This window comes from Corvus cornix, chromosome Z, assembly GCF_000738735.6.
Source record: "Corvus cornix cornix isolate S_Up_H32 chromosome Z, ASM73873v5, whole genome shotgun sequence".
Classification (NCBI taxonomy): Eukaryota; Metazoa; Chordata; class Aves; order Passeriformes; family Corvidae; genus Corvus; species Corvus cornix.
The window spans coordinates 33482989-33543627 of record NC_046357.1 but is presented as its reverse complement, the minus strand read 5'-3'; the positions used below and the strand labels follow the sequence as shown (position 1 = coordinate 33543627).

The 60639-nt window shown below is 39.3% G+C and overlaps 1 protein-coding gene across 3 annotated transcripts; it reads left to right on the top strand.

Annotated features, from left to right (window-relative positions):
- The first annotated feature begins 1449 nt into the window (after positions 1-1449).
- Positions 1450-58173, top strand: SYK (spleen associated tyrosine kinase). 3 transcript variants are annotated; one of them, XM_010399981.4, is made up of 14 exons: positions 1450-1549; positions 18410-18862; positions 20299-20459; positions 29370-29508; positions 30935-31016; positions 32087-32133; positions 36178-36246; positions 42227-42317; positions 42986-43163; positions 44355-44564; positions 44978-45167; positions 46514-46654; positions 46865-46977; positions 48545-58173. In XM_010399981.4, exons 2-14 carry the CDS (start codon positions 18449-18451, stop codon positions 48615-48617), a joined length of 1908 nt encoding a protein of 635 aa, XP_010398283.1. In that variant the 5' UTR covers positions 1450-1549; positions 18410-18448; the 3' UTR covers positions 48618-58173. The 3 variants fall into 3 exon arrangements, with proteins under 3 accessions (XP_010398283.1, XP_010398285.1, XP_019141779.1); XM_019286234.3 differs by lacking the exon at positions 1450-1549 and adding an exon at positions 1555-1640; XM_010399983.4 differs by lacking the exon at positions 36178-36246.
- The last annotated feature ends 2466 nt before the right edge of the window (positions 58174-60639 follow it).

Here is a 60639-nt window from a genome sequence, read left to right as displayed (position 1 = left end):
CCAGTACAATTGCTTATGCAGTACTGGTGATTTTTCCACCAATTTGAGACTTCCCCTTAAAAAACAGTTCATAGTCCAATAATGACTTTCCAAAAGCTTTTTCCTGCAAATCTGTTCACACTTGGGTTTTGACAGGAAAACAAAAATACCATGAAAACAGGTGCAAGAATCAGGTTTTCTAAGTTATTATCTTTTTTCTAACATAGTTGCAGTAAGAAATGCACCACCATTACAGCAATTAACAAAAGTCTCATTGAAATGAACCAAAAGCAGAGACCTTTTTAACTGGCATGAAATAGGAGAGATTTGAACTTTGGCAGCTCACCTGAATATCAGGTGGGTGTACAGCTCATTTTCCAATAAGGAAAGAGGGACAGTGTTTTGATTGAAAATAATGCCTGTATCCCTCATTATGGGGAATGCCTGTATCCCCATTTATTATGGGGAAGAAGGAAGTGAATTTTCCTGCTGCAAGCACTGCCCATCACGGGACGCCACACTGTGTCACGCAGCACAGTCACCGCTGAAGGGGACCTGCCCACTCAGGCCTCACCCAAGGCGCTTTGTGCCACTCATCAGTCCTGTATAACCCACACCAGCAACACTTTGTCCCTGAGCAGTCCCGGGAAAAAGATAGTGGCACTTTTAGGCTGTGTAGTATCATCTGCCAATAGGAATTAACTCCGTCACACAGGGTGCTGAGGAGGCCTTGAAGAAGGACCTTCCTTCAAGCTAAGTGTCTGGGACACTGGAATCTCCTTCACACCTGGAGTTGCTACAAATGTTTGATCAAAATATGGGAGAATTTTTTTTTTGTACGAAATGTAACAGTAGTGATACCGTGCTATGGCCGGCCCCCGTGCTGCTCTAAAAGGAAACCGTCTGAATCTTTTTCTCGGCGTAGTACACACAAAGCACCAAAGAACACAGAACTTCAATATTCCAGAATTCACCAGTTCGCAACTGGTGTGTGCACCAATACGCACACACTGGCTTTTCCCTTCCGAGAAGCCCGCAATTGACACACTTCGATTCTCTGTCCCCAGCCTGGCGCTGACCAACGGCACGTCCATCTTCCAAAGCCAGATGCCCGGGAGGCAACGCCGCCGCTACAAGGAGCCCAAACCAAGGGTCCCAAGGAGACCCGGCACCGCGGGGTCCCGAGGACAGCCCCGTCACGCGGCACCAAGGCACCCACGTCACGCAGTCCGTGCCGCGGGGTGCGGACGGGACGGACGGTCCCTCGCCCGCGGGAGCCGGTGCCTGGCCCTGTCGCCGAGGCCGCCGCCCGAAAGAGGGGTCCGGGGGCACGGCGGCCGCGCCCGCTGAAGAGGAGGGAGCGCTCGCCCACACCGCGCTGAGGAAGTGGCCGCAGCTGCGAGCGAAAACGAGGAAGCGGTGGATCCGGCGGGGCTGAGGGAGGGTTCAGCCCCGCTCCCAGCCGCACCCCGGCACGGCTCGGCGCGGCTCGGCACGCCAAAGCCGCCCGCCCGACGGCTGCCTCCCAGGAGGAGGCGGCGACGCGGAGCCGAGTGACCCGGAGGGAGCGGTGAGTAGCGGCCCTGGGCCGCCAGCACAGGGAGCTCGGGGTGTCGAGGCTGGGCGCCGGCAGAGACGAGCGACGGAGCGCTCAGCAGCAGGTGGGAGGAAGGGTGTAGCGCTTGGAACACAAGAGAGTCCCAAGGAGCGGCGGCAGAGAGGGGCACTCGTGTCGGGGTAGGAGCGGGCGGCTGGAAACGCACCACCAGCCTGAAACCTTCCTGTATTGCAATGCTTCGAGAAATAAATACCACTAGCCCAGCGTCTCAGAAATTTAAATCTAAAACTTAGGTGCGAAAGAAAATTGATTTTTCTTTATCTCGAGACGTTATTTTGGTGGCAGGTTTTAAACAAAGCCGAGTATACACAAAAGTAGGGCTACTGTCTGAATGGTGCATAGCCTGTGAAAGCTTTATGCCTGAAAAAATGTCTTTAAAATGCGGGGTTTCTTACCGAACTTCCCTATTTTGTTTCCAAGAAAACAACCGGTTATTGTATCAGTAGAAGTGCTGAAAGTGACCGATTCTACAAGTCTGGTGCCAGAGAAACTTCTCTTAGTTTTGTGTTCTGCCATCATTATTCAGTTATCTTTGTTAGCACTGTGCTGCATACACTTTATGCTGTAGCTGTCTGGATTAGTTTGAGATGATGTTATTTTGGACAAGGTTAAACAATATTTTTGTTAGATGAAATGATCTATTAGAAGAGTGGCAAGTGGAGTCCTAGTCTGGCCAAATTACATGATATATTGTAAAACAATTATTTAAAACAACTTTAAAATGAATTTATTCTTCTTTAGGGCATTAACAGTTTATAGGTTTTTTAATGTTCTTTTCCATTGGGTTTCTTCCATGCTCTTTTCATCCACAGAAGCTTAGATCTCCTGAGTCCTTGGGTTGAATTCACAGAGTAATCCATGGACACAGCCATCTGGTACAGATGCATCCGGTTTCAGCATGAAAGCTCTGTATTCGTACAGGCTTGGGGGCCATACGGTGTAGCAGTGTAGATTGAGGCAGTCCACTTAGAGGAACTGTGACTTTTTTTTTTCCCCCTTCATCCCACTGTTGAGCATTGAGACATAAATAAGGAAGTTTGAATGTTCTTTATATTGTGACAGTTATAAGGGAGAAAGATTATAGTCATAGATATATATATTTGAACTAAAGAGTTTGAAATCAGCTGTGATTCTTAAAAAATGGCTGAAATAGATAAAAGTATATAGTTCTTTCGGCTATAAAATACCATGAGAAATACGTTGACATGTTCTGGTTTTTCTTCAGTTAAAAAATATTCACACTCTGTCAAAGCAAGGGTGAACTGTGCAGCTTTTCCTTTTGCATATTGTTGCAATTCTGATACAAGAGCAGAATTAGATCCGAAGTCACAGGAAGACAAAAACAAATTTATTTTTAGAAATAGCTACTGGTTTATGTTGAGCACAGAATAACAGTTTAGAAGACTGACGGTGAAATTATAAGCTTGTCTTAAGCACTTTGAAGATACCAATGACCAAAAAAAAAAAAAAATCTAGAGTATTTTCCTTAGTCTCCCATCCTTTCTTCTGGATCTGTTAGGGCAGAAGTACTGGAAGTGGGTGAAATCACTTCTGAAATGCATATTGTGATCAGAAGTCATGGTCTCTCAATAATTTTCTCTTTTTTTTGCAAATTACCCTTTTTTCCTTCCTAATCCTTTTCAAAATGCAATATTTAGGAGAAAACAATGAGTCCGTTGCCATTGCTGGTTTAAATACTGCAACTGTAAGAAATTCTGTTTGCATCTGAATCTACTGAAGATTCTAGGTAGTGTCATCCTTTTTCCAGATTTATAAACTTTTGGATCAGTGCCCCTGTTGTGTACACATTGCACAGATTGCCCCAGAATCTGTCTTCAGTTTCATGTGTTTAGCTCCAGAATTGCACAGCTGAAAAGGGGAACTTGTCAGGGTTTATATCATAATTACAAGGAATACAAGAGTTACCTATGAATGTGAGTAATAGTTACAGAAAAATCGTTCCAAATGTTTTCTAATCTGTTATTTTGTGCTCAACATAAACCACTAGCTACTTCTAAAAACTGCTTCTTTTTTGCTTAAATGTAAACACGTGCTTAAGTGAGATGCTCCACTGGGGCAAGAGTACTTGTACCACTCAAGGTATCTGTTAAAAAGCTGAAGATGCACTTGCAGGTGTTTGTGAGTGTCAGTAGTAAGGTTCAGTCATAAGAATGAAAACTTCTCATCTTGCAAGGATTTACAGTATCATCTTCTTAATTTCGAATTTAAGAAAAAGTGAAATACCACTTCATTTTAGGGAAACAATTTTGTAGTTCAGTTTAACAGTAGTTTTGCTTGCATTTGACAAAAGAAGAAAATTTTGGTGGAGGAGGAGAGGGCAGCTCACCTGATGACTCAGCTGGCATTTCTAGATATGCTTTTACAAAAAAGGTTCTTATTATCTGTGCTACTCTTACAGAAAAACATCATTAATTTCTGCAGTTGGATTTAAGCCTTTCAGCCACTCTCATGAGAAGAAGAAAGCTTGGGCTATGTAGTATCCTTCCCTAATCTTTTGTACAGTATAGGATAGTACAGTACACAGTTAATAATATTTATTTGAGGTGTGGTAAAATAATTTGATCACAAAGCTCTTGCTTAGTATTTGCATTTTATTTTAAGGTTCCAGCAGTAAGAGTACATAGCTAATACTGTTTACCTTTTAATTTCATGACCCAGGATAATGTGGAGGCATACAGTTAAGCAGAAGAAAACAATTCCCACTGACTTCTTTATTGCATGTTGGGGTGATTGGAAAACATCAGCATTGCAAATGCAAGAAGTGTGAAGGAGCCTGTATGCCTCTGAACCAAAAAGAAACAATTCTAGGATTTGCTGTAGGAAATTATAATTAATAAATAAACATCATGTTTGACACAAAAATATCGCCTGCCTCAAAGAAATAAAAGACAGTTTTGTAGTTTGTCTTTACAATCCAAATTTGAAACTAGATTTTCACTTCCTGTGCCTTTACATACAATGATTAGTGATACTTCTTAAGAGTGGCTCTTCTAAAAAGGAAAGAAAAGGTAAATATACTTTTGAGACTCACAGGGATTCTAATGTTATAAAGAGACTTCAGTATATCTGTATTGGGACCAGTGTTATTCAGTATCTTCATTAATGACACAGACAAAGGGATCAAGTGCATGCTCAGGAAATTTTTAGATGACACCGAGCTGAGAGGTGTAGGTGGGACACCCGAAGGATGAGATGCCATCCAGAGGGACCTGGACAAGCTTGAGAAGTGAGGCCGTGGGAACCTTAGGAGATACAACAAGTCAAGTGCAAGGTGCTACACCCGGGTCAGGGCCAAGCCCAGTACCAGCACAGGCTGGGGATGAACAGATTGAGAGCAGCCCTGGGGAGAAGGACTTGGGGGTGCTGGTGGGGGAGAGGCTGGACACGACCCAGCCATGGGCACTCACAGCCCAGAGAGCCAAACGTGTCCTGGGCTGCATCCAAAGCAGCGTGGGCAGCAGGGGAGGGAGGGGATTGTGCTCCTCTGCTCTGCTCTGGTGAGACCCCACCTGGAACACTGCATCCAGCTCTGGGGTCCCAGCACAGGAAGGACAGGGACCTGTTGGAGTGAGTCCAGAGAAGGTCACCAAGTTGATCAGAGGGATGGAGCACCTCTCCTATGAGCAAAGGCTAAGAGAATTGGGAGTGCTGAGCCTGGAAAAGAGAAAGGTTCCGGATGACCTAATTGCAGCCTTCCAGTACCTGAAAGAAAGATAGAGACTTTTTTTAAGAGCATGTAGTGACAGGACAAGGTAGAATGTCTTAAAACTGAGTAGGTTTCAATTACATTACAGGAAGAAATTCTTTGCTCTGAGGGTGGTGAGGCACTGCAACAGTTTGCCCAGGGAAGCTGTGGATGCCCCGCCCCTGGAAGTGTTCAAGGGCAGGCTGGGGCTGGCCCCCCTCTGAGAAAACCTGGTCTCGTGAAAGTTGTTTCTGCCCATGACAGGGGGGTTGAATCTAGATGATTTTTAAGGTCCCTCCAAACCAAGCTACTCTATGATTCTGTGATACGCAAAATGCTGCAAGCTTTCCCTTTGTACCAGGTACCAGAGCAGCTAATGAAAAATTAACATGTATTAGAACATAAATAACCGTACATAAATAACAGCATACAGGAGTATGACTACACATAGTTTGTCCAATTTCACTATCACTCAGTGTGTAATTAACTGATGTTGGAATGTATTGGTTTACCAGCAAGAACTATTCCGTCATTTCTCCAGTTTTGTCCTCATTCACTTTGAGATAGTGTTCCTCCAAACAGATATGAACTTCCAGGTGTCTTGAGTGGGCAAACTGTCCTGTAAAAATTACAACAACTTCTCTTCCTTTAAAAATGGAAAGAGGCAGCAGAAGGAATCTTCCAGCACTGACACGGAGCAGAAGTAAGATGTGAGGTGCTAAAAGCTTTGATAAAGCAGGACTTTTGGCATGGTGGTACGTAAGTCCAGCCATGTAAATCCCTGAGACAGTGTCTAGGCTAGGGGTGGAGTTCAAACTGACAGGAAACACAATTGCGATTGGAGGCAACTAGAAAAGACACATTCAGGAAGTGTTAGAGTAGGATATTTACTAAGGAAATAGGCGGTTGTTTAAATATTTTAATAGCACAAATCCTTATCTTAAACAACAGATTCAGCAAAATGAATAAGGTGTCCCATTAAACACATCAGCCTCAGCCTATCCCTGCCTTTGTGGATAGATTTTCTTGTATTTTTTCCCCCCTGTTTGTATAAAATAAGTAAATGAGTGGAGGGAAAAAAAAAAAGAGGAAGAAACCACGAAATTTCTAAGACCAGAGCCTATAGAACAAGTAGAATCCAGAACGTACAGAGAGACAGTATGTGTCTTAGCTAAAGCCAGTGTGACTGAGACCATGCGTGGGATGTTGGATCTAAAATGCTACAAATCTGTGTTGCTGCTGACCGCTGAACGTGTAGTTCTGCTTTTAAAAATTCTAGTATCCATTTCAAAGTTGGCTCAGTTTAAAACAATGTCTACAATGTTTTTTACAAAATTGATTTCTTGATTTTTTTTGGTAGGGGTCTGAAAAGTTTATTTCTTAGTCTAGATTCAAAAACAGGTTAGAAATCTGCTATAAAGACAATCATTTCCCCCTAAATTTCTTGCAAAGTGCATTACAGAAAAGCTTCAACTGAAAAAAAAGTCTTCTCAGCATTTTGTTTGCAGAGTACATAGAAAAGGAAGCTGGTATGTGTGTAATATGTAATTGCTTATGGGTAAGTTCCTACTTTGGGAAACTCAGACCAAATTTGATAATTTGAATGAAGAAGTTCACTTTACGCAAAAAAACCTCAAACCTAAAACTTTGTCAAGATGATAATCTTTGATATCATAGAATCACAGAAAGGTTTGAATTGGAAGGGACCTTAAAGATCATTCAGCTCCAACTGCACTACCACGGGCAAGAACACTTTTTATCAGACCAAGTTGCTCAATATCTGAAATATGGGGAATGTTGAGCAAAGGAAGCAGCATTAATATTGTCAACTTTGACATAAAATGATAGATTTCATTGCTGCATTTCATAGAATTTGTATGAATTCAACAGGGTTTTGCTCAAGAGTTAGCAAAGCAAGCAGGATGTTTAAGTAAAGATTAGTTTTGCAAATCGAGTAATGGGATTAACAGTCTTTTAAATCAGTGGAGCATCTTGATGCTGTGAAGTGAAAATGATGACTTACTTAAAATAAATATTAAGTGGAAGAGCACTGCTCTGAACACTTCTGACACCCCAGAATTGAAGTGGTCATTGAGGGAGGCTTTGAGTAACCTTTCTGTTCTCAGTTATCAGGTGCAGTTGGCAAGAAATCTCATGCTGCCTCAGGTGCCCTGAACAACTGTGTGACAGTCATCATCCAATAAATGTGTCAAAGATCTGGTCTGCAGTTATTTCTATGCACAGAAGTGCAGGAAAAACATCCCAGTAAGGGATAAGTGAACTCAAACCCACTGGAACATGCTTTCTGAAAAGGATGCAGAGCTGTGTGAAAGCAGTGGTGTGTTGAGGCCATGATGTTGCTAGTGTGAAATCTAGTTGCCTCCAACTCTCAAGGGAGAAGTTTCATCAAATGGAGGTGGGCTTTTGTTATCATGACATAGCAGCTATCCATAGTGACAATTATCAGTGGACCATTTAGCCGTGTAGCCATTGATGCTGCACAGAGAACATCAGACCATGAAACAAGAGGCCTCACTACGAGCTGTTTTTTCCAGCCTGGCAGTTTGTCCTGCAAGATAGGGAAATACTGCCTATTGGCCCAGAACACGCTGAGGCCAGGTGCATCCTCTGTCTGCCCAGAGTGATAAATGAGCCTTGTCAAGAGTATTTATTTGGTCCAGGTGTTACAAATGGGCTTACTTTGCAGGAGGGGAGGAGAGGGCTCATGCCTCTCTCTCTCTGTGTAGTGTTCCTGGAACATTCTATGTTTTATGTCAGAGGAGAGGTTAAGTTTCAGTTTGCTGGCTAAAATGGGTTCCTGCCTGCTAAGAGACTCTTTAATTCTCTCTTTATACCAAAGATAAGTAAGTTTTATCTGTGCTTCTTGTTCTGATGATAAAGGCTGATATGGAGGGAGGTGCAGACTTAGGACTTAGTCTTTTCTGGATTGCTGATGGGCTGATGCACTAATTGTTATGAAGAGTCTCTTTTGCAATGCAGTCTGTCTTTTATGATGTGCATGTCCCCATAAAATCTAGGCAGGAAGAGCTGGTGCAATTGTTGGACGATAGTATTTTTTAAAAGAAACATTCCTTTCCTAACAAAAGGGCTTTTAAATTAAAAATTCTTTACTGTGAGGATTATGAGGCGCTTGAATGGCTTGCCCAGAGAAGTTGTGGATGCCCTATCCCTGACAGAGTTCAAGGCCAGGCTGGATGGGCCTCTGAGCAACTTGGTCTGGTGAAAGGTGTTTCTGCCCGTAACAGGGGAGTTGGAACTATGTGGTCTTTAAGGTCCCTTCTAACTTGAACAATGCTATGTTTCTGTAATTCTCATTGTTAGATAGATTTTAGGAAACTGACCCTTAGTGCTGGCAGTCTGGCTGTGTGAGCTAGTAGCATATCTTCCTTTCAAAAAACGAAAGTGCCTGGCCTTTCTTCCATACCTCTGTGGGTGTGAATTCTTTCTGAGTGTAATTGCCAGTAGGAGATGAGCCATTGGTGCTTAGCATGTCTATAGCAGAACATTTACCTGGTCTGTGCTCCGGGCAGAAGATTTTCAAAAAATAAGGTAACATGGTATGGTTTTATAGACTCCAAAAAATGGCACTGAGAAGGCTTGGCCAGTTTTGTAGAAGCTTGCCTGTTCTAGGAGTATGAAAGGCAAGTTATTTTTGTTTCTGCAATAATTTCTGTACTTTATACATAAAGCAGGATACTGCAGACTGTTTCAGATGACAAAATAACCTTGATCTGAAAGAGGAACCTGCCTAATTTTGCCAGTCTGACTCATGGCACCAGTCCATTGAGGCATCTATTCAGCAAAGATTTTAGCTATTCTAAAGATAGACCAATAAATTTCTGAAAAAGGAATGGAGTGTAATGGGGTCCGAGTGTTCTTGGCTTGTTTGCTTAACAATAAGTGAAGGCTAATATTCATGACTGAGATACTGAGATAATTTCTACATCTGTAGCCTCTAGACTTGGGACTAAGTAGAGACAGACCTGCAAAAAAGAAGGGGAGGTCATACCTTAATAATAGCTTTGGAAATGCCAGCCTGCAACCATTAGTGGTTTTTAAAAAGTTAAATGAAGATACTGGAATGTAAGGTAAAACTATCTTTCAGGTCTGCCAACTAGTAAAACCACAGTGAACTTTATCTGAACTTTTAAATGAAATGTGGCATTTTGATTTAGTCCTGTAAGGCTATAAAACTTTGAGACTGTTGTAATAATGCTGAATTCCTCCTGTGGTTTGTTTTCTTTTCTTTTGTTTTTTGTTTTTTTTTTCTTTATGGTTGAAGCTTTTCTTGCACCTTCTGTTTGATTGTAGAACTTCCTTTTAGAACTCATGACAATTTAACTCTGAGATGTCTTGTTTACCAGCAAATTTGCTAAAAATGTCACAAGGAGGGAAAAACAAAGTTATGGATTCTGGATCCATCCACACTTGGACCCTGATCCTTCTGAGTGAAGCCAGCCTTTCTCAGTTCTCATGGTAGTGAAAATTCACAGTATAATTGGCCCTGTGCCGAAGACACTTTTTTTGTGTCTGTTTGGAAATTGGACAGATATTCCAGGTTTTGTCTTCCTGGAAAAAGAGGAATATTTTGAATCACCATTGTTGATACAACACTGATAGATCTCCTTTGTCTGGCAACTTCTTTCCGAGTTGTGAAAAACAATAGGCAGTTGTGAACCTTGAAAGAAGATTTTGGAGTTATTTGGGGGCAGGGGGAAATTTAGTGATGGTTAGATGTGTCTTTGTTTTGCTGTGCTGTCACTGTCTTGTCCATAACTGTTTTGTTCATGCTGGCTCTGTAAAAACTCTTCTGCAAAAATGAAAATATATTCCACTTGGAAACATGCTGTGCTGTCATATTTAATGGCACTGTAACTTTGAACCAATATGCAGGCCATTCACTAGGCAGTTCAAGCTCTTTTTAGTAATTTTAGTGATTTCTTTCAGGAAGGGTGATAATTTTTTTTTTTGCTCTTCACATATTTTCACTGACTTTATAAGTTCATTTCACAGCTCCCTCTGTGCAGTCGTAGTAGGGTCTGTGGTATGTGAAGGAGTTTTATTTTTTACTGTAGTTGTGGAAAGGAAATATATATTTGAAACAAAATTGGTAACATGCATATATATGTATATAAGTATATATATATGCAAGGCTTTTGTAACTGCACCCCAGCACAGGTTGGGTTTTTTTGGGTTTTGTTTGTTTTTTATTTTGCCAGCATTGGGAAGAAACAATTATACCTGTACTATTCTGCAGTCACTACAGAGCCACAGCTGATCTTGGCGAAGGTCTGTCTGTGCTCAAAGCAGTTAAAAAGTTTGTTCACATCTTGTCACAGCAGGAAAATGGGAGATTAGACAGGAGTCTGCCTGCAGTATCTTGAATGAGTTCCTTCAGAGGTAGCTCATCCCAGTGGTTCCATTATTTATAGGGTAGTTTAATAGGGACTAATCACAGTTGAGTACTTTGTCCAAAAGGGAGCAGGTTTCCCCATACAAGTGATGCCACCCATTTTAAGTCTGAAATTCCTGCTTTGACGAGAAACATGGTTAGCGAGAGGCAGTGTTTGCATGTGTGACAGTGTAAGAATGGAAAAGGAGGTAAGGGAATGACTAATAGAGCATGATGGATGATGTAGGAAAACTAACAGAGCATGATTAAGAATGTAGAAAAAAATGTTCATGTTTTTGTGTAAGTGGTTTTGGTTTTTCTTCTTCTAAAAGAAAAAAGAAAGATTGTTTTGTTTTAGGTTGTTTCGTTGTTTGTTTTTGTTTTTAATATGTGTGAAAATCATAGGGTTTGTACTTCCAGGGAAAGAATTATTGTAACCCATAAACACCTGCCTTTTCTTTTTTCTTTCGCGGTAGCATTCTGAGCTTTTTAAAAGATCAAGGCAGAAAAACCTTATTAGAAGAAAGCTATGACATGTGAAAAGATTACCAAAGTCATGACAGTCCTAAAAGAAAGGTACTGTATAAGAGAGACAATAGATTCCTAGCATCAGTGAGGAAAGCTTTTTTAGTGATGAATGCTCCTCCATGAGCTCAGTAGAGAAGCTTATACAGAAAAGCCCTGAATAGAACAGAAATGCTGTGGTGCTTTTTCTAAGCATCTGTTTGCCTTGTAATAGGGCAGTAATTGTGTTGACAGGTCAAGTAGTTTTTCCTCAGGAAATATTTCAATAGCTAGAGTGCCTGGAGTAGTCTGATGATACCAGGATGTCAGATGCAATTTAGAGTAAATGAGGGCATTTCTGGCATGTTTCAGTGGAGAAAAAAACATCTGTCTATCTGTCCTCAGTATTGATTAAGATGACTCCAGAAAGTAAATCTGTCGGAAAATATTTTTCAAATCACTGTTTTTTGAAGCTAGTAATAATTTTAGGTGTGTTTGTGATATTTCTTTTCATTTCTTTTTATGAATGACTCCTTGATACAGGAGGGGAAATAAATGGTGTTTTCCCTAAACCTAGTAGATGAAATACCAGTGCCACCTGTTTAGTAGGCAATTTTTTACTTATAAATGCTGAGGATTTACGTGAACGAGGGCAAACACTGTTTTCTCTTAAGTTCAGAAAGATGCTACCTAGGCCACTAACTTTCGTAATAATGATAAAACAGGAACCTATTACAGAATGGACTATCCCAAAGCTCACTGATCATATTGTTAGATCCAGGTTTTGAATTCCCCATCAGAAAAATATTGTGGGCCCAAAGCTAACACATTCCCTATTTATCCCAGACAGATTTTAATTAAGCTATGTTTATGGTACAGAATATATCTCGGTGTTTAAAAACCCTAGCTGGAACACTATTGTCATCCTAAAAGCATCACATTAAATCAAAACTATGTGAAAGAAAGAAAATGCTTCTGAAACTGAACTGTAACAAAGTAAAATATGGAACTTGGTGCCCAAGACAAGTATTTTTACTAGATAGACGCGCTAAGGAAAGAGCCCAGTGTTGAAGAGATAGTTCTTAGCAAGTTTCATTTTTACTAACACATGCTTTGTGTGTCTGTCATCACTGGCCAGGAGCATAATAGGAAAGTCTTTAGAGATGAAAGAAGGCATGCTTTTGGAGTTTGAAGTACAAGGCAAAAAACAGTGCAGCATAGCTTAGATCGTAGGTGAAAGGTTGCAGAATTCAGAGGTAAGTTTTTGATGGCATGAGGAATACTTTCTATGGAGAAGCTGGAGAAAACACGTGGAGGAGGCCCAAGCATGAGTGATGGAAATGTTGCTGTAGGCTGTAAGCTGATTAGAGACACCGTAGGTGCAGGCTGAGATGCAGTGCCCTAAGCATCAGTACTCAACAAAGGCAGTTCCCTGAGGAAGGTCAGCAACTCAAAGAAATATAAGTGTCACTTTTCCCTTTTAGACAGTACTACACTACATCTCCTTCTGTGTGATGAATGGAACATTGTTTGGACATGTCTGCAAAAGTTGAAAAAATCACCAGTATTACCAGTTGAATTACACAGGCTTTTAAATGTTTTTCAGTAGGTCAGAAAGTTCACTCTAGTGTCCTGATCAAACTCTACTTTGTTATAATTACTAGATAAAATTATATTCTGCTTCATTTCCTGCCCTAATGACTTACTTTTAGACACTTGCTGTGTTCTTCCTTTGTTTCTGCATAATTTGCTCATAAAAACTCCTAAGGTCTGGATAGAAATTAAATCTTCATGTTTATGCAGAAGGGTAAAGGAGGCATTTAAAGGTAATCTGATGTTCCAATTAAGACCACCATTCCACTGCCTACACACATTGGAAGGTGATTTTAAATGTGCAAAAATGAGAATAGAACAGTAATTCAAATCCATTTTCTTTGTTAAACTTCTGCAAATTTGGTTTCTTTAAAAGTGATGCAGTAACAATGGATTTATAATACTTTGATGGTAATTATGTCAAAGTGTACATCAGTTTGGAGTATATCTTTAAGATTCTCCTTAAACTCTGAAACCACTAAAATATTTGATATAGTACATCAAGTCGCCATCAAATGTGTATTTCTAATTCTATGCATGCTGAATTCCTCTTAGCTTTCAGGTGTGTTACATAAGTTGAAAATGTAGAGAAGAACCTTAAAAAAACTTGTGCTGCTTTTCTCAGAGGCACGCATCTTTATTTCAAGAATCCTAATTAAATAGGAACTTAAGAAAAATGCAGATTCATATTATTCTTTTATTATTAATGTTTTTCTGTGTATAACTAGAAAACTGTTGATGTTCTGTGGGTTCTTAAACTATTACCCTGTTCTAGAACTAATTGTTTTAGTAAGCATATTTTCATCATTTGTATCTGTCTAGTGAGTCTTATACATATGTAGGCACACAAAAGACATTTGCTTTAAACCTTACTTCTTTACTTTCATACCCTGCTCACAGAATTCTGCTTTGAAAAACAAGAAAAGATAAAAAAATAACTGTTCAAATAAGGAACATTTTTTGTAACACTGCTTCACCACTACATGGCTTTTGATCTGTCATATTTCAGTCATTTTACCCATGGAGGAGTAAACTAATCAATCATAAATCCCTAAGTCTCCCTCCACATTGCTGTTTGGTCTTTTTAGAAAGATTCATACTCCTATTTGTATTTTTTCTTTTATTAGAGTGGAGATCAGTACCTCACTAATATTATACTCTTTGGTAGGCAAACTTTCAATACAGCAATTACTCTCCCTTTATCCTTGTCTAAATGTGAGATCAAATAGAATTAAGCTGAGGGTAGTAGTATGGCTAGCACAGGTTTTTTCTAACACCTTCCAGGTGAGTTTTCCTGAGTTTTGCTCATCTGTTTTGAGAGAATGCTTCGCTTCCTACTATGCATGAATCGTGTGAGAAACTAAACGCTCATGGTATGTCTGGAGTACCCTGCTGAGGTGATGAGGAAGCTGCCTGAGGGGAAGTGGGTACCTAATTTTCTTATGTATTTGCGTAATATTTTTTCTTTCATGTAGGATCAGCCTAATATTTGCATGTTTTTGTAGCTTCCTTAAAAGTCAAATTAACGACTAGGGGGAGAGTTGCACTTACGACCCTCTTTTGCTGTTATGCTCAAGCTCCTCTCTTGGGTAGCCAGCCGCACTTCCTTCAGCACTCTTAAATGTAAAGCCTTAAATTCAGCCCTTAGGGGGCCTAATCTCCGTTTTACAGCTTTATGTTTGTAACTCCACTGGCTGGAAAAACACAGCACTACCTGTGCACCTGGAAAAACTTAGAGGAGGAGAAGACTCTGAATTCAAACATTTTCTTCTGGTCCATTACTGATCCTAGAAGGGTATTACACTCCCAGAAAAAAGGCAAGATTTTGAAATTCAGACCAAAGAGAGCAGCCATCTAAAATTCAGAAAGAAGATTTTAACCATTATATAAAGTTTGTGTGTTTATTTGGCTCTGTTCATGGCCAGATGTTGCATCAGTCTAAACATTTCCTGCCGTTGCTAAACACTGAATATTCTTCACATATAAGAGCGTGGGGTAGAGAAACTTTGCTTGAAATCTACCAGCTGTAACCTGTTTTGCCTGTTGGCAATGTAGGTCATTGTTTGCTGAAACAGTTATAAATAATTCATGAAATCTAAGAGATCATAAGAATCCTGCTGCTGTTCTTTCCATAATTGAGAAATATTCTTCTATTTTAGAAACTTCCTGTATAGCAGGCCCTCTCATTCTGAAGATTTAAGACAGTCCCTCACTAATTCTATCACTGACATTTGATCTAAATTGCAATCAGTGGATTTTTTTTCCCCTTCTCTTTTAAGAACTTTTTCTGGGCAAATCATCCTGAAGCTTCTGTAGAAAATACTGAGATTAATCTGACACAAAACAATACTCTGAGGAGTAGCCTGATCTGAAATACATGGTAGACAAAGCAAATTTAAATTTTGGTAGCCATAAAGGTTTTTGTAGCCAGGGATGATGAGTTTATCCCCTCTAACGCTGTCCCCCACCCCACTTTTATTTTATTAGCTGTTATTTTCATTCTTAAGTTCTTTATCTTTTTTAGATCCTAACATTATTTTAAGTCCGAAACTAGAAGTATGGCAAAAATGAACTTTAATGGAATACATTTATGAAAATAAATTTCTACAGATGAAGAGTGTGGTGGTATTTTTCAGTTTGATATTTGTTCACTACATTACTGAGGTGTTTTGAGCAGGCACTGCAGTGCAGTACCATTCTTGGCATGAGACGCATTATGGTATTATTTTGTCCTTCTCTCCAAGTGGTACAGTGCTGGTGAAGAGCCAGTGTCGATCAGTCATGCATCCAAATTCTTGCCTTACTAAAAACCTAGTAGTAAATAAGTTTTCTTCCATCTTTCCTGAAAGTAGTGTTGAAGACTTGGTGCCTGCCTTCAGGACCACTTTGCTAGAGGTGGGTGATGTATGTTCATCTCCTAACCAGCAGTATATGTGATGCTTAGTGGAGTGAAAAAAAATTACATGGGAGCATGTGAGGGAAACAAGCAAGCAGGAGTGAAGGAAACAGGAACTAGAGCATTCAAAACATACATATTTGTAAAGACTTTCAGAGTAATAGAATCAAAGAGTCATAGAAACATTTAAGATGGAGAAGAACTTTTGAGATCAAGTCCAACTGTAAACCTAACACTTCCCAATCAACTACAAAACCATGTCCCTAACCACCAGTCTGTAGGTCTTTAAATTCCTTCAGGGATGGTAACTTAACCACTTCCCTGGGCAACCTGTTCCAGTACTTGTTAACCTCCTCAGTGAAGAAATATTTGCTGGTATCTGATCTAAACCTCCCCAGTACTACTCGAGGCCTTTTCCTCTCATTGTCTCACACAGGAAGAGACTGACTGCAGCCCTGCCTGGGGTGTCTGGCCCACGCCGCTGTTCTTTGCAGCAGAGTTGTTCTCCCCTGTGCCTTCCTAGGTGCCTGATGCTGTCCTGCCAAGAGAGATATACATATGGTAGACTCTGGCAAGACGTGAGGAGGGGAAGAGCCTGTATACCCACAACCCTAAGCCCCCATACCCTTCCCCAATCACCACCAGGTTAGAGCAGTGTACCTGGAGGAGGCAGCCAGGGAAGAAAGAGGAACGTTCTGGGGGTATTCCCTGCTACCAGTGCACTGGCACTCTTGCACCCACTGTCGCAGGACAGGCTCCTGTGGAACCCACAGCACTGGGCAGGGGAAGGGAAGCACCAGCAGGGGCTGCCCGTGTGCAGTGCCCCAACCTGCTGCTGTCCCCTATGCCAAAGCTGATAGAGCAAGCCGGGCATCCTGATGGTGACCTGCAGGGGCCCTGGACAAACTGTGGGCAGCCAGACCCTGCTGAAAAACATCATGGTCACAGGCTGTCACAGCCCTTCTGTGGTGACATCACAAGGGTGTGAGACACCACCTAGCCAGGAAGGCAGATGATCCAAAAGGGGCAAAAACTCTGCTCCACAGGATGTTTCCACTTGTTGAGCTTCATTAAATTCCTTTCATTTGAATTTTTTAGCCTTTTCAGGTCCCTTTGAATGGCATCACAGCCCTGTGATGTTTTAGCCACTGCTGTGTTTTGTATTATTTGTGAACTTGCTGGGACTGTGCTCTCCCCACTGTCCAGCACCTCAATGAAAATCTTAAATATTGACCCCAATCCTGACCCTGGGTTACAACACTGTTAACTGGCCTCCAAATGGACATTGTACTATCAATTGCAATCCTCTGGTGCTGCATTGGGTTACTGGATAAACCTATTCCATTTGAGGAAAGCTTTGTCTGGTACAGTCAGAAAGGTCATTTTGCATAGTATTTTATGTGGAATCAATGCTTGGTGGTGACTTACTAAGGACCACATTCTGCCCCTTCAGATACGGCTTCCTTTTGCAATTAACAAGTGCAAGTTGTGTTACTAGGTTAGTATGGGAACTTAAACCAGTAACTTTTAGTTGCAGATCACAAGAGTAATAAATAACATGCTGCACAGAGCTCTGTTTTGTAGGGTTACAATATCTTTGCAACTTTGGTATCTCCCTTATTTGGGAAGGTGGGAGAAAACCAGAAGATCTGCACAGCGTGTGGTTTGTCATGACTGTGCCCTGTCTAGTTTTCTATACTGTGAGCCTTGTTGATTTGTGTTCCTCTCACTCTTTTCCTCCCCAAACCAAACCTTCCCTTATTCACAGCCGTAGCACAGGTGTTTATCTACTGTTTTTTGACAAAAGCACAAGTGATAGCAGATCAGCTATGATTCACTGATGGATCATAGATGAACTAAGCAGTAGGTACAAACAGCACTGCCTGCTGCAGGACTGCCAGGGAAGGTGTCAGTCCAAAGTGCTGTGTGCCAAAAGGCCCTACATTAAGACTCCCACTCCTTAGTTACACCTTTGCATTATAGACCCTCCCTTTTTACATAGTTATCCATAAAGTTTTCTGCTCTTTACCTCCATTGCATACTTTCGCCAGCTACAAGATAAATGGGCTGTTAACTCTGTTCCCACACAACCTGAATTGTTTAATGCTGATTCCACAGATTGCTTTCCTAAAACTATGCTTCATTTTATTGTGAAGGGCTCATATTTTAATTCCTATGTGCTTTACAGCAATAGAAGCAGAAACTGATCCTTTTGTCCACTTCTAGCCAAGATGCTGGGAAGTGGGAAAAGAGCTGCTGGGATTTAGACAGACAATGTCTAACAAGATAAAAATAAAAATGCGATCTTCAGTTTAAAATAATTTCTTAAATTGTCAACATATGTATCACCACCAAATGCATTACCAAAATAGCCTCAAGCTATGCCAGGGGAGGTTCAGGTTGGACATCAGGAGGAATTTCCTTGCAGAAAGGGTTGTTAAACATTGGAATGCTTTGCCCAAGGAGGTGACAGAGTCACCATCCCTGGAGGTGTTCAAGAAACAACTGGAGAGAGCACTTAGTGCCATGGTCTTGTAGGCAAGGTAGTGATTGTTTGAAGTCTGGACTCAGTGATCTTAGAGGTCTTTTCCAGCCTAAATCATTCTGTGATTCTGTGAACATACTGCATGTGAACTGCCATCTTACTGGTTTATCCTAATTTTTCTACTGATATTCATGTCTCTGTCTTTGTATTTTCAGATATAGTATTCTAGGTTTGCTACTTGGAAAAGAAAAGCCATGGCTTCCAACACATCAAACCCTGCAAACCATTTGCCATACTTCTTTGGTAATATCACACGTGAAGATGCCGAGGAGTATCTGATGCAGGGAGGAGCAAGTGATGGACTATATTTGCTCCGCCAAAGCCGAAATTACCTGGGGGGCTTTGCCTTATCCTTGGCCCATGGAAGGAAAGTTCACCACTATACAATTGAGAGGGAGCTGAGTGGCTCATATGCTATCACAGGAGGCAAGTCGCACGCCAGTCCTGCTGAACTCATTAACTATCACTCAGAGGAGGCGGATGGCCTCATCTGTCTACTGAGAAAACCTTTCAATCGGCCACCAGGCGTCGAACCCAAAACAGGACCCTTTGAAGATTTGAAAGAGAACCTCATCAGAGAGTATGTCAAGCAAACATGGAATTTGCAGGTAAAACCAGACTGATCTTGCCATAAAGTAGTCTTTGATCTAGGAGAAAAAGAGATTTCAGTGTTTCTTTCCAGATATTGCTGCTGCTAGGTAGTGTTTTTTCACAATGAAATCATAGCAGTTTGAGTTTTAACAGTGAGGGTTTTTTCTCCACAGTACATGCAGTAACTTGGTGACAAGTTTAGTTTTCCTGAAATTTAAATCTTTAGAATTTCTACCATGTCTTGGGCTAGCATAATCTTATCTACCTCTGCACTAACATATGTCATCGGATTTGGACCAAAAATTAATACATGTAATGAACAAGATCAGAAATGGTTTGTTTCATTGCTTTTAATTCTGATTTTTTATAGATTCATATGCAGGCAGGCATGGTGACGTGATGACTTGTTTTACATCTTACTCTTTTAGCTGGCCTTGTTTCTGTGCTGCTAATTTAGATTATGTCCAAAACAGAACTTGTTCCCGAAGTAGGCCAGTTTCTGCATAGCAGACCACTGCCTATACACCTTCAGTGCTGCACGGGTCAAGCAGGAATTTTCCATACGGAGGACAAGAGGTTGGATTTTTTCCTGAGAATGACTATGAAGAAGCCAGTCTTAACATGGAAACACGAGTATAGGAGGTTGCAAAAGGAGTATTGTTTCACCTTGAGATGCCATGAGTTACCTTTATGAACTCATGAAGTTAACACAAGATTTTTAATCTCATTTGCTGCTAGCAAATAACCCTGTGAATTCTGCACTGTAAAGTATATGGAGCCATCCCCAAACTGGGAAAGCCTGAAACTTACACAACATTTCTATAACTGCTGATGCTCACAGTATCTTTTCTGATGAGTCTGAGCTCAATCTAGAGGGAAGCTGATGAACTTTAGTTAAAAACTGGTGAAACTAGTGAGGAATGCCCTCAGATTCTGGGCCCAGTTTAGAAGTGGTAGGTTGAAGACAGGGTTAGAAGTGTCTAAGTTAATATTACTCTAAATAATTCACAGTCTGGGAAAATTTGCATTGATGTCTTCGACATAGACATGCTGCAACAGTGCAAAGCATGTTTGTTTATTTTAGTACACTGCCACAGGATATGTAATTTGGAGGTATGTTTGAAATCTCAGACTGATACTAACTCTATTTAGCTATGTCTCATTAGCATAATAATATGACTTTATTTTAAGTTTAAATAGTGATATATCTGTATTTTTAGTTACTGGTTAATTTTCCTTCTTTTTCTTAGACATAAAGGGAGAACCCTCATTTTGTGATGTTTGGATTACCAAATGTTAGTTTCTGGTTTAAAATCTTTTCAGCTACTGGGCCTTTTCTTCACTTGCAACAAGTATGTGCAGATTTTGGATGTCCCAAAAGCAGTCCCAAAAGACTCTGCTTTTATTGCAGAAGATAGTTTGACTGTTTCACCATCTTTTTACTGCTGTCTAGGGGCATGCTCTTGAACAAGCCATCATTAGTCAGAAGCCTCAGCTGGAGAAGCTAATTGCCACTACAGCCCATGAGAAGATGCCATGGTTCCATGGGAGGATCTCTCGGGAGGAGTCAGAACACCGTATCCTCATTGGGTCAAGAAACAATGGAAAATTTCTGTGAGTGCATTCTTCTGTGATATTGCTGTTTGCCTCCAGTGTTACTGTACAGTTCTCTTGAATAAATCTCAAATGAGCTTATGCCCTGAAACGTGGTTCATACACAGCGAGGGCACCCAGTTCAGCATAATTTACATGACGTGATGCTTCCTGCCCTAAGCAAGTCCCTCACTTAACTAAAGATGGAAAACTATAACAAAAGCATGAAACACCTGCAGGGGTGTCCACCAGGGCCTTCTGGAACCAGTTGTGACCAGCCTAGGGCAGCCACTGGCCTTTGCAGCCTCACTGTCAAAGCCTGACGACCTGCACCCAGTACAGAGATTTATTAAACTGGTACAATTATATATAAACTGCCTGTGTTAGCAGCTGTTGGGATCTGTCCCCAGTTCTCCCAGGGACAGTGGTGGTAATTTGTTTTCTAGTTAAACAACAGAATGAATTGCTTCTACCTCGACAGCACTATTTTATGTCTATTGCTTACCCTCTGCATTTACCCAGCCTGATGATCTTTTGTTTTCTGAGCACAAATGTGTCATTAGGATAGTGACTGACAGCTGTCATCTTGTGAGGACCAGACCCAAAGTCTTCTAACAAAAAGGAGGTTTTTTTGGAAAATCCTTATTTGAAAAGTATCAGTGTTTTAACAGAGCCATCTTTTGTCATTCCCACCCCCCACCCAGAAAGCATTGATATAATGATAGAAAATTAAGCTTAAAAGTCATGGCCAAGTAAGGATCACTTAGAGCTATGTAATTTCTGAGGGAAATTTCATCACCTACCTATGTAGTCTTCTTCAGCACTCAGCCTTCTTTGGTTGTTTTAGAGCCAGTCCAAAGTGAAACCCCACAAGCGAAGTGCAGGAAGGACGTGCTTCTTCAGTACCAACTCTTTCACTTTCCTGATTTTCCATAATTGTGCCATACTAATTGCTGTTGTGTGTGCAACCCTTGAAAATTTCCATGTTTCAGTCTTAGTTGACAGGAACCAATAATTCCTTTAAATGTTTCCCGTAGAGTGAATTCCTATGAGGTCTTAACCACAAATGCTTTGACTGTAGTGACATCTCATTTCTTGAACTCTCTTTCCTTCCCTCAGTCCTTGAACCTTTTGTGTTTCGTAGCCACTCTCACCCAAGTTGCCCCACATGCCTATTTTCAGCATCATATTCCCGATTGGCGGGGATCACATCCAGAGGTTCATTTACCCAGTTGCTTTTTCTGCCATGTGTAGCAAAAACATGTAATAAACTCATTACATTACATTACAAACTCATAATTCTAATAAAAAAACTGTTATAAAAGTTACAAAGATTTGTGGAGCCATAGATGTCGTCCTATTGCATAGGGTTTAGAGGATTTGGTGGACGTAGTTGCTGTTACAGATTACCAGCCCAGCATTACCACATAACCCATCTTTTTTCTTGCCCTGTGATTTTGCTAGTTTCTTTTCCTACTTTTTAAACATAAGGTCTGGTGGATACATAATTGAGACAAAAAAGCAATCCTTTCTTTTAATGATGCTTTTGTACCAAAAAATACATTGCTTTTTTGCTTTCTGTTTTAACACCTTTCCAAATCAAATTTTTGTATCAGCTGCATCATGATCATGTATTAAAACTGGCAGCTTTTCCAGTTTGCCTCAGGTACACATTGGTTTCTCTGTGGCCAAAGTACTTCTCTTTGGGGTGAGGGGGGGAAGGGCAGACGTGGGGGAAGGGGGGGAGGGGTGGAAAGGAAACTAGTTTTTCTTCAAAGAAAAAGATCCATTACCTAACATTTCGTAGCAACAGGGATAGGTTTTGGAGTAAGGGAGTGAAATTTTTTAGGAGACTTGACATTTTTAGCCTCTGTTATAAACATTGGTCTCTTTTTATTCTTCTATGAGAGTTCCTACTGCTTTGACTGGGAATATTTTCCCAGCATTTTCCCGTGTTCCCTAAAGATGGCCTAGGAGGCATTTCTGCTACTGTTTGCAGTGACGTGCTCCGTGAGTTGTGGGGGAGCATTCAGACATTCTCCCACGGGACTGGTTATGTCAATGGATCCGTATTTTATTTAGTTTTGATGAACTCAGGTGGCTGCTTCCATATCAGGTAGAGAAACCCATTGAGGAGAAAATGCTAATTTTAAGGCTCTGTTTAAACCATGAGAAGTGCCACTAGAGCTTAAATAATATGAGCTGCTAGTGTGTTGAGCTTGGTTCCCTCTTATTAAGGACAAGACTGTCTACTTCTGCATCTGTAGGATGCTTTCTGATGTATTAATTTCTCTTGTATAGACTTCCTATCTGGCCATTTTAGACCATAGTAACCACTCAGCTGCCATTTGCTCTTATGGTCTCAGGGAAGACACAGAGAGAAAACTTCATCTACCCCATAGTTCAGTAGCCAGTGCAGCAAGAGAAATAACGTGTTGTTCGTTTGTGTTGTAATCAGTTATTTTACCTTCCTGAGCCATTCTAATGCTCAGACCCATAGACTTAGAGGCTCATCACAAATAACAAAAGAACGGTCTAATTCAGAGAGGTTTATTGTTCTCTGCAGTGGTTTGCCTAACATGGGCTGGCTCGGCAGGCGTTGAGAAATAAACCACTCATTTCTGGCTAACCAAAGCAGTAGCGGCAAAACTGCTGAATGTGAGAGCAGTGCATTGTTTCACATTTCAGGCACAGACACTGCATAGTTTTACTTACCCAGCAGCTGTGCTGGTCAGAATATTCCGTACGTCTGTGAATTGAAGGCTTTGAATTTGTGACTGTGAATGTAGGTTCTCAGGGACTGTTTTCTTACACTAGTTGTGATACTCAAGCCCAGAAGCTGACTGAAAGGTAAAACTTTAGAACATTCAAGGTCTAAGATCTGTTTGCTTGCTGAGGTAGCAATTGGAATCTGGGAACAAACTGAGAAGCTAGATTTTCAAAGAGATCAGGTACTCTGAGGTTATTTAACAAATCCACAAGCAGTGCTTGAATATGACAAAAACCATATTGTTTATTATGGAGAAAATAATAAATGTTAGAGGGCTAGAATATTTCTGTATATTTTTAACAAGGGTCTCCAAAACTTCATTACACCAGGAATCTTCTATCCATCTGACCTACCTACCTTGAAACAAAATCCAGTACAAAAGTCTTTGTAATAATACAAGTAACATCTAGATTTCTTTAGCACTACTTTGCAGCAGTACAAGATTGTCAAATCTAGAATTTTTAATATATTAAATATGGAAATAGTAGAAAAGCTTCCTGACTCCAATTCAAAATACCATGAATAGCATCATAAAGATAACGCTACAATGCATCCAAGGAAAAATTCTGAGCTAACTGTGGGTGTTTTACTAGGGAATTTTCAAAGATCTTTTTAAAGTTTTTGTCATGGCTTAAAAGTCAGTGAAGTATATATGTGTATGTTAGAGAGTTTGTTTTCAAACACAAGCACAGAAACCATGTCATGAAGTGGGAAGTAGTGCCTAGCTCTTCTGTGAAGAATGTTTGTGTAAGATTGGCCCTCTAGGCACAAACTTTGGAGAAAAAAAAAGTAGCAGTGGAACAGAAGTAAAATATCTCTAAAATTATCTGAAAAGAAACTGAAAATAGAGAATTTTGTGCCTGAAGCCCCACTTAACTTCACTGTTTTACATTCTGTATTGGATGATGGTTCTTCACCAGATTTCTGGGGTTTATTACATTTTTCCTCGTAGAGAAAATTGATCATAGATCAAACTATTAATATTGGTAATAATTTTACTAATTTTGTAATAGTATTTTTGTTGATAATGCATCGTTAAATATTTATAATATCATTGATATTATCTATGTGAGTTCATGCATGCATGTGTGGAACAGTTGAAAAATAAATTATGACTTCTTGAGCAAAAGAGTTAGTTTTCTCTGTAGTTTCACATAGGAAACAACTCTGGTATGTGGTAAGGGTTGGCATATCTTGATTTATCACCAGTAATGACCACTTAAGTTAAACAAACATGTGATCTTGCATATGTGTTAAAAACCAGAAGTTCTGAAGTTGGCGGAGGATAAAGAATATTCAGAAATACTGTTTTACATTCAATATTAGGGAAATTGTGAGTGAAGACATTGCAGCTTAGCAGTTTAATCTATATAACTTCTTACATGTCTTCATAGCTGTATGTAGGTCACATAAAATATGAACTGTTGTGTAAAGGAAAGTAGGAAACTATTTTGGTGTCATATGAGTGTCTTCAGTATGTAATGAGAATATTAAAGAGGACAAATCTAGTTTAGACCATTATAATGAGTTACAGTAATACTCATCATGGCATTCCATGGCAACTAGAAACTAAACTGTCTTTTGTATGTCACAATAGTTACTATGAGTAACAGTATTTCAAAATAATGTTTGAAGTGCAATTGTCGGTAAGAGTTTTCTTGTCTTTTGTCTGACCAAAAATTTCTGTTCCTGGTATATTTAGCAGTCTATATTTACACTAAGATTACTGCCTTCTTCTAGGAGTTTGCTGCTACTGGACTGCATCCTGAGCTAGGTCATTTTTCTGACCTTGTAGAGAATTCTTTAAATAATTCTATTAGTATTATTTATCCATAAAAGGCACTGGACATTGTTGACACCATAGAAGATGAAAACAATCCTATTAAATGTGACCTTAATTCAGGGATATTAGTTAATGATGAAGTTCCTCTTCAAAGTGCCAAGCAGTTGCTAGGCTTAGATGATCATAAGAATTTTTCAAGATAAATGATAATATAAAGACAATGAACAGTGTTTCTGGAGGTGCTGTCTTCCTCTCCACAGCAGCCTGGATGATGCCTGTGACTCTGGGAGAGCTGTTTACTGACCTTCAGTTAGGTACGTGTTGGGTGCCACTGGCAGACCAGTGTGGCAGGGCTGTGGCTCCTCAAGGCAGGGTGCTTCAGCAGCAGAGTGGGTCTGATGTGTGAAGAAAAGCTGTGGTCCCTAACTGAGACAGCTGTACTAAGAAGATCCCCTACTGCAGGTGCGGTTTTGCTGCAGAGCTGTTTGTTAGGGGTTTGGCAGAGCATGGTGTATTTTGCTGCCAGGGTGAAGTCAACTAAATAGACTAATGTGATGCAATCCTTCCCACAAAAAGTATTTTGTATCTGTGCAGCAGACTCACCAGGAGATGAATTTTTAGGTTCCACTGTAGATAGCCATAGTGTGAAGCTGGGATATCTCCTAAATTCTGTAGTGTTCTGGCATTTCTGAAACAGCTTTAATGTGTTACTGAACAGGGGAGAAGAAATGATGCAAATGAAGATGGCAGTCAATCCGTTTTGCTCTTTATATGATTCTTTTACTGATGGCACCAAGTTCATTTCTTGTTACCCTCAAACTTGGAACATATGCATTGTGCAGCAGATCTTTGAAGTGATAATGAGTAGCCATGTTGTTAATAGCATTATCTGAGAGATGGTCGTGAGGGCAGACAAGCTGGGGCTCGATCAGCAGTGGGCAATGTCAATATCTCTGGCATCAACAAAGCTGTTATTGCTGAGAAGGCAAATCAATGCCGACAATAAAATTTAGCATGCCTTTGGTTTCAGGAACAAGAATTATTTCACACCATTCCTAAAGTAAGCATTTTGCTGGTTTATTTTCTTCATAATTCTCCACTGCTGCAACTTCTATTTTTTTCTACACAGTCAATGAGGCATATTGTAATAGCAATTTATTTCTTTGACCCTCAGGGATATTCTTCTTTAGAAAGAGAGGGATCATTTGGGTTTTCAGGTGGAAACAAAGAAAATTGGGACATTGTTCTTTTTTCTTCCAAATGAAAATACCAGAGGAGGGAATGGATAGCTATTTGCACTGTCTGCAATGATGCTCCAAATTGTTGTTGGTTGCCATGTATGTGGTACTCCCAAAACCATAAAAAGTACTCAAACACAAATTGCATTAACTATAAAATCAATACCTAAACATTCTTTGCATTGCATCGGTTAACAGTTTGAATTTCTACATCCCTGATTCTGCTGCTTTAAAAATGTTTGTCATAAAAAATCTAGAAACTTTGGCACTTCTCTAATATACATATGTATTCAAATCTGTTTTCAATGAAGTTCTTCATATGTCTGATTATTCTCAGTGGATGAAATCACAATGTTGTTTATTTACAGGTGTTTATTATTTTTATGTTTTTCTGCTGTACATTTGTGATTCTCTGCAATAGCATGAAATGGAAGACAGGGTGATACCTCAGTGCCAGCTTTGGCTTCCTTCCTTGCTAAAATGCTTTTTAAAATTTTTTTTAATAGCTTTGTTAAAATGAAGACCTTCTTTGTTAGCAGTCTTTATCGAAGAACAAAAAAAACTGTTTTTCATTTCGGAGCACTTTAAAGCAGAGAGTGCATTTGGCATTTTGAAATTATTTCTCAACATTCTGAAAATTGTTATTTTCGATAGAAGGAAAGTTCCATATATGAAGAGAGCTCCCAGATCTGATGTGAAGGCCCTGGGTAATACAGGCAGCACCATCAAAAAGATGTGAAACTTCTATTTCCATTCAAAGAGATGTCAATTTACAACCTTTTAGTTTGAATAACATTTTCCTTTGACTCTATTTTTTACAGCAACTGTTGACATCAAACTGGATACTGTTACCCAGCTGCAGTTCCGGCGGCTTAGCCTAACCTAGGCAGTCATTACCACAGTCTAAAAACCAAAATAAAATTGTGAAACATGGCTTGGGGCAATCCATGTCATCCAGTAAGGGTTCTATTTGCCAAAACTAAGACTTAGGCTGTCAATTCAATGCACTCAATACTTGTGCTCTTCAGACATGTTTGGAAAGATGGTAGTATCTCCTGGTTTTGTGTTTTGTAGGGATCCATGTTGTGCTGGAGTTGACTGACTGCAGTTTAAAACCCACCTGCTCCATAACTCTAAGAGAACAAGGCACTCTCTGGACCCTGATTAATCATGAGTGTTAGAACGGAGGTGTTTTTAGGATGTGCAGTGATAGAGCTGTCTGACAGAAGCTGACATGTCTCTGAACTGCAGATGGCCCCAGAGTTGTGTAGCTGTTGGGTTAGGGAAAGGAAAAGCTCTGAAATGCAACTACAGCCTTGTAAACCTGAACTCTGCTGAAATCCTGCACTGAAGAGTGATAGAGCTGTTTGGATGGTTGCATATTTCTTTAGAAATCAGGATTCTTTCCTCCCATGGGTGCCTGTGCTCTCAAGAAATGCTTCTTGTGAGAGTAACGACTCTTGCAAATGAGAACCAGTTTCAGTAGAACAAATTGTATTGGAGCCACCATTTCCTCATGTGAAACATGAAGGGTATTTGTTACTGAGAAACAATCCATTGCATTTTTATAATCCTATTTGTGCCTTATTCTGAACAGAAGTTGATTGCAATGAAACGCCATGTGTTTGTGTTTTAGAAATAATTAGTTCTATTCTGAAAATATTTCTCTAAGCTTTATTTGCTTAGAGCAAATCAGAAGAGGACAAAGTAAAAGTCGTTCTTCATTTTAGCATTTAGTTGCTCTTCACTGGTCACTCAGCACAGGAAATCAGCATGCTAAGAAAACACCTACATGTCATGAAGAAACCACAATGTGTTTCAATTTGCTTTAGAGACTTAGGCAAGTTACTTTGGTTTCAGAAAATAAAAACTGACCCTACTTCCCTTTCCTTTTAGCCAGTGTCTTGTTCACATCTTAGGCAACAATAATCACTCTACTTGAAAGAAATAGGTGCATGAGTAATTCAGACAAAACACAGTTTTACTTCAGCCTTGAGGGAGTCAGCTGAGGAGAATAGTTCAATACTTGGCTCTGCAATCTTCTGAGATATTATAGCAAGTACCAGTGTTGCACCAGCAAAGCTTCTTAACACCTTAGGGAGCATTACTGCTGTATTTCTTTTCAAGGCCGTTCAGAAATTCAATGGAGAGTAAATAGATTTCTGTGCACACCAGAACAAGAAATGTTTTAATGTTCCAGAATCTAGGCTTTTCATTAAAAAAAAAAAAAAAAAAAAAAGCCAGAGAATTTTATTCTAATTCTATTGCTGTCTCACTGTCAGCTGTAATTGAGCAGGGGAACTCGCCTGAAAGAAAATGCCTTCTTTCTGAACTCAGAAATGTTGCACCAACTATGATGGAGCTAGTAACAAATTCCTATCCACTCTGGGTCCAGTCATCAGAATACGCTGGTGTCAGTGTCAGCTAGCCCTGAGTACACGTAAAACAACTTTGTCATTCTTCATAGGCATCCCAGAGGGCACTCACTGGTCTTTTGGAAGAAGGAGATCATCCTGGCTACCTATGAGTGTTAGACAAAGTTTTTATGTTACATTTGATGATCTCTCCATGGTGAAGTTTCATATGAATTTTGTGTGAAATCTGCAGCAAAACTTTAATGTCTTTACTGAAATTATAAGAATTAATGATTACAGAAATATTTTCTTTAAATTCTCAGCCATACAACAAGCTATTTCACACAATAATGTTGCCTTTATTTGACTTTCACATTACATTCTTTTAATATTTTATCTTCTGTTCTGTTCTTCTATCTCTTTATTTCGAGATAAAAGATACAAGAGAGGTAAGCCCATACTGCAGAAGCTTTCAAATGCATATTTGCCCAGAGAGTGCTTTGTGCAGTGCACAGTGTTCTGTAGCTGCCTAACAGAGTGCCTTAAATCACTGATTTTTTGTTTTCATCTGTTGCCTTTTTGGAAGAAAAAAAGAGAAACTTTAGGCAATTTATCTGAAAATTAATTACACTAATAAATAAAGGAAAGACTTAACAAAATGTGTTCAGAAGTTGCAGTGCTGACTTTGTTTCATTTTTAATTCTGAAGTTTTAAGGAAAGGGTGATTTAAGAAGAATGCTCATTCCTAGTAAAGTGTAACCCTGAAAATCTCTCTTATTCCTACAGCATCCGAGAAAGGGACAGCAGTGGTTCCTATGCCCTGTGCCTACTGAATGATGGAAAAGTACTGCACTATCGTATTGACAGAGATAAGACCGGAAAGCTCTCCATACCGGATGGAAAAAGATTTGACACCCTGTGGCAGGTCTGTTAAATTTATATCACGTGGATATCTGTCATCACGTTTCCATATAACTGACCAGGGCAGCTTTGTTTTGCTTTGCCTTGTGACAATTGTCTTTGGCTAAAATGAACACATTTTGGCAGGTTATTTGTCATATGTTTCCAATGTGTGGTTTCTATACACGAAGAAAATATATGTTAATGTAGAAAGCTGTGTGATTGTACAGTGTAATCATTTTTAAATGTGATGTTGTAGCCCAGCTGAGTTCAAAACTGTGATTAATTATTCAGTTAGCTGAACATTCTCTTGAATGAAAGTCCGTTTACATTTGCAAGTAACCATATTCAATCATGCATATGCTTGGTTTAGTCTTTTGCTACTGTCCTTTATGACAGCAACCAGCAGAATTCGAAGAAGCAAAAAGGGGATGGTCTAAGATGCTGTACACATAATGCAGTCTTTAGCTTTGAAATTCTCTACCTTCAAGTCTGCAAAAGCATGGCTTGCTGAGGCTTACCACCAAAATATGCCTGAACCCTGGTAAAGGTTAGGCAGTTAAGAAGTCCATAGCTGACTATGCCATAGTTAATACTGAAACTGAATACTGGTGAAATGATTGTGTAAATTGAAAATACTAAGGGAATTGAAACCCCTGCAGAATTCTCTTACGTCCTCTTGCTTAAAAATCTATTAAAACAAGTAAAGTGAGTCACAAATCTAAAATTGGAATCTTTGCTTGCAAAGAATGCTAAGATTATTTACAAATGCTAAGATTAATTCTTAGCATTTTTGTAAATGTCCTATGTATTTCTTTCCTGGTGTCACTGGAAATTTAAAAGCAGCTCTGCTATCTTACAATTTTTGTGAATGTCTGCAACTCTTACACTCACAGACCTTCTCCTTTATACCCAAATGGAAAACCTGTAAAAAATGACCTGGCGAGGACAATCCAGGAGCTCAAATGGCCACAACTACTTGTGCTATACATTTATTAACTGTGCAAATCCTATTGCAATTCTGAGGTCCAAATAAAGCATTGCATATTAGGATCATTCTTGCACTGTAATTATGCCCAAAAATTAAAAAAAAAAAAAGAGTGAAAACTCAAAGATATCAAAATAAATTATTTGCACAGAGCTAAAAAGCTATTTAGTACCAGAACCAGGGGGGTAGTACTGGCCCTTACTAATTCAATTCCTGAATCATGTTCCACATTTATCCACAAGGTTACTTCAGAAACATGCATCCCTGCTAAAAAAACGTAAAGTAAAGAACATGTGCAGTAAAGATCTGCTGTATGCCAAGGTCATTTGTTGTAATATGTATCGACTGTCATACATATGCACACAGTTTCAAAGAGACAATATATTTAGTGATACCACCCTTATATTTTCATACCTTTTACTCTCATTATTTCTTTTTTTTTCCTCCCCTCTCATTCTACTAGTTAGTTGAGCATTATTCATACAAACCAGATGGATTATTAAGGGTTCTTACCATTCCTTGTCCACAACATGGCTCAGAAAATGGTGAGTTATTCCTATTATTTTTATATGTATAAAAAGACATGAAATTTATGATAAATAGCTGTGCAGTTTTTCCACTTGCCCTGTAAGTAGGTGCAGATTTTTCACTTTTCAAATGAGTTTATATCTGCCGGACTGCGCATGATGGAGGCAGATCCTGTAGCTTAAGGCTACCAAATCAAATTACTGCTGGGTCTAAATTATTGTCAGATCAGAAATGTGCTTTGCTGCTCAGAGTGGCAGTGCGTATTACTTGGACCACACACATGAATAAGGTGGTCTTCCCAGCGCTACTGCAGTGGTCCTTACTCCAAGCTGAAGCAGGCACAGGAGCAATGGTGCTACAGGAGCTCAGGGAGGGTGCAGTGAGTCATGCACCCAGGAGGTGAGTTCCCGTGTAGGGGGGAGTAGGGCAGGACAAGGCATTGAGTGCACGCGACGCTGAAAGTGGGGGTCAGAGGGGCATTCTGTGATAACTTGTGGGAAAGGAGGAGAAGAGGTGGGGAAAATGTTGTGAGGTTCAGTGTGCTTTTATCCTGTTTCTTCTTTAATGTCATGTCACACTGAGGAGACATTGTCCTCCATCTTGCCCTGACTGAAAAGGGAAAAGAGATGCCTCTGATTGTTCTATGTCCAACTTGTGCTCTTCCAGAAGTGGTTTTCTCTCTCTAAGGCCACCTTCTGTCATTCTAGCTGGATACCAGTGCCATGGTGAGAGGATATAGAATAATAGAATAGAATCATAGAACCATTTATGTTGGAAAATACACTCAAGTTCATCAAGTCCAACCCTGAAGTTTTTACTTTTTCCACTCCTTTGAATCACTACATGCTTTTTCCACCATTCTTTTTCTGCTCCTTCAAATCATTTAGGATCTGCACATAGTTTGGTCTCTGTAGCCAGAAGTACCATAGTCTGCTGTGTATAAGAGACAAAAGCAAAGAAGGTAGTCCAGGAGAAACACTGTAATGTGATTTAAAAACTAGACAGTTGATCCCCTCTGTAAAATTCTGTGTTCTTACACAAATTTCTCACCTTGCTCAGTATCATTTTACATTTGGTTCTTTCACAGATAATCTTGGTTTTAATACTCATCCTTCTTCTGGAACACTTCCTAAGGTAAGTGTAGGTGGTGGGATAGCAATAGCATTCATTTGGGAAGGCTTACAGTCACATACTGCTCTGGGAGTCCTAGTTCTTGGATATTATTTCATCTGTGAGTTTGTTTTTCTAGTGTTGTAAACAGTGAGCTGAAAAGAAAATTAACATATTCTGGTATGGTATTGCTTTCATCAGTGTTTTGTATGTGCTCATCATAATTTAATTTTAACTTCTTTTACACATAAAATGTATGTGAAAAAACCAGTATTTTACATAGGCAGAATGCCTCCTTGATGGTTGTATTTATAGTGATTGTGTCAACACCAGGAGGAGAGATACCACATTGCTTACATTGTTCACTTTGAGAATCCACTGACTGAAGCAGACATGGAAGTTCAATTTATTTTCGTATTTGGTGTGTGCAGTTAACATCAGACTTTGCACAAAGGTTTCATTTCTTGTGCACTGCATTAGGGGTGATTCTTTCACCAACTCCATGAAGAGTGAGCAAGTTCACCTGCTATTATAATTACCTAAGTTCTTGAAGTCCATTGACTAGAGGAGCCACCTGAGGTGTGATACATCCACAGAATCATATAATACTGTCTTGTTCAATGTAGTTGATTTCATCTGAAATAGGGAGTTAATTTTAATCATTTCCCTGGAATGTAATCATCTAGGTCATTATCTTGATGCAGTCCCACACTATAGAAAAAAAATTGTTGTTCTGATGGTCAATTACCTTTATTTCAGTACTATTGACTCCTAGCAGGCCTGTGATCAGCCATTCTCATACTTTCATTTCTGAAAATCAAGTATCTTTTTCAATCATTGGAAATTAAGCAACCAGAATCAGTCCCTTTTTTTGTTAAAAATATTATAAAATTTATTATTTTATATTAAATATATATAATAATAATTATTCATTATATTTATTATGAATAATTAATTAAAAAAATAAATAGTTAAAATATATAAATGCTGCCTTGAGGTTCGGATCTGTGCCATTTGCAAGCATGTCCATGAAGTTTAAGCACACAAGACCACATGAATATATATCTCCTGGTATACATGCAGTTGCAGCGATAGGAAAGCACACTCAGTGTGGGAATACTGTGTACATTTCATAATATTCACGAAAAATTCACTAAGTGTAAATTTAACTACTACTGCTTAAGACTTGTCATGATAACTAGAAGGAAAGTCACCAAAGCTAAGAGTGAGAGTGCATATTTTGCAAATAGTATGCTAAAATATTGTTAATATTTCTAGGTCCTCGCACATTAATGCCTTTGTGCAAAAGCAGTAACTCATGAAGATTTTAATATGCCTGAAATACAACTTTTCAGATTACACAGAAACAAACAAAAAAAAAGCCCAGCCTGAAGAGAATGAATACAACCACAAACATATGTAATACAAATACAATCTTATGCGGAGGATGTGCAATCTGTCTTTATATTATTTACGCCATGATAATTAGCATTTCAGAGTTTCTGACATTTCTAGTATACTGCACATTTGTTTAATTTATTAAAAGGTTTGCCAAAATATGTAAATTGGAATAGTGAATTTTTGAACTATCAAAATAATTGTGATGAATTAGAGAAACATCCTGGAAAATAAAAGGGTGAAGCTCAGTAGAAGTTAGTGCAAGATATTGCACTTCTAATAGTCAGATGTAAATCACAGAATGGTGAGCAGAGACAGTTTTTCAGCAGATGTGATGCCTGCAGTGAATCAGAATAGGAACAAGGATGAGCAACCACCATGCTGGTAGAGGAAGGGGAAACATCAATGTGTTTCCAGCTTGTTCAACACTGGCAAGGCCTCAACTGAAAGACTTTCACCAGTTTTTGACACTGCACTGAAGAATGATGTCCAGCAGGAGACAATCCCAAGCAAGGCAACAGGAATGACCATGCCTTGTGAGAAAGGATTGATTATAATAAAGAAGCAAAAGAGGGACAGTAGAGGAACAAAATGGCCAAGCAACGATCTAATACTGGTGTTCCCATCCAGACCAGTTTTTCAGTATTTTTTTCATTTTTATATATATTACAGTCTAAATTACAGTGGTGCTATTCCAAAGTCTTAGTGGGATAGCATGCCCAAATCTGAAGTTGTTTTGAAGTTAAGAAGGTGCACAAAAGGTAAAAAGACCTGCTTGGTGATATGCAAGGCAGACTGTCCAAATAATTTATCTGTAAACTCTTGGTGTGTAAGGACTTGGAGTAAAATTTATATCAGGAACATTAATCTACATCAGATTTGTCTAGTATTCAACTATTATTCCATGAACAAACTTGGAGTAACAAAGTGCTTAGGTTTATTGGAATATGGACCATCTCCTTTTTAGTGATACTAATACACTTCCTCTGCAAAAGAAAGGACTCTATGATAAAAGTCTGTATTGAAGCTAATTTTCCCATGCAGAATATGGAGACTTACTTGTTCTTGCTTCTCCCAGAACATGCATGGACTGGGACTTTTCTCACATTTCACCATAGGCTCCATAACCAGGTTTAAGGTGATTTTGACCCCTTTCATTTTACAAATTACTTTTTTCTCGCTGCAATCAATTTCATCCCAGTATATATTTAAACCTGCAGAGGAGCTTTTGAAATGAGTCTTCAGTTCAGTTCTCCAGCTCCTAAGCTGTCCTCTTAACCTTTCTCAGTATTTTATTTGTTTAGGTCACAGTTTTTCAGGTAATAATAATAGACCTAAATTTTATGAGTACAGCCTAACTGTAAGTAGTACTGTCCCTATGCCTGATGAAGTATTCATCTTAGCATGCATCTGTAGGTCTAATACAAACGTGTGAGTTAAGCAGTATTAACATCAAGGCACTGCAGGTGGTTGCTTACTCAAGTGCTGGGAGATACTCTTGTTGGAAAAGTATAATGAGAACCATCCATGCTCAGCTTGTGCAAAGGAGCACTTGACCTCTTAGAGAATGTATCTGTTGCAAAACTGTAGCTAAGTATTCATTTATTCCCAATATGGAAAGAAAATTTCATGAAGTAAAAGAAAACAGCTGACTCGGTAACCTTTTCCAGTATGCAATAACTGAATTTTTATGTATCACAGCTATGAAGAATGTCAAGCGTCAAAAAGGTTTGTGTTCTTCTGGCAGCAACAGGGACCTCATGGCTATCCTTGGTGTTTTGAAAGAAAAGACACCTTTTTAATGTGAAATCAAACATTTTCTTTTAGAAGAAAACTAGGAAATACACCAATCCTATAAATTAAAAAAGCTATCTTTTCAGAAAATAAGAAGTCCAAATGGACTACTAAAATGTTCAGAACATCAGAGTGAGTTCAAAGGCTGTTTAAAGTGACTGATAATGTGGTTCAGTTTATTGTTTCTGCCTCAGCATTAGTCTAAATGTTTGAACAATAAGTACTCCATCTACATAGTTTTAAATAGTCAGGTATGATCTCTCAGTGACCCCTAGAAATGCTGATTTGTCACATTTAACATAACTAGTGTATTCTTGTAAAATATATTCACATATCTTTTAAAGGTATATTTACACAGAACATAAGTCCACATGTAAAATGTAGCACCTGTTCTTTTTTTGTTTGGAATTAGTATTACCTGTGTGCTTTCTGCTTCAATAACCATATTGTCTGTTGTATGACCAAGGTGTGCTTCAAATTTTGCTCAATACATTAGTCATACTTCCAGACATGAAAGTTTTCCACTCATCTACATTGCTAAATATGTTTGGGGGTAGGAGAAGGGGGCTAAAGTTCAGTGACAGAGGAAGGAGAAATATACAACATACTCTATAAATAAAGATCTGGAGAAAGGGCAATGTGTTTGAATTTAAAAGCTGCTTTAAGGTATGTTCAGGATGGTTTGACAGTAATACAGATGAAAATTTAGTACTAAGATTTCCTGTACTACATTTGTTTGATGCATCATGTGTGTACTTGCAGGCACACGCAACAGAAGAGTTGAGAGTGTTTTTTTCTTGTATTTTTGTTTTGTGAAAAACCTTTAGCTATGTTCATGACACATTTACTATTCCTCTTTGACATTGTGGTTTCTAGAGTTGGGCAGGAGGTGGAATTATCTCAAGACTCAAATCGTACACCTTTCCAAAGGCTGGCAGCAAAAAGGTGCCTCATATACTTTTTTTCGGTTAAAAATACTTACATGACTAATTTCACTCTCTTCTCCTCCTCTTTTCACTTGCTGTCTTGACTACTAACAATTAGATTGTGAAGATTTTGTAAGCTTTCTGCATCTATCCTAATTCCCTGCATAATTATGGGCTTGATTTTATAACTGAAGCAATGGGTTTGGAGGAGTTTTAAAAGTAGAGGGACTCTTCTTACATAATTCTGGCCACCAATATACATGAAATGTAAGTGATAAATTACTTTTCAAAACCATTCAGTTATAGCAGAACAAAATTACATTTCTACTCTCCTTCCTAATCAGAAAATTGTCTTGCTTTCACAATTATGTTATTACTGAGCACATTTAGGGTACAATAAAAACAACAAAATACATACTTACATAACCTATGTGCACAAACCTTGTTATACATTCACTTACATTTGGGCAAGTGTAAGATGTCAAAAGACCAAACAGAATGGGAAAATTGGTAAGGTGCCAGGGAGCTGAGGGGACCCCAGCCCTGTCCTGGTGAAAATGCTCTTGCATGGCCAGAAAATGGTGCTGTCCAGTAATTGATGTAGTTCTGAAACCTGTAGCTATACGTTTGTTTGCATGCTGAGAATAACATGTATGGCCCTATTCGATCCATGAGTCTCTCTTTATGTTTATTGATTTATTTCCAGTTGCTCTTCAACTAAAATGAGCAGTCATGAAAAGCCCTAGAGGTATGCTACTGTTAGGAGTGAAAAGCTGTGTTTTGATATATACTGTATTTGATAATCCTGATAAATAACAAATACTCTTTTCCTACAGCTTCAGTTCACTTTTATGCTGAAGTACTAACAGCTGTTGTCAGCTGTGTATCCCTGGAGGACCCACATCTCTTTTTCATTGTGTGTTTATCACATACAAACACAGATGCAGTCTCATGATCTGCCCTAAACCACCTGAAATACAATGCCAAACTATCACACATTCTGGGTTGATTCAGAAAAATGAGTGTAGGGTCTGAACTCTGTAGACATGTTTTTGGTCACACTGCTTTCTGTTAACCTGGTAAAACCTGTGTCTTGCTCTGGTCACTTTCTGCTGTTAAATACCTATTTCCTGCCTTCTGGGCAACATACACAGAGTAGAGACTGAAGCATATTGCCAGAGAAAAAACAGTCATTTAAGGAAGTAGTTTAGGAAACCTGATTTGATCACCACTTTCGTGTACTTAACCCTTAATACTCAGACCCACATCATACTGCCAGATTTTAGACTCTAGACAAAAGTCCTGCTCTGAACAATTCTAAGACTGACCATTTGTTAACCTTAACAAGCAGAGTTTACTTTAGACCTGGTTAATTACACAATCACTTCTACTATGTCAAAAGCTTTCAGACAGTAAACCAGAAAAATTCTACTTATTTTAATTGTTATGTTATATTTACTCCTTCCTGGGATTTTTTGGTTTTTTTATTTCCCAAATGCACTATTTGTATTAAATTTTAGGATCCAGATCGAAACTTATCAGTCTGTTTTACCAGTGCAAAAGTGTTAATTTAGACAATTTAAAGGAAATCCTGCCACCTAGTGGCAACTGGGATGCCTTCGCCAAAGCTCATTGAGGTTATGGCTAATGAGATGCTTGTCATGCAGTATTCCACTATTAAATTTTAATAAAATAAGATTACTTTATGGTATGCATTTTTTCAATTCAGAATTATTAACCTGAAAGAATATTGCACTTGCCGTATAAGTCAGTCTTCTTGATGAACACAATCTTCATGAGAATATTACTATACTATTTACTATAAAATTATAATCTGTGCAGTAAAAGTCAGATTTAGAGTAGTTGGAGCCATTTCATTCATCTGTCACGTTTTTAACAGGCTCCTCTAGAGAACTCTTTTCTTGTATTCCTTTTCACTGGTTGAATAAATCCACGATCATTTTGCCCATTCTCGGTTTCTTGTAAGAATACAAGAAGTAATCAGTTATCCTATACCTTAGATGTATTAAAAAAAGATCCTTTTATCCAAAAAATATATACAAAATTAAACTTGCTGTTTTAAAAGTGTAGGGCAGAAGGGACTCTGCATTTAAATGACAGTTAAATAAAAAGGAAATTTTATTTTACTATCACTCAGATCACTGTATATGCAAGGATGCATATCTCCTTCCCCATTTCTAGTCAGTCTTCTTGACTTTAAGAGAAAAAAATTCCAATTCCTGGTAGAAAATCCAATTCAAAGTTATGCAAGGTGGGTACATGCTGTGAGTACATGACTGGCAGGACTAAAGAAAAACGTCTGAGGTTTTCTGAGTGCTGCACAATTTTCCCAAGTTGCTAATAGGAGCTGAAAAGGTGCCTGTGAAGTATTAAATTGTAGTTCAGCCAGAAATCATAGAATCACAGAATGTTAAGGCTTGTAAGGGACTTTAGAGAACATCTAGTCCCAGCCTCCTCTGTCATGAGCAGGGGCCCCTTCCACTAGACCAGGTTGTTCAAGGCCTTATCCAATCTCTCCTTGAACACTTCCAGGGATGTGGCATCTACAGCCTCCCTTGGCAACCTCACCACCTTCATAGTAAAGAATTCCTTCCTATTATCTAAACTGAATTTTCCCTCTTTCAGTTTGTACCGATTACTCCTTGTCATATCACTACAATTCCCAATGAAGAGTCCCCCTCCAGCTTCCCTGTAGGCCCCCTTCAGATCCTGGAATGTTGCTGCGGGGTCTCCACACAACCTTCTCCTCTCTGTGAACAGCTGCAACTTCCTCAGCCTGTCTTGGTAGGGTAGATGGTCCAGTCCCTTTATCAACTTTGTGGCCTCCTCTGGACTTGCTTCATCAATTCCATGTCCTTCCCACGGTAGGGGCACCAGACTTGGATGCAGTACTCCAGGTCGGGTCTCACCATAGTGGAGTTAAGGGGCAGAATCTCCTCCCTCACTTTGCTGGTCAAGCGGCTTTGGACGTGAACTTTTTCATAACCCCCAAGTCCTTTTCTCAGGGCTGCTCTCAATCACTTCTCTGCCCAACCTGTAGATGTGTCTGGGATCACCCTGACTCAGGTGCAGGACTTTGCACTTGGACTTGCTGAAGGTCATGAATTTCACACAGGCCCACCTCTCAAGCCTGTCCAGGTCCCTCTGGATGCCATCCCTTCCCTCCAGTGTGACTGCATCACACAGCTTAGTGCCATCAATGAACTTGCTGCACTCAATCCCACTGTCCGTGTCACCCACAAAGATGCTGAGTAGCATCGGCCCCGTCCCTGCAGGACACCACTCATCACTGGTCTCCACATGGACATTGAGTCCTTGACCACCACTTTTCACGTGTGATTATCCAGCCAATTCTTTATCCACCAAGTGGTTCATCCATCAAACCCACCTCTCTCCAGTTTAGGGACGAGGATGTCATACAGAACAGTGTCAAGCACTTTGCATAAACCCAAATAGACAATGTCAGCTGCTCTGCCCCATTCACCAGTGCTGTAGCCCTGTCATAGAAGGTCACCAAATTTGTTGGATATGATTTCCCCTTAGGAAAGTCATGTTGGCTGTTACCAAACACCCCTTTTTTCTCCATGTGACTTAGCATAGTTTTCAGGACCATCTGCTTCCTGACCTTGTCTGGTACAAAGGAAAGACTCATTGCTCTGTAGTTCCCCCGGTCTTCTGCTTTCCCCGTTTTAAAAATGGGAGTCATATTTCCCTTTATCCAGTCATCAGAGACTTGACCTCACTGCCACAATTTTTCAAAAATGACAGTGGCTTAACAACTTTGTCTGACAGCTCCCTCAGTACCCTCAAATGAATCTCATTGGTCCCATGGGCATGTACACATTCAGTTTCCTTAGATGACCACAGACCTGATCCTCTCCTTAGGACTTAAGTGTTCATTGTTAACTTAAGTCCATTCAGTGGACTTAGGGTGTTCATTCTCCCTGTCCCTGCATTTTCCTTTCTCAGCTTGGGCAATGTGACTACAGAACTTGCCATTGAATACTGAGGCATGGAAGACTGGAGAACCTCAGGCTTCTCTTTGTCCAGGGTAGCCAGGTCTCCCATTTCCTTCCAGATAGGAAAAAAAGAGTATTAATGAAAAAGACATTACTAAGCTATTGAATCCATCTGCAACAATTAGAAATAACACTCCACATATATTAACCAAGTTAAGTAATGATAAACAAGACACTGTGATTCTTCTTAAACATGAGCAGCTCCCTGAGAAAGAGAACCCACTTTGTTGTATTTGGTGTCACTGTGTGATTTCCAATTCACAGCTGCAGAGCTTTATTTACAAGCATGGAATTGATGTACTTATTTTTTTAATGCAGTTGCTGAGCAAGAGCATCCAATCCTTTCTGATTTTTTGGTTGTTGTTGTTCTTGAATTGCAACGAGCAGAAATGTCTGGTGTCAAATTTAAGGACTCATCTAGGTCTTCGCCAGAGCTATGTTTTTACCAGACGTTCTTCACTAGTGAATGGATTCCTGAGGTGTTCAAATTTGGTGTATGTTAATTACATTTGGCCAGTTAAAAGTTGACTTCCAGTCTTAATGGGGGTTTGGGGTTAGTGAATTACCTGTGTAAAATAGTGACACAGGTCTTGGAAAGCTGCCAGGGTGAATCAGTCTAGAAAAACAAAACTAGAGCTGAGGATCTTGGTTTATACCTTCATTTGCCTCCCTTGTTCTCAAGAATGATAGATCAGACAGTTTGTTCCTTGATGTATCCCAGAACTCTCCAGAGTTTTGTGATTTGCTTTGACAGCAAATGGCCCTTTAACACTGTTCCAAATACTAAGCAATTCAAGTCAGAAACATTACCCTTACTGTGCCTGATTTCACTGTGCTCATCCCACTAGGCCAGAATATTGCTGAAAACTGGCTTCCTACACATGGTTTGCAGTAAAATCTGTGTAGTGAAACCTTTTCTATTTCAGCCAGCTGGGCATATACCATCATGATTTCAAGGTCTGTAGTTCCCAGGTCAGGTGTTTCCCCTACTAAATGCAGTTTCCAAATGATAAAACTTCTATTGCATCCAATAGTTCACTACAGGAAACTTCACAGAGTGGTTTATGTTGGAAAGGACCTTAAAGATCATTTTGTTACATTCCTTTTGCTATGGGCAAGGACACCTTCCACCAGAGCTTTGTTTCTCTTTACTTGAAAAGAAGCTAATGTGCAGAAATAGGTTCTGTAATTCCCGTGTTCCCAACAGCTCACAAACAGAAGCGACCAGATTAGTAGTTTCCCTCATCTATGTACTTCATTGTGCCGTACCCAGGTGAAGAGTTCCAGAACAAACAATGGATGAGATGGTTTGTGTACTCCATATTATTTCTCTGACAAGAGTAAAGGCAGAAGAATTGTATTTGAACCAGATGCTTAATTAATTGGGTAATCTTCTCCCTCCTTAGAGCAGATGTCCTAATATCTGGTCCATTATGTTTGTCCCTGATGGTTACACAAGCCTATTAAAGTAGTAACTTTTTACTCCAGTTTCTTCCACTTCTTTAAAATAGAGTCCCTCTGTAATATCCACAAGAGAAACAGGAAATTGTTTTTTGTTTTCATTTTTGCTAGCAATTTCTCTGTTGCCTAGGTAGGGGGAGAGATAACTTGAAGAAGGAGGAAGGATAAATTAAAGAGAAATCCTTCTGACTATTTGTGTTACATGGCAAATTTGAAAAGAGGATGTAAATTTAATATCTGCAGAATAAGATTTGTGCATGACCCACTACAGTTAATTCTCTCTTATCTAATGGTCTGAAATATTTGTCATATCTTTCTACGCTTTTAGCCTGCTCTAACAATAGCCTCCAGAATGAAATAACCTCTTCTGGTTCCCTTTCCTTCTGATTCTTACGTATGGGTGTCTTGCAATCATTATGCCAAAATCCTTGGGGAAAAAAAGTGCTTTTGACTTACCTATTCATTGTTAAACAGAAAAACTTTATTTGTGTGCTACAGCTTCAGTCAACTATTAGCCACCCACAAGAAGAAGCACCTTTTAATCCTTATGTGCTGCAAAGGAACAGAGGTATTACAGGAGCAGAAAGAGGTAGGCAGAGTAATATATAGCATTAATGCAATTTTCTTCTTTATGGGAGAGATCTCTCTCAATCCATGTTTCTTTTTTCTTGCATATATTTCACATTCTGTTACATATTGGTGTAGCCGCTATCATAACTCCGTCCTGGTAGCTGAAAATGTCAGATTTCACCATCTATAACAAAAATCTTTTAGCAGAAACCCTTTTTCCATTTTGAAGTGGAATATTATTATTTCCTTGACTCTAAAAACTATATCCTTGCACATCATAAAAAGAATTGTTGCATCCACAGTGCCAAGCATAATGCAATTAAAGCAAGGTGCCTAAGAATGAAGTACATGTAAGGCAGCATTCTGAGTGAAGAATTATGTGAGGTAACTAATGGGAAGTACTAAGGAGAAGGGCCAACTTCTAACCCTCTTGTCAAGGAATATCCTGGTTTCACCCTGCACAGATATTCAGTAGTTACAGCATGTCACCAGGGGGAGGCCACTGTCTTTTGGTGTGTTCTAAAATGCTTATAATGGGCTATATGGACTATATATATGTGGTTTCTTTATAATGCCCTTACAAGTCAAACACACTGATGATCTTGAACATAGAAAAGGTGAATATATTAGCTGTGGCGGCAAAAATGTCTAAAATCATGTCTTATTTTTTCATTGTTTGAACTGCAGGTGATCAGAGGGAAGCCTTACCCATGGATACTGAGGTCTATGAAAGTCCATATGCTGATCCAGATGAAATTAAACCAAAAAATGTCACTCTTGACAGGAAATTGTTAACTTTGGAGGAGGGTGAACTTGGCTCTGGCAACTTTGGTACTGTAAAGAAAGGGTTCTATAGGATGAAAAAGTGAGTGTTGCCTTCTATTTTCATGGAATCTAATATGTAAAAATTCTAGCCTTTACTTTTTGGAGCAGCAGTAATCTTTGCATGTCATTTGGGGTGACAGACCGTAACTAATTTGGGCTAATATTCACCAGTTTCTCTCTTTGTACGTACATGTATGCACTCATTTTAGTCTGTAAAGTGCGAAATGCTGCTTATGACTATATTCTCTCCTGACGGGGATAGTAGAGTGGGAATTCCACTGTGTTCCTCAATAGTTTGCAAAAGTACAAATGCTACACAGTATTTCCCATCTGCACAACATCTCTGTCAGAAAATGTGTAGAGTGCCATGGACAGTTCACCTATAGCAAAGAGAGCTTTGCCTAAAGTAAGTGTGATAAATACCAGTTTTCCTGAAGCTGAAATGTTGATTTTCAAGGAGACAGAACATGTTTTATCATTTTTTACCATGTCATGTCTGTAGGAACAGACCCTGTTTGTACTTGATTTCATGCATTTTCATAGTAAAATGTTATCAGTATGCTGTTTATGTGCATGGACTGATTATGTACATACTCCCATCTCTTGAAGTTGGAGGGATTTCTTTAACAAGGGTTTTCAGAAGCAGGAAGGATTTTTATTTTTCCAATATAGGCTGTAGGGATTTGAAGGGCTCTGATCTTGGCTTGTGTATTTTTTAATCTTGTTTCACACTTGAGCTCTGTTGATCTCATCAGTCACTCCTTCAGTTTGCTATATGAATGGGAGGTTGCAGAAGTAGGCTTAGATTCTCAGGATTTCAGAGCACTGCCTTGGGGCCTGGCAACGCTGTGTGTTCCGGTCTCACCCCCAAAACACTCCAGTGCTTAGAAAGGTCTTTATAGTTTTTCTTGCCAGAAGAGCTTTATGCTATTCTTGCCAGAGTGGACAAGAAAATTTTGTCCGGTATACTTTTTTTCAGGCTTCTTAAGGCATTTTTATGACAATCTGTAATTGTCTCAGGTTCTTTTCATTCTTGCTCTTTTGCTTAGCTGTCTTCTGAGCATTTGATGGAGAGATGTTCCTGTTATGGCTGGTTTTTTTCTCCTCTGAGTGTCAATTGTGTCTTTTGTCCCAATTTGTACTATGTGAATGGAAACATCTGATGAAGATTGTGTGCATTAGTGCACAGATTTTTTAGCAACTAGTCCCAGAATTTGATTCTTTTTTGCAGGGGTGCCAAGCCCGTGGCTGTAAAAATTCTGAAGAACGAGAGTAATGATCCAGCCATAAAAGATGAATTACTGAGAGAAGCAAATGTAATGCAGCAACTGGATAACCCATATATTGTCCGAATGATAGGGATATGTGAAGCTGAGGCCTGGATGTTGGTAATGGAGATGGCTGAACTTGGGCCATTGAACAAATTTTTGCAAAAAAATAGGTATGTGAACTTTGATTCCATTCCATACGATACAGGTCCTTTCTTTTATTTTTTATTTTTCTTTTTGGACAATTAAAATTGATATGTTGTCACTGTAATATTAATGATTGTAGTTATTCTTCACTGAAACATGTTTCTGAACTGTCAAATATTTCTGCCAAAATAGTGTATTTTCAATAAATGAGAGAATTTTCACATATCCTTCAATTTCTCCTCTATTGATGTGATAACACAGCATCTTGCCCAGGACAGGAGCCTAGATTGCCTTTTCTAATTGAAGCTTAGCTAAATGTAAGTGGATCAGGTTCCCAGTGTAATGTGGACAAGTTCAAAGTAGAGATTTGTATTTGAACTCCATGAAAAGTCAGGAAAATGAGCTACTGACCTCTTTAAAATTCAATTGTGATTTTCAGACATGTCACAGAGAAGAATATAACAGAGCTGGTACATCAGGTTTCCATGGGGATGAAATACCTGGAGGAGAATAATTTTGTTCATAGGGATCTGGCTGCAAGAAATGTGCTATTAGTCACCCAACATTATGCCAAAATTAGTGACTTTGGACTTTCTAAAGCTCTTAGTGCTGATGAAAATTATTACAAGGTAAGGTTTTAACCCAACATGGAAGCTGTGTAGTAACATAGCTTAATAAAGATATTTTCAGTTGAAATGCAATTGGTTTTGCAAGTTGAAAATCTGAAATATTATGTGTCATTCATTGTTTTATAGCCTGATACTAGATTGTCAAATTCAAAATATGTGATCAACATTTAGAGACATGTAGGGAGGGAAAAGCTCATTCCTCTTTTTACTTGTCTATTTTCATTTACTTTTGGTACGCTTGTCATTAGAAAATTGAAAGTTATTGTGGAAATGAGATACTACCTTACATAAAAGGGGGAAAATGTATTTGTTGCAAAACAGTTCTTGTCATGTCCAAGGAAAATGTAGGCTAGCACTAATACATTGTCTTACAGAACAGAATTAGGGAAGGTTTTTGAGAGAATAGCATTGTTAAATAATAAAGTAACCTAAGCAAAATTTGTTTATCTTGGTTTTAAATTCACTGGACCTCTGTACAGCCAAAATGATTAGAATAATTGCATCATTTAATAAGGTAAAAGGTGGGAGATAAAGTTACATGTCTATATTTGTTTTCCTGGTATATTCCTCTTGCAATTAAAATTACTTCTTCCTTCTGCCTATGCCCTTTTATCGGCTCTTTGAAACTAATAATCCAGCCCATGAAACACTGCAGAGGAGGAGCAAGCACATGCTCCCTTCTGATGACCTTCCTGTATAGGAATAGTAGTAACTGCTGCCAGAAAAGGCATCTTAAATCACTGCCACCAGCCTAGCCAGAGAAGCTTGTCAATCCCAGCCTCAGAGCCTTGAGAATTAGTATCAAAAGTCCATTTTCTTTACAACTCCACGGGATGCAGTTGGGTCCTGTCACTAGATCTAGCACTGTGCTCATATAGCTTGACACTTCAGTGGGCATAATGCAGCGTTACAGCATAATTCAGGTAAACTGCAGTTTGCCACAAGGCAGTCACTGTGCTTTGAAATAGAGCACCCACTTCAACCACCTGGACATGTCTCTCTTACCCTCTGTGGAGAGCCAAATGGAAAAAACTATTTTTAAAGAGCAACTTTAAATTAAATGTCACTAAGAACATGACTCCAAGTCATCTAGCTAAGCCTTTTTTTTTACCACAGTTTTCATTTCAATGCATTATTTTGAAAGTTGAAGATTAGTAACAATTTGGTAACACTTTTGAAGAAGTTGTTACCCATTCTCTCTAATGCTAACTGCATAAGAAATGTTATGGTATTTAGTACAAATTTGTGCAGAGCTAAGTTAACATGAATTATGTGCATTCAGGTTGTGTTTACTACTTATTGTTGTATCTAGCCTGATTTTTCCTTTCGGTTATGACATATTTTAGGCACAAAGTCATGGAAAATGGCCAGTCAAATGGTATGCTCCAGAATGCATGAATTTCTACAAATTTTCTAGCAAAAGTGATGTCTGGAGCTTTGGGGTTTTAATGTGGGAAGCTTTCTCTTATGGACAAAAGCCATATAAGGTGAGTGGTTGTATTTGGCCTTGTTTTATCTGTAAAAATTCGGAGCAAATTTGAACCAATATCTTTACCTAACTAAAAGGAGTTGTTGCAACAAATGAGTCAAAGCATAGCCCAAAAATCAGTTCCAGGCCTTTGTTTGATTTATGCTGTCATGTGTGCTGTAATCATTTGCAGCTTGGATGACTGACTGTTCTGGTCACCCTGTTCCAGGGAATGAAAGGTGGTGAAGTTGCACAGATGATTGAAAGAGGAGAACGAATGGAACGTCCTGAAGTCTGTCCAACAGAAGTCTATAGTCTAATGAAGTTGTGCTGGACATACAAGTGAGTGTGAGGGGTTGCTCTTTTGATAGAACGTTTTAATCTATATGGTTAATAGCCAGAAGGGGGGTGGGTGAGGTTTATTTCAAAATACATCTTTTCAGCTGGAGTTCAGCTTACAACCATACTCAAGCTAAAGAGTCAATTGGACTTTCAGGTGAAAATTATCTGAGTTACAGCGTGTACTACAAAAAGCCAATTTTGTAGAACAGAGTTTGCTTGTTATATACAGAATACAGGGTATCAAAAAAAGAACGTCCACAAAAAGGTCAGTCTAATGCATTTTGAAAAGAAAGTTTGAAATTAAGCAAATATTTTTGTTTCATTTGGGATTGTGTTTTGTTTAATTTTCATTTCCAAGGCTTTAGCTTTACTGAAATTTCAAAGTCATATTGCCAAAATGTTTATTCCATTCCTCAATATTTAATTGTTTTGAGCTATTTTTCTCTTCTCTCATAACTGAATATGTTGAAATTGTATCCCACACTGACTTCTTATCAGCAAGAGGTAAACCGTCTTTTCAGGTCATACCCGATATGTCAGAAACATTTTTTTTCTGTTTCATAACCATTTAGAAATTAGAATTATGAACTATAGAAAAAAATAAAGCCTACCTGATTTTTTTAATTAGTATACTGCAAAAATGTATTAAAATGGTTTTATGATTTACTGTTTTAAACTATTTTGCTGGAGTTACTTTTAGCTATAGGAAGTCTCCAGAAAGCACCCAAAGTAGACTGTAAGGTCACTTATTCTTCCAGTTCACCATCTGGAGAATAGACCTGTCCAACAAAGGTCTACATTAAGAAGCTGTAGTACTTCATTTTTAGGTACCTTGCTTCTTTGTTAGCTTTATTAAACCTAATACTCTAGAACAAATGTGCAACTAAAAAGTAATTCCTGCCTTTTGGGTTGACTAAAAGAATGCTCTAACAGTTCTCCAGTGAAAGGGATCAGGTCATTATTAACAAACATATCATAAAGCATGCTGATTTTTATATTTTGTACTCAAATATCTTTATTATTGGAAAGAAAATAAATTTTAAAAAGAAGGTTCAGGTCAGGCAGAGTAACTATCTCAATATGTAAAATTGTAAGGGCTTGTTGTCAGTTTAATTCTGTTCTCCAAATAAAGATACAATTGCAGATATACAAGAAAGATGGTACAGTCATATAGTGTGTGGGTAGACTCCTCTCAGGGGTTCTAACTACTCTGTGTGATGGTACTACCCATTATAAGGCAGAATATTGCATGGCAAATAGTCTTTTCTCCAGACTATTAATAAAGTAAATGAAGTAGAAAATTAAATTGAGCTGATTTACCATGTGTTTCTTCTATTACCTTTATCAATCCCAAAGTAACAGGCATGATAGTAAATCCACTGACTGGATGCTCTGCAGTAGTATTTGCCACTTGGTATTAATTTTGTAGCATGATTTTGGTAGTCTGAAAATACTGTGAGCATCTTTAAATGAGCTATCACTGAGGTAGAGTCCCAAGGGCAATAAGGCCCATGCACCTTGACATCTCTCTCCTTCCTGTGCAGTGACATTTGTCATCTTTCCACAGTGTTGACGACCGACCAGGATTTGTTGCAGTCGAGATGAGGTTACGTAACTACTATTATGACATCTCCCACTAACAGCATGGAGAACAGCAGCTTCCTCATCTCCAGCCAGCACCCTCTGAGAAGCAGCTCATTTTCCAAAACCAAGCAATCTTGATTTTTGTACTTCCATTTTCAACCTGCAAAGTTCAAAGCTGAGCCTTGTGTCTATAAGGTTGCCTTTTCTCACTTTCTGCACAAAATCCAGCCCCAAAAGAGTATTGGAAGTGTAACAGTCTCAAAGTGAGCAGCAAGGATGCTAGAGCAGATGCTTATACTTTCGCTACATTCCATTTCATTTTATTTTCAGCTTTACTAGCATTACATTTTGCAGTTCCTGTAAAACCTACTTAATGACTTTGAGCCCTCTTCCTCTCCTGTATTGGAATGCACATAGGAATTTAGATTCTTCTCTTTAATATTCTTAGCCTTTAAATCTATTGAGTTGTTCCAGCCTTCTCTTTCCTCAAGGAAGAATAGTGTAAAAATTTCTCACTGTGAAGCAAATTCACTGTGCAAGTGTGTCAGTTGCTTTGACTGATGGTGTGTTTGATTTTATCACCAAGCCCTTTAAACCAAATCACATTCTTCTTAGTAGTAAAGTAGGCAGGGGGGAATCAGGAGTTTTGACTTCCTAACATCATCACATCCTTTAAATATTACCATCTTTTGTTCCTCATCTCATGTGTGGAGCCCAGCTGTTCCTCAGGGAGTTACTTTTTTCCCCCAGTGAAAACTGGGAACTCAGAGGCTTGATCTTGTCTTGGAAGAAAACATATCAGCACCTAAGATGATTCTGTATTTTAGCATAAACTCCAATAGTGCATTCCTGAAAATACAACTTTGATGGAGCACCGCTTACCTTTCTCTGTGCTTTTTCATTCTTCTCCAGACATACCTTTCCTATGTATCTATTAGGACATACCATAGCTCCTTGTGTTGTGTTTTGAGCAGCAATCATTTCTATCTTTTCTTCAAACCTTTCTTAAAAAGCATCTGTGAGAGTTTCACCACACCTTATCACCTCTAAAGTTAAATTTCACTTGTAGTTCAAATATTTTATAATGGGCATATGCATGACAACATTACTTTTGTCTGCTCCAAAATCTTAGTATTTATCCTGTTATCAATCCCTGTGGGCATCTCAGGAAAAGGCATTTGCTTTATCACTCTTCTGTAATGTAGTGTGCATCTGCATTAAATTGGAAGTATAGTAATAGCAATAACAAATAATATAATCAACTTCTGATTCTGTTTTTACCCTTAGGCTTTGCTTGTTCAATGTCATTTTAAATATTATCAATATCAATATTTCTATCACCTACTACTCACAAGAAGCTACTTCATTGTCATTTGCGTATATCTCAGGAATCTACATACATTTTGTCTGCTAGATATAGAGATTTTAGAAGAATATAAAGAATAAGATTTAGAGTTAGATATATTTATTGCATATGGCTGGTTAGAGTATACGTGTTTAATTTTTGTGTGAGCAGGGTATTCTTAGAGATGTAGTGGTATATTTTTCTCTAGCAATTAAATTCTGTGAGCAATTAAACTGAGAAAGTGTGAAATAATTTTCATAAAAGACAGGACTATAAACAAATGTAGAAGCTACTGGGGTTTTTGTCTTTTTACTAAGTTTATGGTCTATTTGTTAAATAATACCTGGTGACTTTCGGTAGTTTAGTCTTGGCCATCCACTGCAAGACACCACAGGCTACTGAAAGATATTGAGTGCAATAGACCGTGTTTCAAATGTGACCAAACATGACTTACCTTGGAGATGATTTATTTTTTGTCTTGTTTTTAAGAAACACTTTTCTACAAGACCAGCTTGTGTAGAAGTTAGCCATAGTTATATGTAGGTGTTTTGTCACTTTAGCTATGTTGCAGAGAATTTGTTATCTCTACATGTGCAATTAGTACATTTATGGGGATATTAGTTATAAACAAATTGCACAAATCTCTATGAACCAGCGAGTGACAGTACTCAATTTCCCAGAATGAGAGATACATTACTCTGTATCTCTCATGCTTTTTAAAAGTGATGTCTGATACAACAAACCTGGAGGATTATGTCGCCTTCTCTCTTCTGAGTGAATGTCAACATCACTTTCTGGAGTTACTTGATTATTTTTAACTTCACTATTGCATAATAAAAGTTTACAATGAGAATATAAAGTATTGTGAAATAAATGGATTAGGTTTTAACATTTTAATTAAAGATACTTTTACAAAATATGCTGTCTTAACAAGAATCCTTTCATAATTACATGCTTTGTAAAAAATCCTGATGCTGTGCAGAGTGTGTATATGTACTGAGTTACTGTGACTTTTCTGGAAGACTGAGTCTTTCCTGTTGACAGTAAAAGGTACCCAACAGGACAGACAAGCCCAATGAAGCCTGAGCTGCTTTTGGAGCAATTCGGGAATAGCAGGAAGTTCCCAAAATATGCGTGTTGTTACTGCACCTAAGTCTTCAAAGTGCTTTACAACAATACTGTTGTTAATTATGGTTAATTATATTATTGTTAGTTAACAATACTGGAAGATTAGAGGTGCCCGGAGTCAGTGTAGTGTATCAGCTAGCTAAGAATTTCTGCCTTACAGATGTCAGCTATGCAGGATTTAAGTCACGTTATATGACATGGAGCCTCCCTCATAGATACAGACAGCTGTTCTAGGTATTCTAAAATAAAAACAGCAGTATCTTATTCTCATTTAGCTTTTTTTGCATACTCAAGTTCTCAGGAAAGCTAAGGCTAGATCAGTGTGAATGTGAATTTGAATAATAAACAAGAAAGGCAGAAAGATAGGCATCTCTTTCAAGCAGGTGCTTGCCTTTGAGGGGATCAGTCAGTGACTGACTGACTCTGTTCTGCTGTGATTGTTTTCCTGCGTAGCAAATCTGGCCTAATTGTTGCACCTTCCCACTTGTGGGACTGCACGAACCGATATGAAGGGACTTTTTGTCTTTTGGCTGTTTGGACCTGGTTGTCTATTTTTAGATTGACTTGTCTCAGAAATGTTACTTGGTGGTGTAGGCCCACAAGTAATTGTCATGACAGAGTTAAGGAGTAGAAAACTGCAGCATGTAGTTAGGGAGGCTGGTGGAGAAGAAGGACCAGGTAAGCAGAAGGACATGCTAAGAGGGCTTTTCACTGGAGGAAAACAGTCTGATTACTCCTTTGGTTAGGACTCAAATTTACTGAGTTTTTTACTGATCACTGAGTTTTTTGAAGCATGAGAAGCCATGTGCCTTTTCCCATAAAGACACACCCAGACATCTTAAGAGCCCTGTCCAGCCTGTCCTTGCTTCTGACTCTGTGCAAAAAGGGGATCTTTAATCAGACAGTGAGAAATATCCATAATTTTCACCCCTGAAGTCGTCACAGTCAGCACTACCAGTTTGCTGAAGAACCCATCTGCAAGTGGTCTGCACGGCCGGGTTGTGCACCAAGGCATCAGTGTGTCCTCGCCCCAGCCCTGCCAGGAGGTGGCAATGCCTGAACACGGTTGGAGTGAAGCACTTGTCTGGCCATTTCTGGCACTCTCCACTCTGCCCCGGCTGTTGTTGTGCCTGTGTGTTATGGAGGACACAGTCTCTTTGCTCCTTGCTGTGAAGCAGTGTTGCATGTGAGGACAAATCATCATTTATTTATATTGTGAATGGTCAGCTGTGGATGATGAACAAAGGCTTCTGAGACTCGGTGTCTATGCAACCACAGCAGTGAGAGATTGCACACAGAAAGATACAGACCACGCCCCACACATGCCTAGAAGGGAGTGAGGGTGCCATATGGATTGAATAATACAGGGAAACATTAAGCAAGCTATTTTAATTACCAGTCCTGAGTTTAGTGAGGACAGAAGGACTGAAAGGCATGCAGAAGAAGAAGAAAAAAATGGATTCCTGTTAAAGAACAGTCAGAGAGATGTAACATAAATCCTGAGAACAACAATTGTCCAATCACTCAGAGTTCCCTGAAGTCAGACTAGAGATGTGCATCTGTCTCCAAATAGGTATCTTTTTCTTTTCTGTCACATATGTGATAATAGAGACGAAGGCTCACTGGGTTCCTTGGCACATAACTCTGCATGTAGTATAACCACTGCTTCCCTGAAGCAGTAGAGGTGTGCACATTTCTTGATAACAAGAGAAGAGAGGAAACAAGAGGCAGCTGGGGAAAGCATTACACTACTGTCAATTAAAATTCATGACTTCAAATGTAAATAGCCCCTGGATGACCAGTCCAGTGTAAATGTGCAGAGATCATTAACTCCCCTTGTCTGTCGACCATTGCAAATGCCTTAAAATGTCAGGTTAAGAAAGTGTTAGGTCCATGTCTTGCTTAACTGTGTCAAAGTACTTGTGGAGGAATGCCACTGCCATGCCCCTGCAGCTACACTGCCCGCCTAGCGAGCTCCATGTGTCAGAGATCAGCTGAGTGCCAGGCTCCCTGTGCCTCTGCCATGTTAGAAATGCAACACATTTCTGCAACGACAGAAAAAAATAGAAAAGATTTTGCAAAGAACAGTTCAATTACACTGTCTTGTTACATTGCCACCTGCCAGTGGCTGCATTGACATCAACATCTGTTCTTTCTCCTTCCTGCTTTAATAAAGAGTAATTGTGCCGGTTTCAGCAACAGCAAGAGTGCCGAGACTATAATTGCATGACCAAGCAGCAAAACAGGTAGCAGAGAACTTTAATAGCTGTCTCTTGAACAGCTTGAAGATTTTCCTTTAAAAACATTACACACTTAAGCACACATGCACATGTATTTTGTGTAATTCTTTCATACTTGAGTTCAATAATGACTTGTCCTCACTTTTTACCATACAGCCATTGTAGCTGTATCTTCATGTCTTGTTCTAATTTATGTGCAGATTTCACCAGTGTTACCGAACGGTTTCTCTCTGACTGGTGTATCAGGTTCCACCTGCAGTAATCTGAGGCTGAGACTAGCTGGCAAGAATTAATAATGTTGGTTTTCAGTGATAGCTCTAGAAGATAACAAGAAAACTGCATGGATACATCAAGAAATGCTTGAGAGATACAAGCTCACTGAGCTTGTCAAAGAGCAGCACTTTGGGGCATTTTTTTCTACTTGAGCAGTTGTAAATTGACTGTTTGGCTTGGTTTGATGTTTCTTTTCCCAAAAGATACGTATCTAGAGTCAATGTTTCCTTATTTTTCCCTAGTATTGACACACCTTTATACCCATAGTTGTGTATAAAAACCTAGATTATCGATGTCATTTTGTTTTAGCAAGATTTCCTCTGTTGCCAGTAAAGCCCCCAAACTGGGCTGTTTCTGTGCATACAGCTACATTTCTGTTCTAGCAGCTTGCCCAAGCCTCATTCTGACCACTGTGCAAAAACTTGCTTAAAGAGGAGCACCAGCAGACAACCCTCTCCCAAAGCCCTCATGCTCCCTCTGATAATCAGAGGACAATTCAGAGAAGCAATGCACAATAAAGTTCAGCCACCACCATGAGGAAGGTTCCCAACCTCCTCCTCCCAGCGTGTCTGGTTTTCTAGACAATATAGACTCTTTAAGACAGCAAATATACAATGGTACAGATATTTATTATCAGATTACACTGGTGTAACAGGACGCCTACACACACACCTTGCACTCAGGAGCCACCTCATTTTTTGCAGATGTCTAATGCACTAGAGCAAAAATACTTTTTTTCTCTTTTTTTTCTTTTGTAAATGTGTTGTTGAATCTCTCACTGATACATGCATGTCTTTGGCTATTTTAAAATTTTATATTCACTGGTATTACTGCTTCCCCAAGGGCAGGCAGCAATGAGGTACTATTTTTAAACTCTTCAGTCAGCCATGACTTCCTTTTTGTCTATCCACTCTGTAGCTGCCATAGGGAGTGAGCATGGCATTCCTCATCTTCTTGTGGTTTCTACTTATAAGGAATAAGCAAAAAAAGTAGTGGTTCTTGTTGGTGCTGGAGTACTACACAAGTTAGATTACAGGAAAAAGCACAGACTGAATCACGTCTCAGAAATTCACCCTCCAGTGTCACATTGTACCCAAGTTAATGCAAACCAGAACTCCTGCTATACAAGGACAAGTACAAAGCTCACAGTTTGTTCCCAAAACTCCCACAGCTTTTTCCATGCCAGCTATATAAAACAACAACAAAAAAAACCCAAAACAACAAAACAAAAAAAACCTAACCAAACATCAAAACCCAACAAGATTTAATAATATGACACATTCTTGTGTTTGTTTGCAGAACTCTATGTGAGCAATTTTATGAGTCATTTAATTATAAGGAAGCCAAGGCCTGAACAAAGAAATACACTCAATGTTTGCTTGGGTTGAGGACAGTCTCTGTCTTTCTTTCCCCCAAAATGAAAAGGTCCCAGTGTGTTTGAAATGCAGCTAGAAAGAATGAAGACATCAGATGCCACACCAAAACTGGAGTCTGAGACAGTTGTGAGACTGGTGGTACCTACATCTTTTGCTTGAAAACTGCCTTATTTGGTGGTAGTATGCTGCCAGGCCCATGAAGCCAGCATGGCTTCACTGCTTGGCCCCAAGCATCAGCAGGAATCTGCTGATTACGACACATTAACAAGCATTTGTGGAATAAAACCCCAAATACCGCACCCTCTTCACCTAACATAAACATGATACCCTGAAAATGTCATCCAAACTGGGACATGTACTTGAAAGGGAAGGAGCATTTATCACTCTAACCAGTAAATGCAGCCAGTCCTTGCTCCTTCTTACCCAAGGAGCTGACCTGCTGCCAGCATGCTTGTGTCCTGGCTAGGAGATGTTATTGCATACTTTTTGGACGTCACCAGGAAATTACTAACTTCAAAAGGCAGGGTGGGATTAGAAGGGAAAGGGGACAGACACTACACTCATCACTTGCAAAAAAACCTATGAAACACACTTTCACTCATAAGCTAAGAAATTTAAAGTAGTTGGAAACTGGGTCTGGAACATTCAGGTCACCTATACGGCTCAACTTGCAGCCTAGCAAGTAGTACCATGTTTGTAGAGGCAATGTGATACAGCACAATTTTTAAAAGGCCTTTCATTTTGTAAAAACAATGTCCATGTAAGATTAAATTAATGTGCCTTCTTTGGTTGATTTATTTATTTTCCTTAAGCTGTGCTTAGCAACATGCAACAGTGTATAAATATACCTTACTTCAGAAATATTTTATTCTCACCACTAATTAACAGGCACGTACCTTCCAGTCTTGCTCTTGGTTGCAGCAAGCCCACAGCAGCAGGACAAACTTGGTCCAGATCGACCCATTTCAAGGAAGAAAACCTTGCCGATCCTGCTGCATGCTCACTGCTCCTATGCCTCTCTATGGCCTTCTGCATGCCCTTTGGGTTGACCATAACTTGTCAGCAATTCCTCTGCCACAGAGAGAAACTCCTTTGACCCTTGGCAAGTTGTGTGAAGGGCACTGGACAGCAGCCAGCCCTAAGAGACTTCTGTGGGAAAATGGTCCAGACAATGGAGAAACAGCAAAGAACACCTGGTACCACCTTCTGCCTCTACTGAGGAACAGGATCCCAGATCCTGTTCCACTGAGGTGGCAACAGCCCTGGCACAGCCACGCAGCACAGCTGTTCTGCAGTACCACTACTTGCTGGTGAGCCAGGGGCAGAGACTGGGGATGCCAGTGCAAACCTCAGATGGAGGGTTGGTAGCAGTGCAGTTTCTGTCTTTTAGACAAGTGCTTATCAGCCTAACTAATTGTTTCCTCTTCCCTGAGCTGTCAGACGAGCTCTTTTGTGGCTCTCACAGCAGGAATGCCAGTCTACCTGTCTGTGTAAAGAAAGCAAGGGAAGAAATTAGGCTCTATGTGTCATCACAGGAATGATGATGTGCAGAACAAGTGTTCGTGTTGATGGTTGGCATTTTTTGTTATATTCTGGAAAGGTGTCTCTTTTCTGTGGCAGGGTGTGGGGTTTGAAACGAGCTTTACCCCCATTTTAGTTCAGATTGAAAAACACATACCTAGCTTTAGATGACCAAGTGAAGATAAAGGACACAGAAAGAAGTCTTTCACAGTGAATAGCCAAGTGCCCATAAATTTCAAGGTCTTTTTTTTTTTTTTTTTTTTTTTGACCTGTAGCTCAAAACCACTTCAAATGGGTTCTATGATGTTTATTTGTTTCTGTTCCTCACAGTCTGCATGTGACAATGAATAAACCAAAAGGTCACTTTCCTTAAACCTCTCCAGGAAATGCTCCCCAGTCATAAACTCAACAAGGCCACAAAGAAAACCAGCTCAAACCAGCCAAGTTTCCAAAACTGGTGAGTTGACAGGGGCACACACCTGTAGATCTGAGTGGCCTGAACAGGTGGTCTCATCCAAACTCTGCCTGACCCAAAGGACAAAACCCCCTTCCAGATGAAGAACTCTTGGGTAAAGTGAGTGAGCAAGAAGCTCAGCTCACCAGAAGTCACAGAAGTTTAACAAGAAAGAGAACTGTGTTATTTGTATCTTTGTGTGCGTGCACATACACATACACGCACACAGACACAGTCATCTCTGGTCAGGGCTACTTACCAGCCAACATGCCTTATTAAGAAAAAGGCAAGTAACAAGACCTGGTTCTGAAATTTCCTGCCTTCTCTATATTCCTATTTCTCTAGCAAATCTCTGTTTCTGTTGTCATCTGCAAATTTGATGACAAGCAATTTTTCCTATATTTTCGACTCTACAGTAAAATAATGAAAAGGCCTTGGGCCTTGATGAAATGCATCAGATTCCCCCCATAAAGAGGGAAAGGAAAAGCATCTCCTGTCATCTGTCACTTTGCAGTCACAAAATTCATTTAACCTAGAGGAAAGGGTTTTAAAGACCTTAGAATAATGGCACAGAACTGACAGATCACACAACAAAATTTTTTTAATACATTCCAGATGTATTGCTTCAGCGAATTTAATACAAAGACTAATCTGAATTACTGTTCCTATGGTTGTCACTCTTCAATTCTCTCAGGGCTACATGCCAAAATTTTTCTGCTTTCAACTGCATGGCTTTCAACAAAGTCAGGCCAAGGGAGTACACAATTTGGTCTCAAGTAACTAGTTAAAGTATTTGAAGCTGTTGCCAGACTTTTATGAGCTCAGTTCAAAATGACATTTAGGGAGGTTTGAAGCATCTTAGATAAGAAAGATGCTGAAGAAATAGAGGAGGATCATCTGCAGAAAAAACGAAAAAAAAGGAAAATCACTCTCCTACTGAAATAATAGAAATTACATCTATAAACAGAAATGCACACGTTATTCCCCTATTCCCAAAGTAATTGTGCACCATTAACAGAAATTCTCAAATTATGAAAGGATATGCAAAGTTATTTAAATCCTAAACCTTCAGTTGTAGGGAAGTGATTTATTCTGTATCATTAAAATGTTTAGCTGCAAAACAGAGAACAGAACTGAACGTTCTGTTCGAATACTTTTATAAATCCACAGTAAAGTTGGAAGACAGCTCCGATACCATCTTAATGGAATCAGTATTATTTACTTAAGGAAAAGCAGTATTTTGAAAATATTAAAAAGGACCAAAAAAAAAAAAAATGAAGAAGTTTAGGCTATGGCAATGGTGAAGCAATCCGAACAAACAATCCAAACTACCTCTGCAAAAATAGCAGAAATTCAGAAGAAGAGATTAATGTCTGAAAATCTTTTGTAAGCAAGAGTATTAACTTCTGCTGTTATGAATAAATGAATTCTAAATTATGCTTTGTCTGATGGATTTTATGAACTATTACCATAATCACATAAACTTCCTTTTTTTATATGAAGCTATGTATAGCATAAGACTTCCCTTTCAGTGCCATGATCAGAGAAACTGTTTGAATGAAGACATTAAAGCAGTGAGATTCCAATTAACATATGAAACATTCTAAATCTGTCAAAATGAGCTGCTAGGATTACTGCTAAACCCAGAAAACCCTGAATGATAGAAGATGAAGGTGAATAGAAACTCAGATGTAGAGCTGCACCCATTCCACAAGCCCCTCTCCCCTACTCTGTTTGATCCCAGAGCATGTATTTTGCAGCCAAATTGTCCTTTTCCTGGTCTACAAGTAGATAAAGAACCAAGTTTTATTCAAAATAAGAGTCAAGGAGAATGTGTTACATAGCACAGGTTTGAAAGGCAGTGACCCTAGCTGTCTTGCTGAACGAGCATAATCTGTCTGATGTAGATGTATGTGGAAAGAGGAGAAAAGAGAGCAACACTGATGCCTGGGCTTAAAAGAGAAGTTTTACATAACAGCTGAAAGAACAAGATTCTTGCACTGAAAAATTTGAAGGTTCTTGTCAGAAATTAGCATAAAGCTAAAGAGACCTGACAAACAGCTGTTTCATGCAAAAATGTTTTACGGAATTTCTTTTCAATATCTTCAGTTCTTTACTGCATCTTTTATGTTTGTCAGGCATGCACACACACATATCAGGAAATCTTTTATGGACACATAGATTAAACTGTTGTTCAAAGGAGTAAATTAAGACAAATTTATCAACCCTACACTGAACTGACACTCTTTATGCCTCAATGCATCCCACGCAAACTCTAGGGTCTTGTCCTTTACTTGAAAACAAACACATGGAAAATTGTGTTTCTACACTGTCCTGGGGTCTCTGGTGAGCCACAGACCACTCAGTGAGCCCAGAGAAAAAAATGGAGAAGTTATCCACTCTTAACCCTGTGCTGAACCACTGATCTTACTGAGAATATCCATCTAGTGAAAATAAATATTTACAAAAAAGCAGATTCCTTGTCCATTTGTGAAAATCACCTGTCTCTCTTTTCATAAGCCAAAACCAGATAGTGTTGATTATGTCTTCTTTGACATGTCCAGGAAATATGTGCTGGGGGGGCAGACAGGAAAATGTCCTTCTCCTGGGAATCTTTGTAGGCTAGGTGATATTTTATGGTCATTGCAGTGGGAAATGCCTGGTCCTGGCACAGCAAGGCTCTGTGCTGATGAGGGCAGGAGCCAAGGTGTCCCCAGCAGTGACAGGATGGGTGGCAGAGGACAGGCGCCAAAGCCCACAGCACCTGTGCCAGGAGCCATGTGTCAGGGCAAGTTGCCCCTGTGGTTGCTGGCTGCCCTCTTTGCCTTCCTTGGCTATCCAACACGTGACACTCTGCAGCTACTGAAGCCACTTTGGCCATAGCAAGGCTGAAAAGGAGGAAGGCCTAGTGTGGAGGGAAGGTAATACTGCCCAAAGCAGTATTAGACTGCATGTCTTTCACACTTCTCATTCGTTATTATCTCCTTAAGAGAAACGTGCACTCTACCATCTTTATGTGTTTAGAGGGGGCTGAAGCAAAAGTGGAATAACCAATTTTCACTATCCTCCCTTCAGATTCTGAGTACTGAGACATTTTTCATATTTTCTCAGTGTTGCTACTAGTCTAGTAGTCATTCTGCAGGTCTGACAGCTCATGGAGGCACTGAGCAAGATCATGATCAGTGCTTGGTACAGACAAATGGTAAGTATGACCTGTGTCATCACTACCCTTCAGAGCTTCGGGCAGTTCTTTATAGTATACAAATTTTATCCTAGTTTCACTTCAATATGCTCCTTAAGCTGTCTGCAGGAGGAAGTGTATTAAAAAAGGTACATAAACATAGTCATTAACAGAAGGATAATCATAAACAGAAGGATAAGCAAGTTTCAGCCACAAGTCTCTCATCTTCTTGGGTACCTCTTGGATCAATGTGCTGGCTGGAACAGATCTAAGCTGGAGAGATGAAGAAGATTTGCTCCCCAAGCACCATTCCCACATGAGGGCTCTGACACAACCTCCTCTCTTGATTATTGATCTTAACATGTTTCCTTCCTTCACTTTTCTCTGACAGTAATACTAGTGTGAAATCTTCTGATGGTCTAGAGGCATCTCATAATCTTGACCTCTGTGAAGCAGTTCGTTGTTTAGATTGAGTAGTTTTATACAAGTAGTTGGTTTACACTTTATTTCAAGAATCATTGCTAAGCCTAGACAATGTATTCTGGTCAGAGCACAACACT

Excerpts from the sequence above, each read along its gene's own strand:
- SYK (XM_010399981.4), top strand. The coding sequence starts at position 18,449 with ATGGCTTCCAACACATCAAACCCTGCAAACCATTTGCCATACTTCTTT. Across the intron at positions 31,017-32,086 it reads ACAACATGGCTCAGAAAATG|ATAATCTTGGTTTTAATACT; the intron begins GTGAGTTATTCC and ends GTTCTTTCACAG. Across the intron at positions 42,318-42,985 it reads TATTACAGGAGCAGAAAGAG|GTGATCAGAGGGAAGCCTTA; the intron begins GTAGGCAGAGTA and ends TTTGAACTGCAG.